Source organism: Dendrobates tinctorius, unplaced genomic scaffold (assembly GCF_039654945.1).
Source record: "Dendrobates tinctorius isolate UK_male_01 unplaced genomic scaffold, ASM3965494v1 ptg000032l, whole genome shotgun sequence".
Classification (NCBI taxonomy): domain Eukaryota; kingdom Metazoa; phylum Chordata; class Amphibia; order Anura; family Dendrobatidae; genus Dendrobates; species Dendrobates tinctorius.
In genome coordinates this window covers 28794289-28866377 of record NW_027361700.1, presented here as the reverse complement: position 1 = coordinate 28866377, position 72089 = coordinate 28794289, and the positions used below count along the sequence as shown (strand labels likewise).

The following is a 72089-nucleotide window of genomic DNA, read 5'->3' as shown; positions in this document are numbered from 1 at the left end:
GACATTTCCCTCTCCGTGGGTGGCACCATAATAACACCCCGACAGCAGGTGCGCTGTCTGGGTGTTATGTTTGACTCCGATCTCTCCTTCACCTCCCATATACAATCTCTTGCCCGCTCGTGCCGCTTACACCAAAATAACATCTCTAGAATCCGCCCTTTTCTCACCATGGAAACAACAAAAACCCTCACTGTCGCCCTGATCCACTCCCGCCTGGACTACTGTAACGCTCTATTAATTGGCCTCCCCCTCACTCGACTCTCCCCTCTCCAGTCCATCCTTAATGCAGCAGCCAGGGTTGCCCATCTGGCTAATCGTTACTCAGACGTGTCCGCTCTTCGCTAGTCGTTCCACTGGCTGCCCATTCATTACAGGATACAATTCAAAGTACTTGTTCTCACCCACAAAGCTCTCCACAGTGCGGCACCCCCTTACATCTCCTCCCTCATTTCTGTCTATCGGTCTAACCGACTCCGACTGCTGTGCTCTGCAAATTACTTTCGACTAACCTCTGCCCTAATCCGTACCTCCCACTCCCGACTCCAAAACTTCTCCCGTGTTGCGCCAATCCTCTGGAATGCTAGTTTTAGGCGCTCGCTCAAAACACATTTGTTCAGAGCGGCCTATCACATTCAGTAATCAAAGTCATTTTATGCTTGTGCGTGTGTAGCCCATTCACTATCTCCATCTAACCCCCACCCCCGAAGATGGCTGGACCATCATTGTAAATACATCATTGTAAATACAAACCTGTGCTTTGTATCTCCCCCACCTCATTGTAGATTGTAAGCTCCCATGAGCAGGGTCGTCTTATTTCGCTTTATTGTATTGTTAACGTTGTTACTTATGACTGTTGTGTTGAAACTGTTCAACTGTAAAGCGCTGCGGAATAAGTTGGCGCTATATAAATAAAGATTATTATTATTATTATTATGGTGCATTATATGGGGCCCGTTATACTGTATGGATCATTATATGGGGCCCATTATTCTGTATGGAGCATTACATGGGGTCATTATATTCCATATGGAGCAATATTTGGGGCCCATCATTCTATATGAAGCATTATGTGGTGTCCATTAAACTGTATAGAGCAATATATTTTACCATTATATACTATATGGAGCAATTTATGGAGCCCATTATACTATATGGCACATTATATGGAGTCCATTATACAGTATTTAGCATTATATGGGGCACTTTATTCTGTATGGGGCCTATTATACTGTATGGAGCATTATGTGGGGCCCATTATACTGCATAGAGCATTATATGGAGCCCATTATACCATTTGGAGCATTATATGGTGCCCATTATTCTGTATGGAAACATTACATTGGGACCAGTATACTGTATGGAATACAGTGTGGGAGACATAATACTGTTTGGAGCATTATATGGGGCCATTATATACTATACGGAGCAATATATGGGCCCATTATACTGTATGGCACATTATATGGAGCCCATTATGCTGTATTTAGCCTTATACGGGGCCTATTATTCTGTATGGAGCATTATATGGAGCCCATTATACCATATGGAGCATTGTATGGTGCCATTATTCAGTATGGAGCATTATATGGGGCCCATTATACTGTAGGGAACACTATGTGGGGCCCATAATACTGTTTAGAGCATTATATGGGGCCATTATATACTATATGGAGCAATACCATAGGTGGGCCCATTATACTGTATGGAGCATTATATGAGGCCCATTATTTTGCATGAACCATTATGTAGGGCCCATTGTACTGTATGGAGTAATATATGGGACCATTATATACGAGTACAGTAGGTATGAAAAGTATTCAGACCCCTTTAAATTTTTCACACTTTGTTTCATTGCAGCCATTTGGTAAATTCAAAAAAGTTCATTTTTTTCTCATTAATGTACACTCTGCACCCCATCTTGACTGAAAAAAAAACAGAAATTTAAAATTTTTTGCAAATATAGTAAAAAATAAAAACTGAAATATCACATGGTCATAAGTATTCAGACCTTTTGCTCAGATACTCATATTTAAGCAACATGCTGTCCATTTCCTTTTGATTCTCCTGGAGATAGTTCTACTCCTTCATTGGAGTGCAGCTGTGTTTAATTAAACTGATAGGACTTGATTTGTAAAGGCACACACCTGTCTATATAAGGCCTCACAGCTCATAGTGCTTGTCAAACTAAATGAGAATCATCAGGTCAAAGGAACTGGCCAAGGAGCTTAGAGACAGGGTTGTGGCAAGGCACACATCTAGACAAGGTTACAAAATAATTTCTGCTGTACTCATGGTTCCTAGCAGCACATTAATTCTTAAATGGAAGAAGTTTGGAACTACTAGAAGTCTTCCTAGACTTGGCCATCCAGCCAAACTGAGCAATCATGGGAGAAGAGCCTTGGTGAGAGAGGTAAAGAAGAACCCCAAGATCATTGTGGCTGAGCTCCACAGATGCAGTAGGGAAATGGGAGAAAATTCCACAAAGTCAACTATCATTGCAGCCCTCCACCAGTCAGGCCTTTATGGCACAGTGGCCTGATGGAAGCCTCTCCTCAGTGCAAAACATATGAAAGCCTGCATAGAGTGTGCTAAAAAACACATGAAGGACTCCCAGACTATGAGAAATAAGATTCTCTTGTCTGATGAGATGAAGATAGAACTTTTTGGTGATAATTCTAAGGGGTATGTGTGTAGAAAACCAGGCACTGCTGACCACCTGCCCAATACAGGTAATATAGGGTACACCAGTGATATTATACATAGGAGCTCTGTATATAGTGTTAGTGTACAGATAATACTGTGATCACCAGTGACATTATACAGAGGAGCTCTGTATGTAGTGTACAGTGTACAGAAAATAAAGTGTTCATCAGTGACATTATACAGAGGAGCTCTGTATATACATTATTGTATAGTGTACAGATAATACAGTGATCACCAGTGACATTATACACAGGAGCTCTGCATATAGGGTCAGTATACAGATAATACCGTGATCACCAGTGACACTATACAAAGCTCTGTGCACAGTGTACAATATATAATGTAAGTGTACAAGTAACACTCACCGGTGACATCTGAAGTTGAAGTCTTTCATCTTCATCCAGTGCAGACCGTCATCACTTGCTCCAACAATGACTCGTCTCTGAAGAAAATAACACAGTTATCTGTAGCTGATCTCTTCCAGAGTACATTCCCCACTATTCTCTCCAACTTCTACACTATGTAAGATGAAGAAAAAAAAGACATAGTGCTGTCATGCACAGTAGCAGGACCCCTTTTTGTTCTCCCCCATGGAAGAAAGTAACCTCAAAAGTAAATTAAATTACAGCAATAATAATGTCCCCTGATTGGCCCCTACAGTAATTATGTCCTCACTTGCCACCATAATTAATAATGTGTGTTCCTCATCCTGACATCCCCTACAGTAATTATGTCACCCCTTTATTTAATAAGATGCCAGATCCTGGGCCCCTTTATTTAATGTGCCCATTCTGGGCCCCAATATCCACAATTTTGAAAATTTCGCAATTTTCCAACTTTGAATTTTTATGCCCTTAAATCACAGAGATATGGCACATAAAAAACATATTAAGTAACATTTCCCACATGTTCACTTTACATCATCACAATTTTGGAGCCATTTTTTTTTGTTAGGAAGTTATAAGGGTTAAAAGTTGACCAGCGATTTTTCATTTTTACAACACTATTTATTTTTTTAGGGACCACATCACATTTGAAGTCACTTTGAGGGGTCTACATGATAAAAAATACCCAAAAGTGACACCATTCTAAAAACTGCACCCCTCAAGGTGCTCAAAACCACATTCAAGAAGTTTATTAACCCTTCAGGTGCTTCACAGGAATTTTTTGAATGTTAAAAAAATAAACATGTAACTTTTTTCACAACAAAAAATTACTTCAGGTTCAATTTTTTTTATTTTACCAAGGGTAACAGAAGAAATTGGACTGCATAAGTTATTTTGCAATTTGTCATGAGTACGCTGATAGCTGATATGTGGGGGGGAACCACTGTTTCAGCGCAGGGCGGAGCTTAGAAGGGAAGGAGCGCAGTTTGACTTTTTCAAAGCAAAATTGGCTGGAATTGAGATCGGATGCCATGTCACGTTTGGAGAGCCCCTAATGTGCCTAAACAGTGGAAACCTTTCCACAAGTGACCCCATTTTGGAAACTAGACCCCCCAAGGAACTTATCTAGATGTGTGGTGAGAACTTTGAACCCCCATGGGCTTCACAGAAGTTTATAACGTACAGCCGTAAAATTAAAAAAAATCATATTTTTTCCACAAAAATTATCTTTTCACCCCCAATTTTTATTTTCGCAAGGGAAGCAGGACCCCAAATGTTATTGTGAAATTTGTCCTGAATACGCTGATACCCCATATGTGGGGGTAAACCACTGTTTGGGCACATTACAGAGCTCAGAAGGGAAGGAGCGCCGTTTGATGCAAAATTGGCTGGAATTGAGATAGGACGCCACGTCGTGTTTGGGGAGCTCCTGATGTGCCTAAGCAGGGGAAACCTCCCACAAGTGACCCCATTTTGGAAACTATACCCCCCAAGGAACTTATCTAGATGTGTGGTGAGCACTTTGAACCCCCAAGTGCTTTAAAGAAGTTTATAACGCCCGGGCGTGAAAATAAAAAAATCATAGTTTTTCTACAAACATGATCGTTTAGTCCCCAATTTTTTTATTGTTCCAAGGGTAACATGAGAAATTGGACCCCAAATGTTGTTGTCCAATTTGTCCTGAGTACGCTGATACACCATATGTGGTAGAAAACTACTGTATGGGCACACGTTGGGGCTCGGAAGGGAAGTAGTGACGTTTTGTAATGCAGACTTTGATTTAATGATATGCAGGTGTCATGTTGCATTTGGAGAGCCCCTGATGTGCCTAAACAGTGGAAACCCCCCACAAGTGACCCCATTTTGGAAACTAGACCCCCCAAAGAACGTATCTAGATGTGTGGTGAGCACTATGAACCCCCAAGTGCTTCACAGAAGGTTATAACTCCCGGGCGTGAAAATAAAAAAATCATATTTTTTCTACAAACATGATCTTTCAGTCCCCAATTTTTTATTGTCCCAAGGGTAACATGAGAAATTGGACCCCAAATGTTGTTGTCCAATTTGTCCTGAGTACGCTGATACCCCATATGTGGGAGAAAACTACTGTATGGGCACAAGTTGGCGCTCGGAAAGGACGTAGTGACATTTTGGAATGCAGACTTTGATGGAATGATCTGCAGGTGTCATGTCGCATTTGGAGAGCCCCTGATGTGCCTAAACAGTTGAAATCCCCCACAAGTGATCCCATTTTTGAAACTAGACCCCCAAGGAACTTATCTAGATGTGTGGTGAGCACTTTGAACCCCCAAGTACTTTGCAGAAGTTTATAACGTAGAGCCATAAAAATAAAAAAATCCTATTTTTTTCCACAAAAATGATATTTTTGTCCCCAATTTTTTTATTTTCCCAAGGGTAAGAGGATAAATTCGACCCTGAAAGCTGTTGTGCAATTTGTCCTGAGTAGGCTGATGCCCCATATGTGGGGGTAAACCACTGTTTGGGCGCATGGCAGAGCTTGGAAGGGAAGGAACACCGTTTGACTTTTTCAATGCAGAATTGGCTGGAATTGAGATCAGACACCATGTTGCGTTTGGATAGTCCCTGATGTGCCTAAACAGTGGAAACCCCCCAATTCTAACTCCATCCCTAACCTCAACACACGCCTAACCCTAATCTCAGCCCTAACCCTAACCCTAGCCCTAACCCTAGCTCTAGCCCTAAAGCTCTAACCCTAACCCTATTGGTAAAATGGAAATAAATATATTTTTTTAATTTTATTGTTTTTCCCTAACTAAGGGGATGATAAAGGGGGGGTTAATTTACTATTTATGGTGGGTTTTTATGTTTGGCAGCTGTCGCACGCTAAAAGATGCTTTTTATTGTAAAAATAGTTTTTGCATCACCATATTTTGAGAGCTATAATTTTTCCATATTTTGACTCACAGAGTCAAGTGAGGTCTGAGGGTATGTGCACACGCTGTGGATTCTGCTGCGGTTCCGCTGCGGATTTGGCCGCTGTGGATACGCAGCAGTTTTAGCTGCGATGTACAGTACCATAATATCCTAGGATATTAAAAACCGCAGTGCAAACGGTGCAAATTTTCCGCGCGGTTTTCCTGCGGTTTCAAAACCGCAGAAAGAATTGACATGTCAATTCTTCCTGCGGATTCCGCTGCGGTTTGCCATCTCCTCCATTATGGAGATGAAAAACCGCAGGCCAATCCGCAGGTAAAACCGCAGGTCTTTTGACCTGCAGATTTACCTGTGGATTTTGCAAAATCCGCGCTGCCAAATCCGCAGAGCAATCCGCAGCGTGTGCACATACCCTTATTTTTTGCGGGACGAGTTGACGTTTTTATTGGTAGCATTTTCGGGCATGTTACTTTTTTGATCGCTTTTTATTCTGATTTTTGGGACGCAGAATGAACAAAAACCAGCATTTCATGAGTTTACACCATTCTGCGTGTGGTAAAATTGATAAAGGGGTTTTATTCTTCAGGTCAGTATGGTTACAGTGATACATACCTCATTTATATCAATTTTTTATGTTTTGGCGCTTTTATACAATAAAAACAATTTTATATAAAAAGTAATTAGCGAGCTATAACTTTTTTATTTTTTCATTGATGGCACTGCATGGCAGCTCGTTTTTTGCGAGACAAGATGACGTTTTCAGCCGTACCATGTTTATTTATATATGTCTTTTTGAGTGCGCGTTATTGTACTTTTTGATCAGTGGTATGATAAAGCATTTTTTTTTGCTTTGGTTTTGTTTTTTTAAGGGGTTCACTAAAGGGGTTAACTAGTGGGACAGTTTTATAAGGGGGTCATTACGGACGCAGCAATACTAAATATGTGTTTTTTATCGTTTTTTATTTACAAGAAAAAGAATTTATTGGGGAATTTTTCTTTGTTTTTTTTAATTTATTTAGGTATTTTTTATTAATTATTTTTACACTTGTTTTTTTTTACTTTATTATATTGTCCCAATGTGGGACATCACTATATAGTGTAAGATTGCTGATCTGACAGTTTGCACAGCACTCTGTTGTCAGATCAACGATCTGACAGGCGCTGCACAGACGTCCTCAGTGCCTGCTCTCAGCCACCTCCCTGCAGGACCCCGAAGGCCCCTGCGCCATATTGGATCCGGGGGCCTGCAGGGTGGAGACCCTCGGAGAGACACAGCACATTGCATCACTCCGGGGGTCTTAGGGAAGCACACAGGGACCTCCCTTCCTGCTTGTGCCAGGGGTTAATGTGCCGGGGGCGGTCCGTGACTGCCCCTGGAACATTGTGCCGGGTTTCAGCTTTGATAATCAGCTGACACCTGGCCACGATCAGCGGCGCTCCCACCGGGAGCGCCGCTGATCACACATGACGTACTATTCCATCCATGGGACTTAGGTCCCAGGTCACAAAGAAGGAATAGTACATCCAATGTAGGTAAGAGGTTAATAAAGTCTCTATCCTGAGCCACTTCCAGTAATAATGTCCCCATTCTGGGCCCCTTTATTTAATGTCCCCTCCCTGGGCCCCTATGGACACCACCTTGCCCAATGACAGATGGAGGCAGATTTTCCCCACCTTGTTGCGCTCCCCGGCGTCCTCTTGTGGCTTCATATTCGGAGTGGTCATTAAAATGGCTGCTGACTGCATCTGTGACAGGGCGCTTTTCTCTGAGACAGACCACATGCTGACATCACACAGGCCTCCGGCCTATCAAAGGCTGCAGGAGTCATTCAACGAAACCGCGATGTGTCGTCGACGCATGGCCTGTCACAGAGCAGAGCACCCTGTCACAACTGCAGCCGGCATTCTTCTTGATGTGCATTGTCGCCAGCGTCAACTCCAGGTTTTTGTGGACCTCAGGCGAAAGACTATCAGTGGGCCCCTTTAACACATGCCACGATTCCTGATGCACAGATAAAAAATACAGGTATAGTAAAGCTCCTCTGTACAGCCCATCATGGGCCCCATGTAATGTTCCTCCTTACAGCACATCACGGGCCCCATGCAATTCTCCTAAGCACAGCACATCACGGGCTCCATGTAATGCTCCTAGGTACAGCACATCACAGGCCCCATGTAATGCTCCTCCAAACAGCACATCACGGGCCCCATTTAATTTTCCTCCGTACAGCATATCTTGGGCCCCATGTAATGCTACTAGGTACAGCACATCACGGGCCCAATGTAATGCTTCTCCATACAGTATTATGGGCCCCATGCTCCTCCATACAGTATTATGGGCCCCATGCTCCTTCATACAGTATTATTGTCCCATGTAATGGTGCTCCATACAGTATTATGGGCCCCATGCTCCTCCATATAGTATTATGGGTCCCATGCTCCTACATACAGTATTGTGGGCCCCATGCTCCTCCATACAGTATTATGGGGCCATGTAGTGCTCCTCCATACAGTACTATGGGCCTTCTGTATGTAATGCTCCTCCATACAACACATTATGGGCCCATGTAATGCTGCAAGCATAAAAAAAAACTCAAATGCTCATCTCTCCCGTTCCCGCAGCAGGTCAAGTACACTCAGTGTCTCTCCCAGCTCTGCAATGCTCAAGACAGAGAGGCTGAGCATGCAGTGATGATGTCATCGTGCCCTCTGTCCTGAGACATTGCAGAGTCAAAGGGCGCTGAAGACACTGTAGCTGCCAATACGACAAGAGGTGAGTATTAGATGGGGCATGTGCGAGCACTGGCACCAGCCTCCCCCGACTCAAGGACTCCATGCCGTGTGTTCTACCCCCCGTTCTCCCAGGGCCCCCAGTGCTTACCTGGGTTTGCCTGGTGGTGCCGCCGGCCCTGGTCATGGAAGTGGGTCGGGACTGCGTGCACACGCCCGTGTGCACCTCTGGATCCTTCACTTGTTCACTTTTAAAGGGCCTGCATCCCGAATAAAAAATTTTTTTTCCTTCTTCTTCCTTCTCTCTGGGGCCCACCGGTGTCCCAGTGGGTTAGTTCGACCCTGTAAACATATGTTTATGGACCGTAACAATGCTAAGATGGGCGAATAAAAGTAGAAATTGGTGTACTGCCTTCATTTTCTGGATATATATATATATATGCCTGTTCAAAGCAGTTAAAACTGGTTTGAGTCTCTGACTGGTAACCAACTTACGATTTTACTTAAAAAAATGCTTTGTCCCAATTAATTTGCACAGCACTGTGTATATATATATATATATATATATATATATATATATACTGTGGACACTAGGTTCACTTACCTGCATCATGATTCAAAAACCAAAAACCCAATCTGGTAACAGAAACACAGCCTTCCTGGCTCAAATCAAAATAAAAAGTTCATATAAAGTCCTGCCCAGTTCCTCTGGGACAGCACCTATGACAGTTCAGTATGGAGGCTTCCTCTCCTCCACAAAACACAGGCAGAAAATGAAAATCCTGGCTGGATATTTAACTTCCCAGCCACACCCTTGAGGTGGAGATATGGTGAGTAGGCGTCCCACCCATCTCTTACCTAGTCACATGAAAGCCAGGCCCTACGAACGACTGACTTACTCTCAGCACCTACCATGCTGTAGGAAAACTCTGTCTATGTATATATCTGTAGCTATGTCGCCATAAAAGGAGGGAGGCCCAGACACATTTCTTGCACAGGGGCCCCAAGCTTTCAGTGTCTGCCCCTGCTTGCTGACCATAAGTGCTTACATTCTACAGAAGAGAAAGATTAACTTAGTGACTCTAAAGATGGAAAACAACTCTGCTGGGAACCGCTGATCTGTGATGGCCCAGGTACTGACCGCCACTGGACAAGGTATAATAATCAACTAGATGGAACAGCTACAAGACATCATGGGGAGGCCCACATGATAACACAAAATGATGTTAGCTGGCTCTCTGATCTTTCATTAATGTGGGAAATGGTGCTGGGAAATTTTTGTTTTTGCAAACTGCGAATCTAGTCTCAAAATGTTTGACTTTGACCCAAACTCATTCCTCCATGGATCAATCTCCCCATTTCCATTGTTAATATTTGAATAATTGCCCTTCTCGATATGTTCTGAACCTGTCAACAGGATTGTGCACAGTAACCTACAGACACTTGCAGGTCGGCGCCATTATACTGATTAAATGATACCTTGGTTGATTAAATCTGTCTTGTGGTTGTTGCTGAATCTTTAGATTCAGTATTCAGTTAATGATATACTCTGGCTCCGGGACGGCCTGTGGGGGGGGGCTGTTCATGTGGTGCTCTGATTAGATATTCATAATACAGACTGACGACAGGTCACTGATCCCTCACTGACCTGCCCCCTAGTTTACATAGTGAATAATATATATACTGCACATATAATATATAATATATATACAATATGTATATATAATATACACTCACTGGCCACTTTATTAGGTACACCATGCTAGTAACGGGTTGGACCCCCTTTTGCCTTCAGAACTGCCTCAATTCTTCGTGGCAGAGATTCAACAAGGTGCTGGAAGCATTCCTCAGAGATTTTGGACCATATTGACATGATGGCATCACATAGTTGGCGCAGATTTGTCGGCTGCACATCCCTGATGCGAATCTCCCGTTCCACCACATCCCAAAGATGCTCTATTGGATTGAGATCTGGTGACTGAGGAGGCCATTTGAGTACAGTGAACTCATTGTCATGTTCAAGAAACCAATCTGAGATGATTCGAGCTTTATGACATGGCGCATTATCCTGCTGAAAGTAGCCATCAGATGTTGGGTACATTGTGGTCATAAAGGGATGGACATGGTCAGCAACAATACTCAGGTAGGCTGTGGCGTTGCAACGATGCTCAATTGGTACCAAGGGGCCCAAAGAGTGCCAAGAAAAAATTCCCCACACCATGACACCACCACCACCAGCCTGAACCATTGATACAAGGCTGGATGGATCCATGCTTTCATGTTGTTTACGCCAAATTCTGACCCTACCATCCGAATGTCGCAGCAGAAATCAAGACTCATCAGACCAGGCAAGGTTTTTCCAATCTTCTACTGTCCAATTTCGATGAGCTTGTGCAAATTGTAGCCTCAGTTTCCTGTTCTTAGCTGAGAGGAGTGGTACCCAGTGTGGTCTTCTGCTGCTGTAGCCCATCTGCCTCAAAGTTCGACGCACTGTGCGTTCAGAGATGCTCTTCTGCCTACCTTGGTTGTAACGGGTGGCAATTTGAGTCACTGTTGCCTTTCTATCAGCTCGAACCAGTATGCCCATTCTCCTCTGACCTCTGGCATCAACAAGGCATTTCCGGCCACAGAACTGCCGCTCACTGGATTTTTTTTCTTTTTCGGATCATTCTCTGTAAACCCTAGAGATGGTTGTGCGTGAAAATCCCAGTAGATCAGCAGTTTCTGAAATACTCAGACCAGCCCTTCTGGCACCAACAATCATGCCACGTTCAAAGGCACTCAAATCACCTTTCTTCCCCATACTGATGCTCGGTTTGAACTGCAGGAGATTGTCTTGACCATGTCTACATGCCTAAATGCACTGAGTTGCCGCCATGTGATTGGCTGATTAGAAATTAAGTCTTAACACACAGTTGGACAGGTGTACCTAATAAAGTGGCCAGTGAGTGTATATACACATTGAAAAAAAAAAAAAACTTCTGCAGAAAGGCGCCAGCCGTGGCACATGCGCTGCAGCATAATCACATATGCAATGTGTGTATAAGTATTATGGTTGAGGTTATTCTGATATTTAAAAGAAAAAAAATCAATTTCTAAAATGGCACCCGCCACACCTGTGCAGTAGCAGCAACCGGTATATATAGAGGTGATCCAATAGCTGCCACTGCACAGGCGCCAGCGGCGCCATCTTGGAGGATGATTTTTATTCTTCTCTAGCAAGATGGCGCTGCCGGCGTATGCACGGTAGCAGCTATCATATCACCTCTATATACACTAATAACTACTACTGCGCAGGCACGGCGGGCGCCATTTTCAAATGGATTCTCTGCTTTTTTTAAATACCAGGATACCCTCAACCATAATAATTATAAGCACATTAAACATGTGATTGTGCTACAGCGCAGGTGCCACGGCGGGTGCCTGTCTGCAGAAGGGTTTTTTTTTTGGTAGTATGTACATATAATATTCATTATGTTAACTAGGGGGCAATCATCCACTCCATGCCGACTTTTATTCCCCATTGACTTGCATTGGGGTCGGGTTTCGGACGAAACTCTGACTTTTTTTGCCCAAGTCGGACCAGTTTCATCTGAAACAAATTTTGTTTCATGAAACCCGAACCGACTAAAGTCGCTCAACTCTAATTATAACAATTAGTTTTGTAGAACATTGTAGTTAGTGGGAAGAGTAAAAGTTCTGTAAAGGATGGGAGTCTACAGTAGAGTAGCATGACTACCTGATTTTGCCAAGCATAGGAATGATAAGCATTGGAAAGCTCACAGCAAGATATAGTCCCATCTATTATCTAATCTTCACTGAATGGCTAGCGTGCTTTGCTACTAATAGCAGGGCACACGAGCCTTTGCAGAGCGCAACAATGGAGATTATCTTGTCCACTGTGTGCTGCACGTGGCATAGACAGGAACAAAGATTATACATTTCTTACTATAGTGATTATACTGAAAACTTTGTCATATTATTCGCTGCCTAAACCAATGCTGTAGAGAAAGAAATGGACCGTACATCTGTAACAAAGTGCAGGTGTTGGGTATGTCACCACGGAATAGACGGACCAACAGTTAAAGGGTTTATTTACAGGGATGTAAACTGGCAATATAACGGGGCGAGTATTAGAAAAAGTGAAACAGGTTATCAGATAGGCAAATGGTATGAACAATCATAAAAGGTATCTCTTGGAAAGAACTTATCAATCTAAAGGGGACTTGCTTGCAGGGTCGAACTTATCCCACGTTGGCGCCGAACAACAACGGCACTTGTTGTCTCCAGTCTCTGTGAACTCTGTGGTCTTTAATAATCCCCAGCCGGGGTCTCAAGGGTTACCGCGGGAGCTAGAGGGGGTAAGAGGCAAACAGGTTTTCTGTTGTGAATTCTCTTGATCTGACTTCTGAGTTGAGGCTCCCTCTAGTGGTTACTGCGGGTAGTGGAGCTGGCCGGGTTGACAGAAGTCTGCCACCTGATGATGATGATTGGAAATCAGAAGTTACTGACTGGGAGGATATAAGTGAGCAGGCTTCCCTCAGTTGCTGCTTGTGATTAGTTTCTTCCTATGTATTTTGAGGTCTGCTGTCTCCTGCCTGATCCTGCATTTTTCAGTTGTTGTTCATTTGCTAATCCTTTGCATCTGATCTGGTTTTGCCTCTTTCTGCTTTGCTGTGAAGGTTCAGCGTGCTCCCTGCTGGGGCAGTGCTGGACCCAACTCCATATGTTACAGCTTGTGTCAGTTTGTTCAGTCCCCTGTTATATTAGTCTCTTTTGCTTTGCTGCCAGTTCACACCAGAATTCTGATATAGTGGGGGAGAGATCGTGAGACCTCAGTGTTTTTTGTACATCAGACGTGATGTATTTTTTAGGGTTTTTGCGTGATTGCAGTGTCTTTCCTTTCCTATCCTTTCTAGACAGTTTGGGCCCCATTATTTGCTCAGTGTTAGCACCGCACACGGCAACTGTTAGCGGAATTCCCAGGAGTGGACCCTCTGGACCGTGGCACCAAGGGGCCCCGGACGAGCAACCAGGTGTGGCCGACCCCTATACAGTGACCGTTTGGCGCAGGTCCAGGGGTTCGAATGCCACGGTAGCCGGAACCAAGAGGGGCGGCTCGGAATGGATCACAGAGCTGCAGACGGGAAGAAGAGCTGTGTAAGGATGGCTGGAACAGACACCGGTAGACTAGACTAGAATAAGACAGCAGGTTGAAGCCCGGGTAGGCAAGGCTTGAGACAGACTGCAGGAACGGACTCGGGTAGGCAGGGCTGGAGCAGGTACGGAGACAGGACTGGAACAGGCACGGACACAGGACTGGAGCAGGTATGGACACAGGACTGGAGCAGGTACGGACACCGGTAGGCAGGACTGGAACAGGTACGAAGACAGGTAGCAGGACTGGAGCAGGTACGGAGACAGGACTGGAGCAGGTACGGACACAGGACTGGAGCAGGCACGGACACAGGGAGCAGAGCTGGAAGGAAACGCAAAGATTAAGGCAGGGAGCCTGATGCCAGGCGAGAGCATGGAGCCTAAAGCACTGCAAGAACAACCACTAAGGGAGGGCGGCCTGATATAGCTGCCGCTGTGCCCCCATTGGTCCGGTGGCACAATCGGGGCAGGGCACCGCCAGAGACCAGAGTAGCTTAGATGTGGAGAGCCGGCCGCGGCCTACGGCGCATGCGCGATGCCTGTGGTGACGTCACCAGCCGCGGGCCGGACAGAGGGACGCCAACGCTGGGACTGGAGGGAGCGCGGCTGCCGGGCGAGGTGAGTATGGCCGCGCGCACTGGGACGCCTGGCGGGGAGCGTGACTGGGGGCCCGGGGGCCGTGACAGCAAGGCCAGGGGCCGTGACAGTACCCTCCCCCTTAAGCCGCCCCCTGCTGCGGTTGGCAAAAAATTTCCTGAGAATGTGGGGGGGCGTTGATGTTCTCCCGGGGTTCCCAGGATCTCTCCTCAGGACCAAAACCCTACCAGTCAACAAAGAAAAAAGGTCCTCCCTCTAACTCTCCTCATGGCGAGAATATCCCTTACCTCAAAATTGTCATCCGAACCCACCGGCTGAGGGGCTGGGGCTGGAGCAGGCGAAGGATGGAACTGATTCAGGACCACAGGTTTCAGGAGAGAGACGTGGAAGGTGTTCGGGATACGAAGCGAAGCACGCAACCTCAACTTGTAGGCGACTTCGTTGACTCGTTCCAGGATCTCAAAAGGGCCTATGTACCGGGGGCCCAGCTTGTAAGAGGGTAGTTTTAGTCGGATGTACTTGGATGAAAGCCAGACCTTATCCCCTATGTGAAACAGTGGAGGATCCAGCCTTCTCTTGTCTGCGTGGTTCTTCATTTGATCGCTGCCCCTTTTGAGGGCTGAGTTGGTCTCGGACCAGATTTCAGAGAATTCCTGGAACAGGGAGTTGGCTGCCGGTACTTTGGAGGTTGGGGTGACAGGAAGAGGTATGTTAGGATGTTTGCCAAATACCACAAAAAAGGGTGATTTAGTAGGGGATTCGCCGGCATGATTGTTATAGGCGAACTCCACCCAAGGAAGCAGATCAACCCAGTTATCCTGATGGGCGTTGGAGAAATGCCGAAGGTATGCAGTCAGCGTTTGGTTAGTTCGTTCCACTTGCCCATTGGTGTGCGGATAATAGGCAGATGAAAAATCCAAGGATATATCCAGAAGTTTGCAAAGTGCTCTCCAAAATTTAGCCGTAAACTGTAGTCCACGATCAGAGACAATTCGTTGAGGTAGGCCGTGTAGTCTGAAAATCTGATGGACGAAGATCTTGGCTAATCCGGGTGCGGAAGGAAGGCCGCTTAACGGAATGAAATGCGCCATTTTAGAAAAGCGGTCCACGACCACAAGAATCACCGTACAGCCAGACGAGCGGGGCAGATCCGTGATAAAGTCCATGGCGATACTCTCCCAAGGTGACTTCGGTATCGGCAAGGGAAGCAGCAGGCCAAATGGAGGACGACGAGGTGTCTTATTCCTAGCACAGGAGGAACAGGAGGCGACGAAGTCTGCCACATCCTGACGAAGAGTGGGCCACCAGTAATACCGTGTTATGAGAGCCAGGGTCTTCCCAATTCTGGCATGACCAGCCACTTTGGAGGAATGCCCCCACAGGAGAACTCTCCTCTTGATGTTCTCTGGCACGAGAGTCTTGCCCGGAGGTGGAGAAAGCAGAGACAACGGGGCCACTGTGATTATCCTCGTAGGCTCGATAACATGGGAAGGTTCCTCCCCAGACTCAGTTGGTTGAAAGACTCTGGATAGGGCATCGGCTTTAGAGTTCCTGTCTCCAGGGCGGAAGTGCAGCTCGAAATCAAAGCGAGCAAAAAACAGGGACCATCTAGCCTGTCGAGGATTGAGTCTCTGGGCGGACTGGAGGTAGGCTAGATTTTTGTGGTCCGAGAAAACAACAAATGGATGGACTGCTCCTTCCAGAAGGTGATGCCACTCCTCCAATGTCAATTTAATGGCCAAAAGCTCGCGGTCGCTAATCGAATAGTTACACTCAGCATGGGAGAAGGCGCTGGAGAAGAAACCACAGGGGCGTAGGTGGCCCGAACCGGTCCTCTGGGATAAGACAGCCCCGGCGCCAGTCAAGGAAGCGTCCACCTCCAGCACGAAAGGTTTGCTGCTCTCAGGGCGGATCAACACGGGAGCCGTGGAAAAAGCCTGTTTTAGCGACTGGAAGGCCTCTTCGGCTTCGGGTGTCCAAGAGTTAGCAGAGACTCCCTTACGGGCAAGGGCAGAGATCGGCTTGGAGAGTGAGGAAAAATGAGGAATGAATTGCCGATAGTAGTTGGCGAACCCCAGAAAACGTTGGATGGCTCTTAAGCCAACGGGGCAAGGCCACTTGAGAATGGCGGACAGTTTCTCGGGATCCATCTGCAGCCCGGCATTGGAGACGATGTAGCCCAGAAATGACAGTGAGGTCTGCTCGAACAGGCACTTCTCCATCGTGGCATATAAACGATTCTCCTGACGACGCCGAAGAACAAGGCGGACAGTTCTCCTGTGGGATGGAAGATCTGAGGAGAAGACCAGGATGTCATCCAGGTATACTACGACACAGGAGTACAGGAGATCCCGAAAGATTTCATTGACGAACTCCTGGAACACCGCCGGAGCATTGCACAGACCGAATGGCATCACTAAGTACTCATAATGACCGTCACGAGTGTTAAAGGCGGTCTTCCATTCATCGCCGGCACGGATGCGGATGAGGTTGTACGCCCCCCTGAGGTCCAATTTGGAGAAGATGTGTGCCACTCTGAGACGGTCAAACAACTCCGGGATAAGAGGGAGTGGGTACCGGTTTTTGATAGTGATGTTGTTCAATCCCCTATGTTATGATTGAGTCACTGCAGGAGGCAAAAACAAAAATGCTAGCTAAGTCAAGAAAACCAGAGAGGTTGGCAGCTATCGGATTGCAGACCCCTGATCCTATCACAACAACTAACAGTAGCCGTGGGGGGTTCCTACGATGCCCTAGACCCCTCGATCACAGCCGGAGAATTAAATAGGCCTAAAGAAAGAAAGGGGAAATCTAAACTGCCCCAGAGCAGACCCCAAAGCAATAGGCAGCCCCCCACATATAATGACGGTGAAGCAAGATGAAAACACTAACACAAACTGAAAGATAGACTGAGCAAAGACGGGGCCCAAAACTACCTAGATAGGAAAGGACAGGAAGGCTGCTGTCTGCAGTCCGTGAAAAACCCTATGAAAATAAGAGCCAACAGACAGACAGTGAAAAAGGCCCTGAAGACGCTAGGCTTCAAAAAAGCTATGTCAGTACTCAGGAATATTCTGAAGACAGAGCAACAGGCAAAAGGAGATTCAGCTCATCCCAGCAGGGAATGGCAGATTCCAGAAAAGCAAAGAAAATAAACACAAAACATAAATGCAAACAGGCAAAGCAGTAACTTAGCTTTAGGGAAGCAGGAATCAGACTGGTGTCCTAGAAGTCCACAGAGAAATCACCCGCAGGGCAGAAGGGCGTCGGCAGCCTTATATCCAGTCAGTGACTGAACTCAGCCAGTCATCCTCATTAGACTCAGGTGCCTGATAATCAGGCTCATTACCTTCCTTTACCAGAATAGGGAGTTCCCCAGACCTCAGTGACGAAGGGGAAAATGAACTCACAACAGTACCTCCCCCTTGAGGAGGGGTCACCGAACCCTCAACCACGCCACCAGGGCGATCAGGGTGAGCCCGATGAAAGGCACGCACCAATCTTTTGGCATGAATATCAGAGGCAGAGACCCAGGAATTATCCTCCTGACCATAACCCTTCCACTTAACCAAATACTGGAGTCTCCGTCTAGCCAGACGGGAATCCAGTATTTTCTCTACCTCATATTCCATGTTACCTTCAACCAATACACGGTCTGGAGGTGCCACCCCAGGAACAACTGGTTCAACAAACCTCTTCAACAAGGACTTATGGAACACATTATGGATTTTAAATGTGACAGGAAGAGCCAAACGAAAAGAGACTGGATTAATAATCTCCAAAATCTTGTAAGGTCCAATAAATCTAGGCTTAAACTTAGGAGAAGCCACCTTCATAGCAATATTTTTTGATGATAACCACACCATATCACCAATCTTAAACTGGGGACCAATGGTCCTATGTCGATTGGAAAACCGCTGGGCCTTTTCCTGGGAGAGAGATAACTTATCCACCACTTGGTCCCAGATCTGGTGCATTCTCTCCACCACAGTGTCAACACCTGGGCAGGCAGAAGGCTCCACCTGCCCTGAAGAAAATCGAGGATGAAACCCAAAGTTACAAAAAAAAGGTGACATCAAAGTGGCAGAACTAGCTCTATTATTTAAAGCAAATTCGGCCAAGGGCAAAAATGAAACCCAATCATCCTGATCAGCGGAAATAAAACATCTCAAATACGACTCCAAGGTCTGGTTTGTTCTCTCTGTCTGCCCATTGGTCTGAGGGTGAAAAGCAGAGGGGAAGGACAACTGAATTCCCAGCTTGGAACAGAAAGTCCTCCAAAATCTAGACACAAACTGAACTCCTCTGTCAGATACAATGTTCTCAGGAATCCCGTGCAAGCGAACCACCTGTTGCAAAACCAGGGGCACCAACTCAGAGGAAGATGGCAACTTAGGGAGTGGTACAAGATGAACCATCTTAGAGAACCTATCACAAATCACCCAAATAACAGTCATTCTTTGAGAGATGGGCATATCAGAGATGAAATCCATTGAAATATGGGTCCATGGCCTCCTGGGGACTGGCAAAAGAATCAACAACCCACTAGAGCGAGAACAAGATTTAGACTGGGAGCAAGTCCCACAGGACTGCACAAAATTCCTGACATCATGAGACAAGGTGGGCCACCAAAAAGAGCGACTCACCAGAACTCTAGTACAAAAAATACCTGGATGACCAGCCAAAGCAGAGCAATGAACTTCAGACATCACTCTCTTCTTCCACTGGTCAGGAACATACAACTTTCCACTGGGACAACGCTCAGGTTTGTCCTCCTGGAACTCTTGCAGAGCAAGTCTCAAATCGGGCGAGATGGCAGAAAGAACTACCCCTTCGCCTAAGATGGTAGCAGGCTTGGTCACCACAGGAGAATCAGCAAAGAAACTCCTAGAGAGGGCGTCTGCCTTGACATTCTTAATTCCAGGAAGAAAAGAAACCACAAAATCAAAACGTGTAAAAAACAAGGCCCACCTAGCCTGTCTAGGGTTCAAGCGTTTAGCCGACTCTAGGTAAATCAAATTCTTGTGGTCAGTGAGGACCACAACTTGATGTTTAGCTCCCTCCAACCAATGTCTCCACTCCTCAAATGCCCATTTCATGGCCAACAGTTCCCGATTCCCCACATCATAGTTACGTTCAGATGGAGAGAACTTTCGGGAAAAGAAAGCACAGGGATTCATTTTAGATGTTGCAGGATCCTTTTGGGACAAAACAGCTCCTGCACCAATCTCAGAAGCATCCACCTCTACCTGGAACGGGAGTGAGACATCCGGTTGCCGCAAAACCGGGGCGGAGGTAAATCTTCGCTTCAGCTCCTGAAAGGAAGCAACAGCCTCCGGAGACCAATTCAACACATCAGCACCCTTCTTAGTCAGATCAGTCAATGGCTTGGCAATACTAGAAAATTTTGCTATAAATTTCCGATAAAAATTAGCAAACCCCAAAAACTTCTGGAGGGCCTTCAAAGAAGTGGGCTGAACCCAATCATAAATGGCCTGTACCTTGGCCGGGTCCATTTCAATAGTTGACGGAGACAAAATAAATCCCAAAAATGAAATCCTCTGTACTCCAAAAAGGCATTTCGATCCTTTGACATACAGGGAATTCTCCCTCAAGATCCGGAACACAGTCCGAATATGTTCCACATGAGAATCCCAATCCTTGGAGAACATCAAAATATCATCCAGATAGATAATCAAAAATTTATCGACAAAGTCTCGGAAAATATCGTTCATGAAGCACTGGAAGACAGAAGGGGCATTAGTGAGCCCAAAAGGCATCACCAGGTACTCAAAATGTCCCTCCGGAGTATTAAATGCCGTCTTCCCTTCATCCCCCTGCTTAATGCGGATAAGATTATACGCCCCCCTGAGGTCAAGCTTGGTAAACCAGCAAGCACCTCTAACTCTAGAGAATAGACCCGAAATCAGGGGTAACGGATACTGATATTTAATAGTAATTTTATTGAGGGCACGATAATCAATACAAGGCCTTAAAGAACCATCCTTTTTGGCCACAAAAAAAAAAACGGCACCTAAGGGTGAAGAGGATGGTCTAATATGACCCTTCTCCAACGCCTCCTTAATATAGGACAGCATAGCCTCGTGCTCGGGTACAGACAAATTGAAAAGCCGACCCTTGGGAAATTTACACCCCGGGCTTAGTTCAATTGCATTGTCATAACTCCTGTGAGGAGGCAAGGACGCAGACTCATTCTCACTAAATACATCATAAAAGTCCGCCAAATAGTCAGGAACATCATGCGACTGAGGAGAGGAGGAAAAAAACGGAGCCTCACTAAAGGCACACCGACAACCCCAACTCACCACAGACTTCCAATCCAAAACTGGATTATGAATTTGCAACCAGGGAAACCCCAGAACAACGGCATCATGCAGACCATGCAACACCACAAAACTGCAATTTTCTTGATGGTCTGGGGCGACCCGCATGACCACCTGGGTCCAAAACTGAGGTTTATTTTTAGCCAAAGGAGTAGTGTTGTGAGTTCATTTTCCCCTTCATTACTGAGGCCCGAGGAACTCCCTCTTCTGGTAAAGAAAGGTAGTGAGCCTGATTATCAAACACCTGAGGCTGATGATGATGACTGGCTGAGTGGAGTTACTGACTGGATATAAGGCTGCCGACGCCCTTCTGCCCTGCGGGTGATTTCTCTGTGGGATCCTTGGAGACCAGTCTGAATTCCTGCTCCTCTAAAGCTAAGTTTGCTGCTCGGCCTTTTGCATTGGTGCTTTGACTTTGTTTTGCTTTGTTTTTCTGGATTTCTGCCATTCCCTGCTGGGGTGTGCTGAATTCCTTTAGCTCTGTCTTCTGAAAATACCTGAGTGCTGATTTAGTTTTTGAAGCCTAGCTGCTTCAGGGCCTTTTTCATATCAGCTTGTTGGCTTATGTCTTTAATAGGGTTTTGGCAGATTGCAGACAGCAGCCTTCCTGTCCTTTCCTCTCTAGGTAGTTTTGGGCCCCGTCTTTGCTCAGTCTATCTTTCTGTCTGTGTTAGTGTTTTCATCTTGCTTCACCGTCATTATATGTTGGGGGCTGCCTATTGCTTTGGGGTCTGCTCTGGGGCAGTTTAGATTTCCCCTTTCTTTCTTTAGGCCTATTTAATTCTCCGGCTGTGATCGAGGGGTCTAGGGCATCGTAGGAACCCCCCACGGCTGCTGCTAGTTGTGTTGATAGGTTCAGGGGTCTGCAATGTGATAGTTGCCAACTTCTCTGGTTTTCTGGACTTAGCTTGTATTCCTGTTTTTGCCCCCTACGGTGACTCATTCATAACAGAATCACCCGCCATACCGCATATCCTAGGGTACTCAATAGCAGGAAAGAATTGTAAAAAAAAAAAAAAGGTGTGTATATTTTTTCCTCTATATCTCTGAGGCCGTAGGGGGAATTTTTTTTTCTCTCAATGGAGATAAAGCAATTGTCTGATCGTGTGGAGCAGCTCGCTGCGGAAGTGCGGGGAATTTCCGCCTACCTTGCTCATTCACATGCTGCTGAACCAAAGATTCCTACACCTGATGTATTTTTTGGGGATCGGTCTAAATTTTTGAATTTCAAAAATAATTGTAAATTATTTTTTGCCTTGAAGCCTAACTCGTCAGGGAGCTCCGCGCAGCAGGTTAAAATTGTCATCTCTTTGCTGCGTGGCGATCCCCAGGATTGGGCGTTTTCTTTGAAACCAGATGATCCTATGCTGACTAATGTGAACGCATTTTTTCAGGCCATGGGGTTTTTGTATGACGAACCTAATGCCATTGATCAGGCTGAAAAGACCCTGCTGGCATTGAACCAGGGTCGTGATTCTGCAGAATTGTACTGTCAAAAATTCCGAAAGTGGGCAGTACTTACTACCTGGAATGATAATGCCTTGGCTGCTCTCTTTCGGAAGGGGTTGTCAGAAGCCGTAAAAGATACTATGGTGGGATTTCCTGTTCCCTCTGGTCTTGAAGATTCTATGTCATTAGCCATTCAGGTTGATCGGCGTTTGCGCGAACACAAAGCTGCACGAGAGGTGTTGCCAGCTGTTGAACAGATGTCTGAACCTGTGCAATGTGATAGAGTTTTTTCCAGAGAGCAGCGTCAGGAGTTCAGAAGGCGTAATAAGTTGTGTTTTTTCTGTGGAGATGCCTCGCATATTATTTCTGTCTGTCCTAAACGAGAGAAATGCTTTGCACACACATTTTCTGTTGGGGGTGTTCAACCTAAGTTTCTTCTGGCTATTACTCTGATCTGCTCCCTGTCCACATTTTCCGCCAAGGCTTTTGTGGATTCGGGAGCAGCCCTAAACCTAATGGACTTGGATTTTGCTAAACGTTGTGGATTTCTGATGACACCTCTGCAGACGCCTATCCCTTTGAGGGGGATTGATGCTACTCCTTTGGCTAAAAATAAACCTCAGTTTTGGACCCAGGTGGTAATGCGGGTCGCCCCAGACCATCAAGAAAATTGCAGATTTTTGGTGTTGCATAATCTGCATGATACTATTGTTCTGGGGTTTCCCTGGTTACAAATTCATAATCCAGTTTTGGATTGGAAATCTGTGTCTGTCGTGAGTTGGGGTTGTCGGTGTGCCTTTAGTGAGGCTCCGGTGTTTTTCACCTCTCCTCAGTCGCATGATGTTCCTGATTATTTGGCGGACTTTTATGATGTATTTAGTGAGAAGGAGTCTGCGTCTCTGCCTCCTCATAGGAGTTATGACTGTGCAATTGAACTGAGCCCGGGGTGTAAATTTCCCAAGGGTCGGCTCTTCAATTTATCTGTACCCGAGCACGAGGCTATGCGATCCTATATTAAGGAGGCGTTGGAGAAGGGTCATATTAGACCATCCTCGTCACCCTTAGGTGCCGTTTTTTTTTTGTAGCTAAAAAGGATGGATCATTAAGACCTTGTATTGATTATCGTGCCCTCAACAAAATTACTGTTAAATATCAGTATCCATTACCCCTGATTTCTGATCTATTCTCCAGAGTTAAAGGTGCTTGCTGGTTTACCAAGCTTGACCTCAGGGGGGCGTATAACCTTATTCGCATTAAGCATGGGGATGAATGGAAGACGGCGTTTAATACTCCGGAGGGACATTTTGAGTACCTGGTGATGCCTTTTGGGCTCACTAATACCCCTTCTGTCTTCCAGTGCTTCATGAACGATACTTTCCGAGATTTTGTCGATAAATTTTTGATTATCTATCTGGATGATATTTTGATCTTCTCCAAGGATTGGGATTCTCATGTGGAACATATTCGGACTGTGTTCCGGATCTTGAGGGAGAATTCCCTGTATGTCAAAGGATCTAAATGCCTTTTTGGAGTACAGAGGATTTCTTTTTTGGGATTTATTTTGTCCATGTCAACTATTGAAATGGACCCGGCCAAGGTACAGGCAATTTACGATTGGGTTCAGACCACTTCTTTGAAGGCCCTCCAGAAGTTTTTGGGTTTTGCTAATTTTTATCGGAAATTTATAGCAAAATTTTCTAGTATTGCCAAGCCATTGACTGATTTGACTAAGAGGGGTGCTGATGTGTTAAATTGGTCTCCGGAGGCTGTTTCTTCCTTTCAGGAGCTGAAGCGAAGATTCACCTCCGCCCCGGTTTTGCGGCAACCTGATGTCTCACTCCCATTCCAGGTAGAGGTGGATGCTGCTGAGATTGGTGCAGGAGCTGTTTTGTCCCAAAAGGACCCTGTAACATCTAAAATGAATCCCTGTGCTTTCTTTTCCCGAAAGTTCTCTCCATCTGAACGTAACTATGATGTGGGGAATAGGGAACTGTTGGCCATGAAATGGGCATTTGAGGAGTGGAGACATTGGTTGGAGGGAGATAAGCATCAAGTTGTGGTCCTCACTGACCACAAGAATTTGATTTACCTAGAGTCGGTTAAGCGCTTGAACCCTAGACAGGCTAGGTGGGCCTTGTTTTTTACACGTTTTGATTTTGTGGTTTCTTTTCTTCCTGGAACGAAGAATGTCAAGGCAGACGCCCTCTCTAGGAGCTTCTTTGCTGATTCTCCTGTGGTGACCAAGCCTGCTACCATCTTAGGCGAAGGGGTAGTTCATTCTGCCATCTCGCCCGATTTGAGACGTGCTCTGGAAGAGTTCCAGGAGGACAAACCTGAGCGTTGTCCCAGTGGAAAGTTGTATGTTCCTGACCAGTGGAAGAAGAGAGTGATGTCTGAAGTTCATTGCTCTTCTTTGGCTGGTCATCCAGGTATTTTTGGTACTAGAGATCTGGTGAGTCGGTTTTTTTGGTGGCCCTCCTTGTCTCGTGATGTCAGGAATTTTGTGCAGTCCTGTGGGACGTGCTCCCGGTCTAAATCGTGTTCTCGCTCTAGTGGGTTGTTGATGCCTTTGCCTGTCCCCAAGAGGCCATGGACCCATATTTCAATGGATTTCATCTCTGATATGCCTGTCTCTCAAAGGATGACTGTTATTTGGGTGATTTGTGATAGGTTCTCTAAGATGGTTCAACTTGTACCACTCCCTAACTTGCCGTCTTCCTCTGAGTTGGTGCCCCTGTTTTTACAACAGGTGGTTCGTTTGCACGGGATTCCTGAGAACATTGTATCTGACAGAGGAGTCCAGTTTGTGTCTAGATTTTGGAGAACTTTCTGTTCCAGGCTGGGAATTCAGTTGTCCTTCTCCTCTGCTTTTCACCCTCAGATGAATGGGCAGACAGAGAGAACAAACCAGAACTTGGAGTCATATTTGAGATGTTTTATTTCTGCTGATCAGGATGATTGGGTTTCATTTTTGCCCTTGGCCAAATTTGCTTAAAATAATAGAGCTAGTTCTGCCACTTTGATGTCACCTTTTTTTTGTAACTTTGGGTTTCATCCTCAATTTTCTTCAGGGCAGGTGGAGCCCTCTGCCTGCCCAGGTGTTGACACTGTGGTGGAGAGAATGCACCAGATCTGGGACCAAGTGGTGGATAAGTTATCTCTCTCCCAGGAAAAGGCCCAGCGGTTTTCCAACCGACATAGAACCATTGGTCCCCAGTTTAAGGTGGGTGATATGGTGTGGTTATCATCAAAAAATATTGCTATGAAGGTGGCTTCTCCTAAGTTTAAGCCTAGATTTATTGGACCTTACAAGATTTTGGAGATTATTAATCCGGTCTCTTTTCGTTTGGCTCTTCCTGTCACATTTAAAATCCATAATGTGTTCCATAAATCTTTGTTGAAGAGGTTTGTTGAACCTGTTGTTCCGGGGGTGGCACCTCCAGACCCTGTATTGGTTGAAGGTAACATGGAATATGAGGTAGAGAAAGTACTGGATTCCCGTCTGGCTAGACGGAGACTCCAGTATTAGGTTAAGTGGAAGGGTTATGGTCAGGAGGATAATTCCTGGGTCTCTGCCTCTGATATTCATGGCAAAAGATTGGTGCATGCCTTTCATCGGGCTCACCCTGATCGCCCTGGTGGCGTAGTTGAGGGTTCGGTGACCCCTCCTCAAGGGGGAGGTACTGTTGTGAGTTCATTTTCCCCTTCGTTACTGAGGCCCGAGGAACTCCCTCTTCTGGTAAAGAAAGGTAGTGAGCCTGATTATCAAACACCTGAGGCTGATGATGATGACTGGCTGAGTGGAGTTACTGACTGGATATAAGGCTGCCGACGCCCTTCTGCCCTGCGGGTGATTTCTCTGTGGGATCCTTGGAGACCAGTCTGAATTCCTGCTCCTGTAAAGCTAAGTTTGCTGCTCGGCCTTTTGCATTGGTGCTTTGACTTTGTTTTGCTTTGTTTTTCTGGATTTCTGCCATTCCCTGCTGGGGTGTGCTGAATTCCTTTAGCTCTGTCATCTGAAAATACCTGAGTGCTGATTTAGTTTTTGAAGCCTAGCTGCTTCAGGGCCTTTTTCATATCAGCTTGTTGGCTTATGTCTTTGATAGGGTTTTGGCAGATTGCAGACAGCAGCCTTCCTGTCCTTTCCTATCTAGGTAGTTTTGGGCCCCGTCTTTGCTCAGTCTATCTTTCTGTCTGTGTTAGTGTTTTCATCTTGCTTCACCATCATTATATGTTGGGGGCTGCCTATTGCTTTGGGGTCTGCTCTGGGGCAGTTTAGATTTCCCCTTTCTTTCTTTAGGCCTATTTAATTCTCCGGCTGTGATCGAGGGGTCTAGGGCATCGTAGGAACCCCCCACGGCTGCTGCTAGTTGTGTTGATAGGTTCAGGGGTCTGCAATGTGATAGTTGCCAACTTCTCTGGTTTTCTGGACTTAGCTTGTATTCCTGTTTTTGCCTCCTACGGTGACTCATTCATAACAGAGTAGCATCAATCCCCCTCAAAGGGATAGGCGTCTGCAGAGTTGTCATCGGAAATCCATAACGTTTAGCAAAATCCAAGTCCATTAGGTTTAGCGCTGCTCCCGAATCCACAAAAGCCTTGGTGGAAAATGTGGACAGGGAGCAGATCAGAGTAATTGCCAGAAGAAACTTAGGTTGAACACCACCAACAGAAAACGTGTGTGCAAAGCGTTTCTCTCATTTAGGACAAACAGAAATAATATGCGAGGCATCTCCACAGAAAAAACACAGCTTATTACGCCTTCTGAACTCCTCACGTTGCGCTTTAGACAAAACTCTGTTACATGGCATAGGTTCAGACGTCAGTTCAACCAGTGGCAACACCTCTCGTGCAATCCTGCGTTCACGTAAACGCCGATCAACCTGAATGGCTAATGACATAGAATCGTCCAGACCAGAGGGAACAGGAAATCCCACCATAGTATCTTTTACGGCTTCTGACAAACCCTTCCGAAAGAGAGCAGCCAAGGCACCATCATTCCAGTTAGTAAGGACCGCCCACTTTCGGAACTTTTGACAGTACAACTCTGCAGAATCTCGACCCTGGTTTAATGCCAAAAGGGTCTTTTCAGCCTGATCAATAGCATTAGGTTCGTCATACAACAACCCCAAAGCTTGAAAGAATGCGTTCACATTAGTCAGAATAGGATCATCTGGTTTCAAAGAAAACGCCCAATCCTGGGGATCGCCACGCAGCAAAGAGATGACAATTTTAACCTGCTGCGCGGAGCTCCCTGACGAGTTAGGCTTCAAGGCAAAAAATAATTTACAATTATTTTTGAAACTCAAAAATTTAGATCGATCCCCAAAAAATACATCAGGTGTAGCGATTTTTGGTTCAACAGCATGCGAACGAGCAAGGTAGGCGGAAATTCCCCGCACTTCCGCAGCGAGCTGCTCCACACGATCAGACAATTGCTTTATCTCCATTGAGAGAAAAAAAAATTCCCCCTACGGCCTCAGAGATATAGAGGCAAGAATATACACACCCTTTTTTTTTTTTTTTTAAACACAATTCTTTCCTGCTATTGAGTACCCTAGGATCTGCGGTATGGCGGGTGATTCTGTTATGATTGAGTCACCGTAGGAGGCAAAAACAAAATTGCTAGCTAAGTCCAGAAAACCAGAGAGGTTGGCAGCTATCAGATTGCAGACCCCTGATCCTATCACAACAACTATCAGTAGCTGTGGGGGGTTCCTACGATGCCCTAGACCCCTCGATCACAGTCGGAGAATTAAATAGGTCTAAAGAAAGAAAGGGGAAATCTAAACTGCCTAAGAGCAGACCCCAAAGCAATAGGCAGCCCCCAACATATAATGACGGTGAAGCAAGATGAAAACACTAACACAGACAGAAAGATAGACTGAGCAAAGACGGGGCCCAAAACTACCTAGATAGGAAAGGACAGGAAGGCTGCTGTCTGCAATCCGTGAAAAACCCCATGAAAATAAGAACCAACAGACTGACAGTGAAAAAGGCCCTGAAGATGCTAGGCTTCAAAAAAGCTATGTCAGTACTCAGGAATATTCTGAAGACAGAGCAACAGGCAAAAAGAGATTCAGCTCATCCCAGCAGGGAATGGCAGAATCCAGAAAAGCAAGGAAAACAAACACAAAACATAAATGCAAACAGGCAAAGCAGAAACTTAGCTTTAGGGAAGCAGGAATCAGACTGGTGTCCTAGAAGTCCACAGAGAAATCACCCGCAGGGCAGAAGGGCATCGGCAGCCTTATATCCAGTCAGTGACTGAACTCAGCCAGTCATCCTCATTAGACTCAGGTGCCTGATAATCAGGCTCATTACCTTCCTTTACCAGAATAGGGAGTTCCCCAGACCTCAGTGACGAAGGGGAAAATGAACTCACAACACCCCTATAATCGATACATGGGCGCAGTGAACCGTCCTTCTTTTTAACAAAGAAGAACCCGGCGCCAGCGGGAGACGAAGACTTCCGAATGAATCCCTTGGCGAGGTTCTCCGTGACGTATTCAGACATGGCTGCGGATTCTGCAGGGGACAGCGGGTAGATCCTGCCCCTGGGAGGAGTAGAACCTGGGATTAGCTCGATCGGGCAGTCGAAGGGCCGATGTGTTGGAAGAACCTCCGACTCCTTCTTGTCGAAAACGTCTGCACAAGCCCAATAGCCTAAGGGAAGCCCAGAGAGCTCCTGAGGTGGGCGGGCGGGAACAGCCAGATGAATGGGATTCAGACAGCGACCATGACACGGATCTCCACAGCGCAAGACCTCCCCGGTCGACCAGTTGAGTACCGGCTGGTGTGTCCGTAACCACGGGAGGCCAAGTAGAATGGCATGAGACAAGTTGGGCAACATGTAGAAGGCCACTCTTTCACGGTGGAGAGCGCCGACTTGCAAGACAACCTCCTCTGTGACCGCGGTGATGGATTCCTGTATCGGTCTGCCGTCAACAGAAGCGATAATCCGGGGGTTCTTCAGGGTGACCACGGGAATACGATACTTGTCCACAACTTCACACCGGATGAAGTTGCCTGCTGAGCCCGAACCCATATAGGCCACCTTGGTCCCACGCCTCTCCCCTGAAAGTAGAAGAACAGAAAGTGTGAGGGCCTGAGAGGAATCATAATCACCTAGGAAGGCCTCTCTTACCTGGCCTAGGTGGAAGAGTTTCCCGCTCTCTCAGGACAAGAGCGGATGAAGTGGGATGCTCCCCACACTAAAGACAAAGACCCTGCTCCCGTCTCTCCCTCTGACGTCTCTCAGCCATCCGGACCCGATCTACCTGCATGGGCTCGGGAGGCGGAGTATGTACAGGACCAGGCGATCGTGGATTAAAGGACTGACTAACGGTCGGGGCAGGCCTAATGGGCCTCCTATCCCTCGCCGATTCTCGGGCGCGCTCCTGGAACCGGAGGTCTATTCAAGTGGCCAGGGAGATGAGGTCCTCGAGGGTGGTGGGAGTATCCCGCCCCGCCAACTCATCCTTAATTCTTCTCGACAGCCCACGCCAAAAGGCCCCGACCAATGCCGCATTATTCCAACCCAATTCGGAGGACATGGTGCAGAACCGAATGGCGTATTGACCAACTGTCAGGGTGCCCTGATGGAGATTGAAAAGTGATTCAGTAAGCGAGGCTACCCGTCCGGGCTCATCAAACACCTTACAAAAGGTGTCCAGGAACACCGGGATGTTAGAGACCATGGGATCGTCCCTCTCCCAGAGCGGATTTAGCCAGGATAAGGCCTCCCCCTCCAGATGGGACATGATAAAGGCCACCTTGGCCCTATCGGAGGGATACCGGTGAGGCTGAAGCTCGAAATGCAAGCCACACTGGTTTAGGAACTCTCTACACTGTTTGGGGTCCCCACTGTATCGGGGTGGTTTGGCAAGGCGAGGAGAGGGAAACGGAGCGGGACTGGGGATGGCGGCCGAGACCGCGGTGGCGGACTGGAGATCTCCCAGACAGTTGTCAACCGAGGCCATATAAGACAAAATATGGGTCTGAGCGTCCCGCTGCTGGCTCAACTCCTGCTGGAGGCTGGCCAGCTGAGCGGCATTCCCTGGATCGGCTGCCTGAAGAGCGGACAGACGGGACTCCATGGCCTTCATGACCGACATGATGCGCCCCTGGTTCTCCCGTAAAAAGAGGAACTCCTTTTGACCAGGAGCTGAAACACCGGCGGGATCCATGGCCTGACCGTACTGTTAGCACCGCACACGGCAACTGTTAGCACCGCACACGGCAAGGCGGAATTCCCTGGAGTGGACCCTCTGGACCGTGGCACCGAGGGGCCCCGGACGAGCAACCAGGTGTGGCCGACCCCTATACAGGGACCGTTTGGCGCAGGTTCAGGGGTTCGAATGCCACGGTAGCCGGAACCAAGAGGGGCGGCTCGGAATGGATCACAGAGCTGCAGACGGGAAGAAGAGCTGTGTAAGGATGGCTGTAACAGACACCGGTAGACTAGACTAGAACAAGACAGCAGGTTGAAGCCCAGGTAGGCAAGGCTTGAGACAGACTGCAGGAATGGACTCGGGTAGGCAGGGCTGGAGCAGGTACGGAGACAGGTAGCAGGACTGGAGCCGGTACGGAGACAGGACTGGAGCAGGTACAGACACAGGACTGGAGCCGGTACGGACACCGGTAGGCAGGACTGGAACAGGTACGGAGACAGGTAGCAGGACTGGAGCAGGTACGGAGACAGAACTGGAGCAGGTACGGACACAGGACTGGAGCAGGTACGGACACAGGACTGGAGCAGGTACGGACACAGGACTGGAGCAGGTACGGACACAGGACTGGAGCAGGTACGGACACCGGTAGGCAGGACTGGAACAGGTACGGAGACAGGTAGCAGGACTGGAGCAGGTACGGAGACAGGACTGGAGCAGGTACGGAGACAGGACTGGAGCAGGTACGGACACAGGACTGGAGCAGGTACGGACACAGGACTGGAGCAGGTACGGACACCGGTAGGCAGGACTGGAACAGGTACGAAGACAGGTAGCAGGACTGGAGCAGGTACGGAAACAGGACTGGAGCAGGTACGGACACAGGATTGGAGCAGGCACGGACACAGGGAGCAGAGCTGGAAGGAAACACAAAGATTAAGGCAGGGAGCCTGATGCCAGGCGAGAGCACGGAGCCTAAAGCACTGCAAGAACAACAACGGTCAGGCGCCTCCACTAAGGGAGGGCGGCCTGATATAGCTGCCGCTGTGCCCCCATTGGTCCGGCGGCGCCATCGGGGCAGGGCACCGCCGGAGACCAGATTAGCTTAGATGTGGAGAGCCGGCCGCGGCCTACGGCGCATGCGCGAGGCCTGCGGTGACGTCACAAGCCGCGGGCCGGACAGAGAGGAACTAAAGAACCTAACCTATATATCCACTTGCATTCCAGTTTAGCTAGATTTTTGGCCAAATCCCCACCTCTAGGACCAAGTTGCAACACATCAATACCTCTAGCCAAAAACAGGCTAGAATCACTAATTTTTTAATGATTTTATTTATGTTTTATTTTATTTAGTTGGAAGTTTATTCTCATGAATTATTCTTCTCATTCAGGGATGTTTTGAAGACTAATTTTCCTTTCGCTTCAACACAATGATGAAGACTTCCATTAATAAGAAGAAAAACTGTGTTTTATTTTAAACGTTCTTGTGCAGAATTTTGGAATTATTGGGTATATTGATTGGTGTCATGATATATGTCTTTTTCAATGCTTAATGGTTGTAGATTAATGTGTTCTGGTTATATATAACACTATTGGATATTAAATATGTATTTTTGTAATGTATATTCACTATTTATTATGAAATATATAGCAATTTATTTGCATCGTATTTATATAAATTATTTGTGAAGTAAATCATATATTTGCACAATGTTTGTAATTTAATTGGTGTAGTATTATTGAATTTATAATAATGTAATATTAATTGTGTTTATCACATTTGTTTGTTATTTGTATGAAATTTCATTTTTGCACATGATTGAGCACAGTTCACTTTATATAGTTTTTTGCACGGGAACGTCTTTTGTCAGCATTGATTGATTTTCCAAGGAGCGCGCCGGTCTTTTTGTCTGCTGCACGACTCTGAATTCTCCGGCAAGATGGTGAGTGCTGGCATGCACGTGTCCATCACTATGGCCACCTATATGCTTGCGTTTCACAGACCGGGGTTGAAGAGTGCTTTGTACAGGCAGCGGCTTTATGACGTTGTGCGCCACAATATGGAGAATCACTCTTGATTGACTTGGGCTGTGTAGCTTAACACCTGTTGGTGCTGCACTGTTTAAAAGACCTGCTTTTCCCTGTCCTTGTTACACGCCCCCTGATGAAGAGGATGAAACGCACGTCGGGGAGTGGGACACGCGGCTACTTACATCCATGTAAGCAAGTTGTGCTTTATTTCGTTTGATCACGGGTTTAGCATTATCTGCAAACACAGACTTTTATATAGCAGTGCTATTAAGCTATACATTTAGTTGGGGCACTCATTATTAATTGTGTTGCAAGAATTGCTACCTAGCGATATCGGACATTTGAAGGGAGAGTGAGTTTGTGCTCTTTATGGCATGGTGTCCATGAGGAGCCTTTCTTTATTCAGTACTAACCATGATTGCGATTTGAGCTGATTGTTTATAATTGTTTATTTGGCTTACCTCTTGGTATTTTTTCCACATTATACACATCTATTGTTTAGCATTAAATGATCTCCTTATTGTCCATTATCACCGTTTTTTTGGATGCATATAGCAATTTTCGTGTCTTATAATAGAGGTTTTCCATGCTTGTTGTTTTTAAAATGTTTCAATAAATATATGTTTTTATTATGTATATGCATAGTGCTGTTTCTGTCTCGGGGTAATTTTTACTACCTATGGGACGGACGGGATTTTGTAGTGTCTGGGGCAAGACCAAGGGGGTGAGCCACCACGGCAGCTGGACCAGACGGCCGGCTCAAGGAGGCACTATTGAGTGCCTGGCAACAAGACGAACAGGATTTGAAACATAAGCAAGGTCACAGGGTTTCTTCAGCAAATGTGGTTACACACTTTAATCAGAAACAAGGCAAAAACAGAGAATCAGGTGCAGGGCACAAACGGTGAAACACAGCAAGGTGCGTGCAAGGGCACGCCAAATGTTCCAGACTTAACACATAAATCAAGAGCCGCGGAGACACCATCACATGTTTCTCAACGCAAGCAATGACTAGCCAGGTCTTTCACCGGGAAGGAACAACCACGGGAAGGGCAGTCTCCAATGAAGGAAACCACCTATGCCAAAACATGGTATCCATCCACAGACAGCTGTTTCGGGGTATTGCCCCTCATCAGTGTGGACTAGGAAACTGGCTAGTAGGAGCAATGCCTAGTAAAAGACTGTGAAAAATGAGGATGAATGAACTCATGGAGATCAACATCCAACACTGCGGAGACACCATCACATGTTTCTCAACGCAGTGATGCTAAAGCATTGCCCCCATCCCTTATGGGAAATATGCAAAAACATGTAAATCAAGAGCCACGGAAACACCATCACATGTTTCTCAACGCAAGCAATGACTAGCCAGGTCTTTCACCGGGAAGGAACAACCACGGGAAGGGCAGTCTCCAATGAAGGAAACCACCTTTGCCAAAACATGGTATCCATCCACATAATAATAATAATTAATAATAATAATTTTTATTTATATAGCGCCAACATATTCAGCAGCACTTTACAGCTGTTACTCCACACTGATGAGGGGCAATACCCCGAAACAGCTGTCTGTGGATGGATACCATGTTTTGGCATAGGTGGTTTCCTTCATTGGAGACTGCCCTTCCCGTGGTTGTTCCTTCCCGGTGAAAAACCTGGCTAGTCATTGCTTGCGTTGAGAAACATGTGATGGTGTCTCCTCGGCTCTTGATTTAAATGTTTTTGCATATTTCCCTTAAGGGATGGGGGCAATGCTCTAGCATCACTGCGTTGAGAAACATGTGATGGTGTCTCCGCAGTGTTGGATGTTGATCTCCATGAGTTTATTCATCCTCATTTTTCACAGTCTTTTACTAGGCATTGCTCCTACTAGCCAGTTTCCTACTCCACACTGATGAGGGGCAATACCCCGAAACAGCTGTCTGTGGATGGATACCATGTTTTGGCATAGGTGGTTTCCTTCATTGGAGACTGCCCTTCCCGTGGTTGTTCCTTCCCGGTGAAAGACCTGGCTAGTCATTGCTTGCGTTGAGAAACATGTGATGGTGTCTCCGCGGCTCTTGATTTACATGTCCAGACATAGCACATGCAGAAAACATACCGGAGTCCAGGGCAGAGTATGTGTTAGGGGTCACACCAGAGTTCCTTGGAAGGGTGCGTGCTAGGACACGTTAGAGTCCAAGACAAGGTGCGTGCTGGGAAACACACCAGAGTCCAAGGCAGAGTGCGTGCAAGAAGACACGCCAGGGTCCAAGGCAGGTGCGAAGGCATCGGACTCCAGATGACTGGCAAACACTGACAGGATCCAGGCATCAGGATGTAGTTATCTGGTTCCGGACCTCTGGCAGCGGTCGGCAGGCTTCGGGAATCCAGCAGACAAACCAGGATACGAGGCAGGATGCATGCTAGGGGACACGCCAGGGTCAGGTTCAAGGATGGAAGCCTGTGCGTGCTGTGGGCACGCCAGGGACAGGTACAAGGACGGAGGCCTGCACGTGCAGAGGGCACGCCAGGGACAGGTACAACATACAAACAAGGTGCATGTAAAGAGATTCGTCAGGGTCAGATTCATGGCAGAGTCCTGCGCGTGCAGAGAGACACGCCAGGGTCAGGGTTCGAGGCCAAGTCCTGTGCATGCAGAGAGGCATGCCAGGGTCAGGTTCAAGGCAGAGTCCTGCACGTGCAGAGAGCACGCCAGGGTCAGGGTGCGAGAACAAGGTAAGGGCCTGTGCGTGCAAGAGGGCATGACAGGGTACATGGCAAACTTGCGCATACTTTTACAGAAGCACGAGGAGGTATGCCAAGGAGCAGGCGAGGGCCTGCGCATGCTTTAGAGAGCACTTAGAGCACAGTGCAGAAACAGCGTGAGGTGCAAGGAAGCACAGAGAGCACGGCTGGGGCACTGGCTAGCTGAACGGGCTGCAGCACTGACAGACGGGCAAGACTTCAGCGAACCCTGCTGAGGCATAGCAGGCGACACAGCTGTCACTGTCCCACGAGCACGGCTGAGGCACAAGCAAGCGGGCATGGCTAGAGCGGGCACAGCTGAGGCACAAACAGGAGGCTAGGAAGGCCAGGCGCATGCAAAGGGCACACGAAACAACAAGACAAGGCAAAGCAAGAAACAAGGCAAGGTAGGGAGCGGAACACGGAGAGAAACACAGAGTCAGGTCAGAGAGAGAACAGCGCTAGCAGCGGAGCGTAGGCCGAAGCCCAGAGCCGGGCCAAGGCTGAGCCTTGTGTCTAGCCAGGAAACGAGACATAGAACTAGCAGCGGAGCGTAGGCCGAAGCCCAGAGCCGGGCCAAGGCAGAGCCTTGGGACTAGTCAGGAAGTGTGCTAGAGAGCACCAGAGTCTAGCAGCGGAGCGTAGGCCGAAACCCAGAGCCGGGCCAAGGCAGAGCCTTGGGACTAGACATAGAAATGTGCAAGAGAGCACAAAAGGTAAGAGAGGAGGAATGGTGCGTGTGCCAGGAGGCACTACAGAGCACCATAGGAAGAGAGCGAGGCAGAACAAGCAATGACCGAGAACATAGGAAGGAACACAAGGCAGAGTAAAGTGAAGGCAAGACATGGCAGAAACAGGCAAGGCAGAGAATAACAGAAGGACAACAAGTCCAAGCAGGACAAGGACGAAACATGGCACAACGGACAAACATAAGACAAGGCACGGGACAAGAGACGGAGTACAAGCACAGAGCGTGTGCAGAGACGCACGACAGGGCAGAGGGCAGGGGCACAGAATGGAGGGAGCGACCCAGCAGCCATGCAGGGAAGCAACACAATACTCAGGCCCTGACAATAGGGAATGGCGATCTGATATAGCACCATAGCACCAGTACTTCCGGGTCAGGACCAGGGAGGGACTTTGGGTTCAGATCCTCCAGGATCATAGAGAGCATTGCTAGAACAGCCTGGGTAGAGCCATAGAGCAGGTCACATGATCAGGAGGTCCAGGAATACCGCGGATTGCAGAGTCAGACAGAGACGGATGGTTACCCAGCAACAGCGTGCAGCCATGAGGTAAGGCGCGCGTGCACACTGCTCCAGGCAACTTGCGGCATAACAGACATGGCGGACATGACAGGGGCCTAGGATGGGGACATATATACCGGGATGGGCCCAGGATCGGGGACAAATATACCTGGATGGGGAACATTACTACACAATAATAAGAAAATATAAAGCTGCACTCTTAATTGTTTAGGATGGTGCATCTAGAAAATTGGAACTGCATTACTGCCATAGAAAATTGGTTAAGTGCTATATTGCGTACACATGAAATTTTGAAAAATTGGAAATGCAAAATTTGCTATAGGAAAAATTACAGAAACAAAGGTACTTTGCACATAGATTGGCCAATGTATATGAGCCCAACTGCAATGTCAATGTGTACCTTACAGTTGGGTCCCTGTCCTGATAAGACACCGGCATAGGCCCAGAATCGGGGACACATATACCTGGAATCGGCCCAGAATGAGGAACATTACTGCATAATGGGAGAGGGGGGCAGCATGTATATCCCTATAGTATTTAGAATGCTACAAGGACCCATACATCTGTGAGATCCCTAATTTTTTTTTTTTTTTTTTTCATTTATAGCTCTGTGAGGGTTTGGTTTTTGCATCTTGCACTGATGTTTTATTGGTACATTTTTGAGGGTACATACACCATTTTGATTGATTTTCATTGCATTTTTTATGTATTGCAAGTAAAGTGAGAAATAAAATGTCATGACATACCATAAAATGTCTTTGCTCATGGACTCCGTAGCACTTGCTTTGTCTTTTGTAGTAGATGCGTCCTTTTTTTTGCATTGTTTTGGAGACATTCATGAATGTGTCTAGTTATGTGATGACAAAACATATGGAAATGAAATCACTTCTAAAGTTATGACTGACTAAAAGCTGACATAAAAAATAGCAGATGTTTTTAAAGGGTACATGTCATCTGATCAGCATTAATCAGTCAACCGGAATCATTGCAGCCACGTAGGTTGTTAATCTGAAATGGCGGCTGTGAAAAACCAGTTGGGGTCTATGTATCTCATCTGACAAGTAACAGGCAGGTCAATTTTAGCTTCTCCCTGCACTGATCCCTTCCACTGAAAGTCTCTTTGTATGCGCACACATAGTGAGAGACCTGTCAATATAAGGGAGCAGGGCAGGAATAAGAGAGATATAGTCCCTGGCTGGATTTGCAAATGAGTTTTACCTGAAACATTGCAGGATTTCTCAGTAAAATATACAACTGAAACTAGAAGTTTGCATACACTATATAAAAAGACACATAAGCATGTTTTTCCTCATTATCTGATATGAAATCAGTTTAAGGGTTTAAGGGCAATGGTGTTCCGGGGCTGGCGGAACTCACCAAATAATAAAGATGAAATAATATATAAGGTGCGTTCGCAGCCCAGGGCCTACCGTGCAGAGGTGACCAACTGCTGCTAAACAATGAGGGAAAGGTGTGTAGGACTGCTAACAGACACGTGCGCCATTACTTCACATAACACGTGCCTGCCGGTGAACAACCGCAACCTGTTAACGTCACAGGTCACGGGGTGTGAACCACTGCTGCAATGTGTGCAGTATCCACCCTTACAGACGCCACTAACCAGCCTAATAACCGGGCTGGAAAGCGCTACTAAAGCGCACGGGGTAACTAGCGGACGCTGCGACAGCAGTGGCCAAGGAGGCCTATACTGGCCGACGCCCTAGGCGCTAGCGGTGGAAGTGGAGCAACACTGCAGCGCTATGCAGTGTAGAGCTAACGTACTGACTCTAATCCCTCACCCTAACACATACGTAATATCCAAGGAGGGGGGAATTATAATGCGCCAGTCACCAGGCTCATTCATCCATCATCACACATACACTAAATGCATTAGCCTCAGAGTCTATCATATCGCATGACGGGGCGGCTATACGTGCCTTTTATAGCCGTGCCCTTCTGGGACCTTCCTGATCCTTCAGATGGACCAATCGGAACTGGAGAAGGACCTGAGCTTGTGACTCCCGATCCTCAATGGGAGATTGTCTCCTGAGCATGCTCAGTGGAGCGAAGGGAGAACTTAGACTCTGGAGTCTTTTGCTACTGGACAGGCTGCATTGCCATAACTGGACCAGAGGTGGCAGCAGCAACTGAACCCACGATGCTGATGTGGGCAGAACGCCGGGATCATGGAGTCTGCTGAGCTGGCTCCACTGCGGCCGGAGGGGAATGAGAGTCCGCAGATGGCAAGGATCAGGATTCCCGCTGTGCAGTGCCTGGAACCTGACGCCTAACAAATGGTACCAAATACTAATGAAATGTGTGTAAACTTTTGACTTTGCAGAAAGTAATAAAAATACCTTAAAACATTCTCTCTCATTATTTTGGCATTTGGCAAATTTTAATAATTATGGTAATCCTAATTGACCTTAAACGGAAAAGGTTTATTCTGATTTCATGTCAGATATTGAGAAAAACATGCAGATGTGTCTTTTTATATAGTGGATGTAAACTTCTGGATTCAACTGTATATGGCTGCAATGATGCAGCCAGTGTCTCATTCATATTGTTTGTGGTCCCCAGTAATTTAACCCAGCACCTATCCTTTGACTGACAAGTCCATCTCTATGCACACATAGTAAGAAATCTGTCAGCTTGTAGGAGCGGGTCAAGGAGAAGCTATATGGTTCAGGCAGTATCAATCAGTTGCCAGATTCCCTATCATGGCTTTTTTTTACAAATTTTCTTGGAAACAATTGTTAGCTAAGCAAATAGCAGGACCAATTATAATAATATTCCTGAAAATATCTCCAATGAAAGATTCTGTGATGCTGACACAACCCTAAAAGCTGTAAACTATTGTGTGCAATAAATATATTACAACCTTCTACACCTCCCAATAAGTTTATGTTTCAGACTACATGACAAGTCATTTGTACTTAAACATCATTCTTTCATCAATGAACCATGGCAGATAAAGGAATTACAGTAGATGCTTGTAAAAAGCCTATAAACATTGCTCAGTAATACGCAACACCCTTGTATTTATTATAAAAGGGTTCTTCATACAAAGACCAATTGTTCTTTAATCTAGCAGCCCTCACACATCAACCGGCTTCTTCCTTGACCAAAGCCATGAAATATAATATCAAGAAAAGTTACGCTCCTGCTTCCCCCCATAAGTTTAATTATGGAAGCTTCTATTTCCCTGAATCTGATGCCTCCAACATTGTCCACATCGGAAACTCTACTCACAAATCCAGCATTGGAAGTGGTGGAGTTTCCTTTCTAAAAAGCTACAAGTGCAACTATAAAAAGAGATCTCACCATGAGAGAGTTCACAGTCCTACTAGAGGTCTCTCCAAATCATCCAGCACTCAAGAAAGTTCAGGCTGTAAAGAAAGAACTCATTCTTCATTGGGTAACGGCCATAGATATACTCATGATACTCAAAGCCATGGAAGTCACTCCGAGGATTATAAAAACTGGAAGACCATGGGCCTCCTTAGCACCAATGAGAAGGAAACCATGCAGTATTTGAATGAACGTCTAGCATCTTATCTTGATAAGGTTCGCTCTCTGGAGCAGGAGAATACTCAGTTGGAAAAGAAGATTTGTCAGTGGTATGAAAACAATGTTCCAACCACACTCCCTGACTCCACTGAGAATTTAAAATCAATTGAAGAGCTGCAAAATCAGGTAAGGAAATTATTTTTCATATATAAATTTGATAGAAGTCCTGTTGCTTGATCTAGACAGTCATATCATTTTGCAGTTTTAGTGTAAGCCAGCACCCTATGGTTTTCTAGATGTAAAAAGAAAGCAGAGTTCATTGTAGGCTAGTATTTCAACTTCAATAAATATAATTTTCAAAATTCTTCACAGGGGGAGAAGCGAAGTGTTGATTAACTGCGGCATGAATATATCTCTTCCTGATTTATTGGGTTCCTTGTTCATGTAGGCCTCCCAACACTCCCATCATCTTGAAGTTGTTGAACTGTGCATACCATTATAAGGGCTCGCTCACATGACCGTCGATTCTGTCATGCGAGAGAACTGGGACAATTATGCAAATGACACTCTGCTCAAACTCTGTCAGAGGTTTTATTTATTTATTTTACTCATTTATATAGCGCCATTAATTCCACCGTGCAGCCCCATAGGTTCAGCCAAGTATCAGTGCACTGTGCTCCGATTCTCTCGCATGAGAGAATCGCAGCAAAGGTGTGGAGGAGAGAGACAAAGTAATTTCTCCATCTTCTCCATTGCTGGCATCCGCGGTAATTGGACTGCATTCGATGACATCCAGATGTAGTCCGATGTTTCACACGCACCCATAGATTTGCATGTTTGAGTGCAATCTGATTACCGGATGCACTTGCATAAAACATCGGATAGCACTCTGCCATGCAGAGTGAGCGAGCCCAAAAAAGACATAATTCAAATCAGTCAACGAGTAAAATGTGAGAAGAGTGTCAATATGGTTTCTGCACTTGTTGAGAGTTCTGTGTCAACAATGCACCAAAAAATAGAAGAAGAGATATATTAATGCAGCTGTGAGGAATCTAAGCTACATTCATCCTCCTGATCTGTGAAGGGTGGTTGGTGAATGACATAACTTGGAAAGCTATATAGACTAAAATGGAAGCAATAGTCTACAAGAAAAACAGTTTTGTGACTTTGTTTTCAAAACTTCTTTGGCTCCTTTGGAATGATGAATTGCTTCTAAACAGGCAACCTTTTTTTCTAATTATTTTCATATAGATCTCAACATCAACTGTGGAAAATTCTAAAATTGCTCTTCAAGTAGATAATGCGAAATGGGCTACTGATGACTTCAGTAACAAGTGAGTATGTGAAAACAGAGGAAGTGTCATGACTGAGCCCACAGGGATGAACAGACCAGGGGAGATTTTAAACTTGCACACAAGTTAATATACAGATTAGGCAAATCCCTAACCAGACCCTGATTGGTCTCTGCCCGACCATGGAATGAATTGGAAATACCATGTCAAATTTAAACTACTGGATGTTAAGATGGTGTCAGGTCCATGGAGAATAAAAAAGAATTAAACCCATTCTTACCCATTCTTACCATTCATGGGTCTAGAAGTTTAGTCTTATAAGTTCTTTTTCATCTACCTATATGTATTGTCTTTTGCTAAAACCAGGTACAATATTGAACTTAGTCTGAGGAGCAATGTAGAGGCAGATGTGAAAGGACTTCGTAGAATGCTGGAAGGACTCAACAAGGAAAAATTTGACCTTGATATGCAGGTTCAAGAACTAGGGGAAGAAATTAAAGACATGAAGAAAAACCACGAGGAGGTAGTGTAGCTGTGACATGAACTATATGCAATATATTTTGTTTGTGCTTTAGAAGGTTAAACGCCACATGTACCATATGACTGCAAAACTTTTGGTGACTATATGATGCTTAGATTTCAGTAAATGTAATACATTTCATAGCACAAGGTATTCACAAAAACCGTCAGAAATGGTTCCATATCCGGCCTTTCCTTATTTGACCTGCAGTTGTGATCAAAATCAATAAGCCATATCAAATTGTTCGGCAAAATGCCGTACTTGCTATTAGATCAATGATCTGGATATAAGATGGATAAAAATATTGGGACACATCTCTAAATCATGGAATTCAGGTTTTTCATTCATTCCCATTGCCCATGGTGAATAAAATAAAGCCCCTCGCTTTGCTGTCCGGCTTTAATAACATTTGTGAAAGAATGGCTCCTTCTTAACAGTTCACTGATACCAGCGCGGTCCTGTAATAGGATCATTCCATTGCATTGAGTCAGTTTATTATTATTTTTATCTTCTATATAGTCCATGACCATAGTCCTTGTGTCCATGAGTCTTATTATTTATAAGTGGAAGGGTTTTAGGAACTGCAGCAACTCAGGCACAAAGTGGAGACCACAAAAAAATAGACAAGGATAGCAGTATACTGAGGTGCATAATTCATAAAAGTCACCAATGCTCCGCTGACTCAATCAGTCCAAACCACATATGGGATAAAACTATGCCAGGTACTTGAGTTTTGCTTACCAAACAACTGCATGCAAACCTTACATCACCAAGCACAATACCACGTGTTGGATTTAGTGGTGTAAAGTAAACCTCCACTGGACTCTGGAGCAGTCGAAACATGTTCTGTGTAGTGATGAATCATACTTCTCTCTCTGATATCTGATGAATGAGTCTAGGTTTGGCAAATTGAATGAGAACACTACCTGCTTGAATGCATTGTAGCAATTGTAAAGTTACGTATAGCCAGGACAATGTTATAATTCCTATTTCAAGGGTTAATGCACTTAAGGTCTTATTTGCATATCAACAAAAATGATAATTACTTGGGAATGCAGCAACAGATGGATAATGTCAAGGTGTCACTGGATTTACATTTCAAAGACCTGTATAAGAATGAATGCAATTTGGGGATGAGGGGAGAATGGATGATTTTACTGACAGATTTCCTTTAACATTCCCTTTAGAAGATAGCAACCACAATATTATGAGGAAAATAAAAGGAAATTGATGTACACATAACTTACACATACAGTACATACATGCTGTACACATCACTCTCACCCCAAACACACTGCACACTGTCCCTGGCTTCTTCACACTGACATCCCAACTGTGATAATCACCAGGACCAAGGTGTAGTTAGGTTGCACCCACAGGTCATCTCAAGCCACACCCATCCCCTCAGTAGGCCACACCCTTCAATGTGTCACAACACTCATTACTTTAAGCAGCTATTGCTTTCTGCTATCTTTGGGAACACACTATCTGGTTCAGCACCTACAATGCAGTTGTGCCCGTTCATTGCACAGCTCACATGAGACCCTACTCTTGAGTCCCTACTAGCCTCTAAAACATTAGGTAGTACTATACTATCCAGCCCTCCACACTCTCAACTGTTGTCTGGAACACTAGATCTCTCATTTCCCCTCTGCCTCCCCTCTCCCTTTTCATACAATTGCCTCTACTCTCTCCACTGCACTCTCTAACTTTTCTTACCAAATTCCATCTTGATCTGCTCCTTTTCTTTGCCCCGCCATGATCTTCTCCCTTCCTACTGCTATATTAGAACTCATGATCATCTATCTCTGCTGTCTCCAGTCTGGAGGAAGCATCAGCAGCAGGGTTCAGCCCCATGACTGATGCTGCAAAATCACCTCCATGGCAGAAGTGGTCCTGTCTGTTACAGAATAGCTGAGCTCCACTGTCCAAATTATGGTCCATAGTGGCATTAATGGGTGTCCCAATTCTCTGGTCCATATAGTGCATGTTGCATATTCCTCTAATTTAATATATAAATATTTTGTCATAATGCATATTCATAAGTTTTTCACCTGTGTGTTTGCAGGAGATCAACTCCCTAAGAAGTCAACTTGGTGCCCGAGTAAACGTGGAATTAGATGCTGCTCCAGCTGTAGACTTAAACAAAGTTTTGTCCGAGATTCGAGAAGAATATGAAAACCTTATGGCAAAGAACTTAAGAGATGTTGAAGCCATGTTCCTTGCAAGGGTAATTGTATTTTATAACATGATTTCCTGACATATATTATGTACAAACTATAGTATGCGCTTACTGGAATCACGGATCTTGCAAATTATAGATTCCATGATATGAAATCTAACATTGACCAGATAATTTTTCATAATTCCTACTCAAGTATGAAGTACAATTTGTTAGGATCTGTTGTTTTTTAGTATATTAAAATCATTAGATATGTATTTTTTTTTTACTTGGAGGATGACCAGATGAAAAAATGGTAAGGGAACAAAAGCGCACAAGATCATCTGGTGATACCATTTTGGGTACAGGGAAAGTAAAAGGACGGTGTTCACCTGAGCAAGTTGTGTGCAGGCATAACTTCTATGAACACCTGAAAATATCAGCAGCTTCTACCTTGTGGCTGAGGACCATCTCCTATTTGGAGGACAACACAATATCAGGCTGTGCTTCTGTAATGAAGAATCCTTAGCATCAAGATAAGTTGAACGATTTTTATTTCCTCAACGCCTTTCAATGTTGGACTAGCATCTTTTTCAAGTGAAAAAAACAATTGCAGCTTGAAAATGAGGCTAGTCCAGTATTGACACGTGTTGTGGAAATTAAAACCGTTCAACTCATCTGATATTGTGCTATCATCCAAACTGGTCAGTTTAAAAAATATACAATTCAGTTGTGGCAACGCCCAATAAAAGATAAATGAATCCTGAGTTTGGCATGCCTTTGGCAGGATAATATCTATTCCATTGGTATAAGTACAATGGATATGCATCTTTTACAATCGTGCCTTCATCAGGAACATAGTGTACGAAGTGCCTGACAAAGGCTCAATTGTAAGAGCTGGAACACTTTGTACTTATGTACTTATTATTCCAATAAAATTGATATTTTCCAGCCAAAGTCTTTCAGAACTCAGGATTCATTTTTCTTTTCATGGAGCATTGCCACAAGTGAATTGTTCATCTTTATTAAGTGTTGTTTTGTTAAAATTGGTGATCAAGTTGGATGATTCCGTCTGTCGAACAATGGTGGATTGTTGCTCTTTGAAAATGTAGGTAAAACACCTACAATGGAGTTGTTTCTGCTCACTGCACAACACAATAAGGTAAGAGGATTTACCTCACTGTTAAATTAATTCATGATGGTTATATAGCTCCATAGTTTGACAAAAGACTTAAGGCCCCGGCTCACATAACGAGATCGTTAGCAAGATCGCTGTTGCGTCACCGATTTTGTGACGCAACAGCGATCTTGCCAGCGATCTCACTACGTGTGTGTCACGGGGCAGTAGGGGGAAAACAGGAGATGTGCAACCAGGGCCCCTGAACTGCCCCTCAGGCTAAGGGGGTGCCCTGACTTTCCTTAACTTGGGAGTACACTTGATGGTAGTGAGGCCCAAGTCCCCGACCTGTCCCTATCTCCTGTTTAGCCCTGAGCTAAACCCCAACCCCCTCTCCAGGAGGTGAGACAGGGAATAAAGTGAACTGCACCAAAAACCAAAGAAAAGATAATACAGACAACTCGGGGTTAAGTAAACTAAAAAACAAAACTTAGCTTTCTCTGCTGCAATGCACCAGGCAGCAGAGTAAGGCTCCAGATCAGCATTCAGCTGCAGCTCCACTGCACACAGCCAGCTCCTGATAAGCTGAATCACCACTGCACTAGGTAGGTCCAGTCTGCACCACGGTTGGTAGCAAAAGGAAGAGTATCTCCATCAGTAAACTGCAGCATCAGGTGGCCTTATAAAGGGAGGTGGGAGTGGCACCCACCTGCATAGATAATTAATCACAATGCAGTAACACCAGCGGCCAGCGGGGGGAAAAACCCACCAGCAGACTCACTAAAGTTGTAGTAACACCAGCGGCCACCGGGGGGGAAAAACTGACATTAACCCCCGATGGCCAGAAAGGAAAAAAGTTTAAATGTGCGCAGCGCAAACTGACAGATCCAAAAATGTATCGTGACAGTGTGACACATAGCGGCATCTGGCCCCCCCCGCTGGATATCGCTGATCGCTCTCGAACGTCCTAGGTCATTTTTTGATTGCTGGTGTCTCACTGGCCAGCATGCATCGCTGTGTTTGATGCCAACTAGCGACCTCATTGGCAACTCAGAACTCAGGGGCGCAGGCGGGAGTTGTCAGAACAGCTACTGTGTGACAAGGTCCCAACGACCGCCGAGGTCGTTATACGGATCGCCGGATTGTTGCTGTGTCATTGAAGAGATCTGCCTGTTTGACAGCTTACTAGCAACCATTTAGCGACTCACCAGCGATCCTAACCATGTCGTATCGCTGTCGGGATCACTGGTGCTTCTCTTAGTGTAATGGTAGGTCCATCAAGTTCAACCTTTCTCCACCAATTAGACATTTTTTTGTCACTAAATTAATCTTATCATGTCCTGTTTTTTACTACATTTATATCTCCTACAGAACTGTGCTTTCCTACACACACCCAACCTACAGTAATAACATCAAAAATATAATATGAAATGTGCGATCTTGAAATATTCCAGAAATTAACAAAGGTGATGCATAAGATCGGAAACATGGCTGCTTTCTTCCAAAACCTGTGTCACATCAGCAGATTAGTTTTATCACGTAATGCGGTTCTGTCCAATTCATCTCAATGCATATGAATTGAAATACAAGATACAATCGCTGGACAGGTGTAGCACCATTTTTGGAAGAAAGTATCTTTAATTTCTAATCCTGAACAACTTTTTAACCCCTTTCTGACATCAGACGTACTATCCCGTCCATGGGACCCGAGCCCCTATGCCCATGGACGGGATAGCATGTCTAGCGCGATCATCGGCACTCACGTGGTGAGCGCCGCTAATCGCAGCCGGGTGTCAGCTGATTATCACGGCTGACACCCGGCACAATGTGTCAGGGGCAGTCACGGACCGCCACCGACACGATAACCCCTTGCACACCGCGATCAAACACGATCGCGTTGTACCGGGGTTAAAGGGAAGCATCGGCAGGGAGGGGGCTCCCTCCGTGCTTCCCTGAGCCCCCCACAGCAGCGCAATGTGCAGCGCTGTTGCAGGGGTCTTCATCCTTGCAGGTCCCCGAATCCAAGATGGCGACGGGGACCTTCGGGGGCCTGCAGGGAGCTGGCTTCCTCAGTGCCTGCAAAGCGCTGGCACGAGGAAGCCTTGTGCAGTGCCTGTGACAGATCGCTGATCTGTCACAGTGATCTGTGATGTGACAGATCAGCGATCTGTCACAGGACAGTGATGTCCCACCTGGGACAATGTAATAGGATAAAAAAAAAATGTGTAAAAATAATTTTTAAAAAAATCGCTAAATAAATTATTAAAAAAAAAAATTCCCTAATAAATTCATTTTTTGGAAATAAAAAAAAAACAATAAAGGTACACATATTTGGTATCACCACATCCGTAACAACCTGCCCAATAAAACTGTCCCATTAGTTAACCCCTTTAGCGAACCCCTTAAAAAATAAAAATAAAAAACGAAGCAAAAAAATAATGATTTATTATCATACCGCCGAACAAAAGGTGCAATAACGGGCGATCAAAAAGACAAATATAAATAACCATGGTAACGCTGAAAATGTCATCTTGTCTCACAAAAAACAAGCCACCACACAGCATCATCAAAGAAAAAATAAAAAAGTTATAGCTCGCAGAATAAAGCGATGCAAAAATAATTATTTTTTATATAAAATTGTTTTCATTGCATAAAAGCGACAAAACATAAAAAAAGACATAAATGAGGTATTGCTGTAACTCTACTGACCCGAAGAATAGAACCGCTTTATCAATTTTACCGCAGGCGGAACGGTGTAAACGCACCTCCCAAAAGAATTTCATGAAGCGCTGGTTTTTGTTCATTCTGCGTCCCAAAAATCGGAATAAAAAGCAATCAAAAGATTTCACATGCCCGAAAATGGTACCAATAAAAACATCAACTCATCCCACAAAAAATAAGACCTCACATAACTCGGTGGGTCCAAATATGGAAAAATTATAGCTCTCAATATGTGGTGATGCAAAACTATTTTTACAATAAAAAGCGTCTTTTAGCGTGACAGCTGCCAAATATAAAAACCCGCCATAAATAGTAAATCAAACCCCCCGTTATCACCCCCTTAGTTAGGGAAAATAATAAATTTAAAAGAAAATGTATTTATTTCCATTTTCTCATTAGGGTTAGAGTTAGGGCTAGGGCTAGGGTTAGGGCTAGGGCTAGGCTTAGGGCTAGGGTTAGGGCTAGGGTTAGGGCTAGGGTTAGGGCTTGAGTTAGGGCTGAGATTAGGGTTAGGGGTGTGTTGGGGTTAGGTTGGAGTTAGAATTGGGGGGTTTCCATTGTTTAGGCACATGAGGTGCTCTCCAAATGCAACATGGCGTCTGATCTCCATTCCAGCCAATTCTGCGTTGAAAAAGCAAATGGTGCTCCTCCCCTTCCAAGCTCTGCCATGCGCCCAAACAGTGTTTTACCCCCACATATAGGGTATCAGCATACTCAGGACAAATTGCAAAACAACTTTTGGGGTCCAATTTCTCCTGTTACCCTTAGGAAAATAAAAAATTGGGGGCAAAAATATCATTTTTGTGGAAAAAAATGATTTTTTTATTTTCATGCCCGGGCGTTATAAACTTCTGTAAAGCACTGGGGGGTTCAAAGTGCTCACCACACATCTAGATAAGTTCCTTAGGGGGTCTAGTTTCCAAAATAGTGTCATTTGTGGGGGGTTTCCACTGTTTAGGTACATTAGGGGCTCTCCAAAGGCAACATGACACCCGCAGACCATTCCATCAAAATCTGCATTCCAAAACGTCACTACTTCCCTTCCGAGCCCCGACGTGTGCCCATACAGTGGTTTTCTCCCACATATGGGGTATCAGCGTACTCAGGACAAATTGGACAACAACTTTTGGGGTCCAATTTTTCCTTGTACCCTTGGGAAAATAAAAAAATGGGGACTAAAAGATAATGTTTGTTGAAAAAATACGTTTTTTTTATTTTCACGCCCGGTCGTTATAAACTTCTGTGAAGCACTGGGGGGTTCAAAGTGCTCACCACACATCTAGATAAGTTCCTTAGGGGGTCTAGTTTCCAAAATGGGGTCATATGTGGGGGGTTTCCACTGTTTTGGTACATCAGGGGCTTTCCAAACGCGACATGGTGTCCGATCTCAATTCCAGCCAAAAACGTCAAGTGGTGCTGCTTCCCTTCTGAGCTCTGCCATGCACCCAAATAGTCGTTTACACCCACATATGGGGTATCAGCGTACTCAGGACAAATTGCACAATAACTTTTAGGGTCCTGTTACCCTTGGGAAAATAAAAATTGGGGGTGAAAAAAAAACTTTTTTGGGAAAAAATATGATTTTTTAATTGTACCGCTTTACATTGTAAACTTCTGTGAAGCCCTTGTGGGTTCAAAGTTCTCACCACATAACTAGATAAGTTCCTTGTGGGGTCTAGTTTCCAAAATGGGGTCACTTGTGGGTGGTTTCCACTGTTTAGGTACATCAGGGACTCTCCAAACGTGACATGGCGTCCGATCTGAATTCCAGCCAATTTTGCATTGAAAAAGTCAAACGGCGCTCCTTCCCTTCTGAGCTCTGCCATGCGTCGAAACAGTGATTCCCCCCCACATATCAGGTATCAACATACTCAGGACAAATTGCACAATATCTTTTGCAGTCCAATTTCTCCTGTTACCCTTGGTAAAATAAAGAAAATTGAACCTGGAGTATTTTTTTTGTGAAAAAAAGTTAAATGTTTATTTTTTTTTAAATATTCAAAAAATTCCTGTGATGCACCTGAAGGGTTAATAAACTTTTTGAATGTGGTTTTGAGCACCTTAAGGGGTGCAGTTTTTAGAATGGTGTCACTTTTGGGTATTTTCTATCATATAGACCCCTCAAAGTGGCTTCAAATGTGATGTGGTCCGTAAAAATAAAATGGTGTTGCAAAAATGAGAAATCGCTGGTCAACTTTTAACCCTTATAACTTCCTAACAAAAAAAAATTTTGGTTCCAAAATTGTGCTTACGTAAAGAAAACATGTGGGAAATGTTACTTATTAAGTTTTTTGTGTGCCACATCTCTGTGATTTAACGGCATAAAAATTCAAAGTTGGAAAATTGCGAAATTTTCAAAATTTTCGCCAAATTTCCATTTTTTTCACAAATAAACGCAAGTTATTTGAATGAAATTTTACCACTAACATGAAGTAATAATAATAATCTTTATTTTTATATAGCGCTAACATATTCCGCAGCGCTTTACAGTTTGCACACATCATCATCACTGTCCCCGATGGGGCTCACAATCTAAATTCCCTATTAGTATGTCTTTAGAATGTGGGAGGAAACCGGAGTGCCCGGAGGAAACCCACGCAAACATGGGGAGAACATACAAACCCTTTGCAGATGTTGTCCTTGGTGGGATTTGAACCCAGCGCTAACCACTGAGCCACCGTGCCGCCCAGTCACAATGAAGTACAATATGTCACGAGAAAACATTGTCAGAATCACCGGGATCCATGGAGTTATTACCTCATAAAGGGACAGTGGTCAGAATTGTAAAAATTGGCCCGGTCATGAACATGCAAAGCACCCTTGGGGGTGAAGGGATTAAAGCATGGTCTCCAAGATGACATCTATTCGTGCACTTTAGATATAATTAAAACAGAAATCCCTAAATATGATAAGCTCTGATCCTGTCTAAATCATTGCGGTGTCACTTGAGTCATCAATGTCTTTCTTCTTACAGTCCGAAGAGCTAAGTAGTCAAGTCCAGTCAAGCTCTGTAAACCTTCAATCAGTGGAAATTGAAATTATTGATCTGATGCGTACCGTACAAAACCTGGAAATCGACCTGGAGAGTCAATTGAATATGGTACGATTGCCAGTGAGATGCATGATTTTACTCAATGGTTTGATCATGTTTGGAATGAATAGAAAGCAAATTTTTGATTGACATTTGGTGTTAAATGATAATTGTTCTCACCATGCCATTTGTTTTAACTGCAGAAATCTGCTCTACAAAATAACTTAATCGAAACAGAGGCCAACTACAGCTCCGAACTTGCTCAGCTTCAGAACATGATCGACGTTGTTCAGGCAGAACTTGTACAAATCAGATTTGACTTGGAACGCCAAAATGCAGAATATAGAAGTCTTATGGATCAGAAGAACCTGCTCGAAATGGAAATTGCCACCTACAAAAGATTGCTTGAAGAACAGGACAATGTGTAAGTAGTAACCTAAACTACATAAATGTTATATCACTAAGTGGATGGTCTATGGTATTAGTTTTAGGCTACCTTTCACACCTCAGTTTTTTTACGTCAGCCGCAATACGGCAAAGATTAAAAAAACGGATCTGTTTCCGTTTTAAGACAGACGGATGCACCGGATCCTTTGTTTTGACGGATTTGTTTCAGTCAGCAATGTTCGAAACTTAAAGTTATAGGACTTTGGAAAGGAGAGAGAGAGAGTTTGCTCAGCTTACAGGGTTAACGTTCATGCCAGAGAAAATCTAGCGATAGAAGATAGGACCGTTGGCACAACCCTATAGTGTTTTGTGGTGCACAAGCAGGATCCCAATCCGTGACTTGTAATATACAGAAACTTGGCACACACTTGTGAATTCTGATGCAGAAAGGTGATTTTTAATAAAGTACAGTACATACATACAGACGTTTCGGTCTATGACCTTCATCAATGTACAAAGGCTGTACTGTGTGCTCAGGAAAACTGGGCATGAATAGAAAAAATCCGGTGGGTGAGGAGGCACAGGAAGCTGTCTCTCGTGATATAGTTGTGGCAGCAAGACGCGGTATCCGCCACGAATCAATAGCGCCTGGTATCCGCCGCGAATCAATGGTGCCTGGTATCCGCCGCGAATCAATGGCGCCTGGTATCCGCCGCGAATCAATGGCGCCTTTATCCGCCGCGAATCAATGGCGCCAGTACAGCCTTTGTACATGGATGAAGGTCATAGACCGAAACATCTGTATGTATGTACTGTACTTTATTAAAAATCACCTTTCTGCATCAGAGAAAATCTAGCGGGCATACGATGTTTAAACAGCAGTCTGGCACAGACAAAAAGCTTTACATGTAACGTTTTTTTCCGGACACCGCACTGTCACTTTTTTCCGTATTCGTGATAAGCCGGACGCGCCGCGTGTCTATGTCGCCGGATCCTGTTTTGCACATTTTCGCCGCAGGGCGCCGAATTCAGAAAGCCTGAAATGTGAAAGTAGCCTTAATGGTACAAGTACAAATAGGTTCTTTTCCTAGATTTGTTTGATGAGATTCCAGAAATTAGACTTTGGGATTAGCTTTACAGCATCAATAATATGTATAGTATTCATCTATAATAAGGGCGAAATTGTGAAGAACTAATAGATATCTGAAACAATTGGGTCAGAGTCATAATTATTATTTTTTTAAATTTGCAGGGTTAAAGAATCTTCTCCATCTACATTATGCCCTCCAAATGGTAAATCAAATTTCACTAAAACTTTATTAATGTCTCCTGCTCAAAAAAAAACAATTACCAAACCCAAAACAATGGATAGCCATGAAAAGCCCAGACAAGGAATATTCAATTAAAGATACATTGGCAAACAGTAGTACTACATACAAAGCATGTGCGCGTACCAGGACAAAATATGAAATATTACAAAAACTTTATAGTTGTGTATATAAACCTGGTATAGGAGATGGCAGACCAGAAAAAAGATTCAAGACAATTATAAAAAAAATCCCCACTTTTAAAAAAAAAAATCCATAAGGTATCCCTAGGAGAATTTATAAGGTGATTGAATAATTTGAAAATACTATAATTTATTAAAATATGAAAAACAATATCCAAAAAAATATATAAATACAGAAGTGTATACACTCAAAATTAACATGTGGGAGCACCCTCTAGTGAGAATGATTAAAGTGCATAAGTGTAAACACAAATCATAAGTATACAATGCAATACAAAAAGTGTCAAGGTGCAGAGGAACTGTAGTGCAAAGACAAACAGTAAAAATCAATTCAAAGTGTTCAAGTGCTATGGGGATAGTACAGGAGGAGAAAGGAAGGGGTATACCTTATAAGGTCTGCCTGGTGCTGATAACGTGCACACCCCGACGTGCGTTTCGGAAAGGACTTCCTTTGTACTATCACTTGAGCGCTTTGAATTGATTTTTACTGTTTGTCTTTGACACTACAGTTCCTCTGCACCTCAACACTTTTTGTATTGCATTATATACTGATGGTTTGTGTTTACACTTATGCACTTTAATCATTCCCATTAGGGGGTGTTCCCCCATATTGACTTTGAGTGCATGCACTTCTTTATTTATATTTTTTTGGATATTGTTTTTTATATTTTACTATTTTCTATTATTTTCAAATTTTTCAATCACACAGTACCTTTTAAATTCTCCTAGGGATACCTTACAGATTTTGTTTTCTTTTAAAAAAGGGGGGATTTTTTATAATTGTCCTGAATTGTTTTTCTGGTCTTCTATCTACTATACCGGGTTTATATAGACAACTATAATCTTTTTATAATATTTTATATTTTGTCCTGGTACATGCACATGCTTTGTATGTAGCACTATTGTTTGCTATGTTTTATTAAATAAATGTATTCTTAATTGAGTATTCCTTGTCTGGGCTTTTTCATGGCTATCCATTGTTTTGGGTTTGGTGATTGGTTTTCTTACTTTTGAGTGGCTTCCTTTCTCTTCTCAGGACACCAAGGCTATTCACTATATATATACTGTATATATATATTAGATGGTGGCCCAATTCTATCGCATCGGGTATTCTAGAATATATATGCAGTTTATTTTTGAAGATTTAATAATAATGCAATAATGCACCCCTCAATCCTGATATGTATGGTTCTCTCACCCCCAATCCTGATATGTATGCTTCTCTCACCCCCAATCCTGATATGCATGCTACCCCTCAACGCCCTATCCTGGTATGCATGGTCCCCGGACCCCCCAATCCTGGTATGCATGGTCCTCTCACCCCCCAATCCTGTTATGCATGGTCCCCTCACCACACCATCCTGGTATGCATGGTCCCCTCACCCCCCTTTCTTGGTATGCATGGTCCCCTCACCTTTGCTGGTATGCATGGTCCTGGTATGTATGCTCACCATCACCCCCCTTTCTTGGTATGTATGGTCTCCTCACCCCCCAATCCTGGTATGCAAGGTATCCTCACCCCCCTTTCCTGGTATGCATGGTCCCCTCACCCCCCTATCCTGGTATGCATGGTCCCCTCACCCACCTTTCCTGATATGCATGGTCCCCTCACCCCCCAATCCTGGTATGCATGGTCCTCTTACCCTCCTTTTGGGGTTTGCATGGTCCCCTCACCCCCTAGTCCAGGTATGCATGGTCCTCTCATCCCCCAATCCTGGGATGCATGGTCCCCTCACCCCCTATCCTGGTATGCATGGTCCCCTCACCCCCCTTTCTTGGTATGCATGCTCCTCTCAAACCCCAATCCTGGTATGTATGCTCACCGTCACCCCCCTTTCCTGGTATGTATGGTCCCCTCACCCCCCAATCCTGGTATGCATGGTATCCTCACCCCCCTTTCCTGATATGCATGGTCCCCTCACCCCCCTTTCCAGATATGCATGGTCCCCTCACCCCCCAATTCTGGTATGCATGGTCCTCTTACCCCCCTTTTGGGGTATGCATGGTCCCCTCACCCCCCAGTCCTGGTATGCATGGTCCAATCACCCCCCAATCCTGGTATGCATGGTCCCCTCACCCCCAATACTGATATGCATGGTCCCTTCACCCCCCTTTCCTGGTATGTTTGGTCCCCTCACCCCTCTTTCGTGGTATGCATGGTCCCCTCACCCCCCTATCCTGTTATGCATGGTCCCCTCACCCCCCTTTCTTGGTATGCATGGTCCCCTCAACCCCCAATCCTGGTATGCATGGTCCTCTCAACCCCCTATCCTGGTATGCATGGTCCTCTCACCTCCCAATCCTGGTATGCATGGTCCCCTCACCCCCCAATCCTGGTATGCATGGTCCCCTCACCCCCTATCCTGGTATGCATGGTCCCCTCACCCCCCAATCCTGGTATGCATGGTCCCCTCACCCCCCTTTCCGTGTAGCTATGACCAATCAGCATCGCGGCCCTCTGTCCGCGACCAATCAGCAACGTGGCCCTGTAGCCGCGACCAATCACTGCCGCGGCCCTGTACAAAAATAATATTAAAAAATAAAAAAAGTTATTCTCACCTTCCGATGGCCTCCTGTCTTCTTTTCACGCGCCTGGCCTCGCATTCCCAGTAATGCTTTGCGGCTTAGACGGCTGATGACGTCGGTCTTCTTTCTCGCTCTTGCGAGAGTGACGTCGGTCTTCTTTCTCGCTCTCGCGAGAGTGACATCATCAGCGGTCTAAGCTGCAAAGCATTACTGGGAACGCAAGGCCGGGTGCGTGGAAAGAAGACAGGAGGTCGTCGGAAGGTGAGAATAACTTTTTTTTATTTTAATTCTCTTTTTTACAGAAAAAGGCGCCGCGACCAATCAACGGCAGGCGCAGTTTACCATTGTCATGATACCAGTACTGGGTGACCGGCACTTCTGGGGTTAATGTTCTGATCGCAGTGCAGACTCTCACCGGCACACCTGGGACCTATTAGGGTGGCCTCTCATTGGTTCTGGGGAGGCTTCTTATAGCCTCAGGAAGCTCCCATCCCCCGTCAGTTATACTTTCACCCTTGGCATTGTGTGGTGACCCCTGTGGTGACCCCTGCCCTGAGTGTGTTAGTGCTGTGTTCTGGTTGCTTGATTCCCTGTGTATGACTCGGTCTGTTCTCTGGATATCACTTTGGATTCTGCTTGGTACCTTCTATGTCCGTTTGGTTTTTGATTTGTGCTTGGCCCTGACTGTCCGTTCTGTCTCATCCCTGGTACTGTATTGATATCTTGTGTATGACCTTTGGCTTTGTCTGACCTCCCGTCTGTTCATCCCTCCTGTACCTCGCCTGCCTGTATTGTGCCTGACCTCTGCTTTGCCCGACTCTGAGTTTTCTTCCTCCTTTGAAAGCAGGACGCTAAGCCCCGCCCCTTGCAGTCACATGACCGTTCACATGACCGTAGGTCCTGTTCCGGTTTTCTAATCTTCTACATTCAGGTCCCGTGCATCTTTATTGTCTGGCTGTTCTTGTCCCCAGGGGTCCCTACGGTGCGGGTGAGTCCCTGCTTAGCGGAGGCTGTACTCCGGCGCTGTCAGGACCCTGACAACCGTTACAAACAGCTGCGCCTGTCGCTGATTGTTGCGGCCTGGCGGGGGCCTGGCGGCCGCGACCATTCAGCAGCGATTTCGGTTACAGACAGACACGATAAGGCGTTTATATATATAGATATATATATCTATATATATACATAAAAAATAATAATAATAATCTTTATTTATAAAGCGCCAACATATTCCGCAGCGCTTTATAGTTTAACAGTTTCAAAACACAAGTCATAAATAACAACGTTAACAATACAATAATTAAAGTAAAATAAGATGACCCTGCTCGTGAGAGCTTACAATCTACAATGAGGTGGGGGAGATACAAAGTACAGGTGTGTATTTATAATGATGTATTTACAATGATGGTCCAGCCATCTTGAGAAGGTGGGGGATGGAGATAGTGAATGGGCTACACACGCACACTTACACATAAAATGACTTTGATTAGTGAATGTGATAGGCTGCTCTGAACAGATGTGTTTTGAGGGAGCGCCTAAAACTATGCAAATTGTGGATAGTCCTAATTTCTTGGGGTAGAGCATTCCAGAGGATTGGCGCAGCATGGGAGAAGAATATAAACATTCTTTGAATTGATTTATTATATGTATTTGAGACCTTCTGGTGTTACTGTCTGTTGATTTAATGTCTCCTGCTAGTAGTAGGAACATATTTAGAATTGAGTCCTCAGTGGTTGATACCTTTTAATGGCTAACTGAAGAGATGGTAGCAAATTGCAAGCTTTCAAAACTACTCAGGTCTCTTCATCAGGCTAGACTAATACAAAATCTGAAGAATCACATATTTATACACAACATGGCACAGGAATAATGCAATAGATAAGACAAGTGACGTGAAGCAAAACTATCATTATGGGAGAGGGATAAACAGTTGTGGCCATAAATATTGGAACAGTTCATAGATAAGGAGTGTGAGTGTGTATCATCCTGCTAATAGTATTCATTTTCTTTAATGTGTAATTAATTGTTCCTCCTGAACTTCCTGCAGAAGCACCCTTGTCTATGATGCAGGAAAAATATATATATATTTGTACCATGTTAGCAAGTAGATAGAAAAATATTAAGATTTAAGAGTCCTCATTGGTTGATACCTTTTAATGGCTAACTGAAAAGATGGTAACACATTGCAAGCTTTCAAGACTGCTCAGGTCCCTTCATTAGGTATAGAATAACACAAAATCTGAAGTGTCACATATTTATACACTATGCAGCACAGAAATAATACAGAGTTCATAGATGAGGAGTGTGAAAGTCTTATTGTCCTGTGATTGAGGTCTGGTCCACGGTTGCAATGCCCCATGAGGTCTGAGGAGCACATTTCTTAATTGATATAGAAGACATAAATCCATGCAGCACATTCATTCCTGCACTGAATGTATCAAAGTTAGTTATATGCTTGTATTCCTACAATCTGCTGTATCTCTGAGATTTGAAGTTACCTTTTAATACCATCAATTTCATGTCCATGGTGCTGTGATCAGGCATACAAAATTGTTTTGTCACAGGTAGATCCATTCTTTTTTCTTTTATTGTGTGACGATGAGAATTCATCCTTGTTCTCAGTTTTTGCCCTGTCTTCCTCACATACAGACCCCCAGTTGGACATTTAGTACAAATAATTGAGTACACCACATTAGATGTGATGCAGCTGAAAGTACCTGAGATCTTGAGGTCCTGATGAGAGTCGGGGATTTGTATCTTATCTGTGTGGTCATTATAAGTGGACAAGCTTTATATCTTTTCTGCTTGCAGGGAAAGGTACCTGTTGTTGTTAGAGAGGACAGGGAGCTTCTGACAATAACGTCTCTTGCATATTGGGTATTCGGGGCTACCTAAAACACAGAAGTGGGTGGTCTGGAAATATAGATATTAATACGGTATCTTTTTGTAATAAAGGTTGTAGTTTCCATTCAGCTCCCCTTAAGCACAGAAACTACAACCTTTATTACAAAAAGATGCTTGCTATTGAAAGCTTGCAATTTGTTATCATCTTTTCAGTTAACCATTAAAAGGTATCAACCACTGAGGACTCTCAAACTGTAATATTTTGCTTGTCTATGAAACATTTCTTTATGTACAGCTGTAAATGTGACACAAGCCTATAATATTCCAGATTCTCATTCATCTGCGCCTCATCCTGCTGTTGAAGAACCTGCTTGTGATTCCAGCTGTTAAGCAAGAACGCCTAAGACTTCTATTAATTTCTAAAAAAAGTTACAAAAAAGCCAAACGTAGATTAAACAGTAAATACTTATAGCCAAATTTGTATTAATCAGCTAATGAATAGGCAAAAATGATCGATCTCTAAAGCTTCTCCTAAAGCCAGTCTTACCCATGACATAACTGGTGGGTGGCATTTGTTCATACGACAGTTATTTCTTTCAACTTCACCATAAACATGAATGGTAGAAGGTGTATTTCGTTAATGTGTATTTCACTGAGGAACAAAGGATTTGGCATGTTGAAATCCAACCTGCCTGATCCATTTTTTCCCCAACTTCTACTGTCAGGGACAGTCAAGAGAGCCATCTTACATCTGAGATTATGTGAATCTTGACAGTAGCAGTGCACATGGATACATTTTTTGCTAAGCTCATGGCAGGCATAAAGGGAACCTGTCACATCTGAAAATGCTGTATACATGCAAATATAGGGTCAATCTGCAAGTTATTAGCGTTACAATGCTCTGTGATCCCCTTACTGAAAGAGAGGCTACTGGGAGAAAATAAGCTTATTTCCTCCTACTAGCTGCCAGCTTTACGTCATAAGGGCATTACACAGAGCAGCTAAAGTCACTGCTAAGAGCACCACTCACTATACTTTGAGTAGCAGCTATAAGCACGCCTTGACACTTTGATTGACAGCTCACTCTACACAGATGCACTGCACAACCAGCTGTCAGTGAAAGTTCTGCGGCGTGCTTATAGCTGCTGCTCACAGTATAGTGAGCGATGCTCTCACGGTGACTGTAGACGCTTCCGGCTCGCCTTTATAACAGAAAGCTAGTGACTCTAGGAAAGAAATAAGTTCATTTTCTCCTTGTAGCCGCACTTTCAGTAATGCAGCCAGGCCTGTAATTTTATTTAACTGCAGAATGACTCTATGTCTGCAGGTAAATTGAATTTTTGAGGTGACAGGTGGATGCCAAAAAGTGTTAAACAGCTCCCATACTTATTTTGTCATTTATTAAGATAATTAATCTGCAAGAGTCATACAAAATTACTTCTCAGCAATCACTAAAAGTGGCTCTTATAAACTGTTATTACCTTTTAATTACATTACCTGTGAATAACCTTTTTAGCTTATCTCTCTTACATTAGCCATAATTACATTCACCTAGATTCGAAGGTACAGGAGCTTCTCATAAAATTAGAATATCATCAAAATGCTTATTGTTTCAGTTCTTCAATACAAAAAGTGAATCTCATATATAATATAGAGTCATTAGAAACAGAGTGTTCTATTTCACCTGTTTATTTCTGTTAATGTTGATGATTATGGCTTACAACCAATGAAAACTCAAAAGTCATTATCTCAGTAAATTAGAATAATTAACAAAAAACACCTGCAAAGGCTTCCTAAGTGTTTAAAAAGGTCCCTTAGTCTGTTTCAGTAGGTTCTAAAATCATGGGGAAGACTGCTGACTTGACAGATGTCCAGAAGGCAGTCATTGACACACGCCACAAGGAGGGTAAGCCACAAAAGGTGGTTGCTCAAGAAGCTGGCTGTTCACAGAGTGCTGTATCCAAGCATATTAATGGAAAGTAGAGTGGAAGGAAAAAGTGTGGTAGAAAAAGGTGCACAAGTAATCAGGATAACCACAGTCTTGAAAGGATTCTTAAGAAAAGGCCATTCAAAAATTTGAGGGAGATTCACAAGAAGTGGCCTGCTGCTGGAGTCTTTGCTTCAAGAGCCATCACACACAGACGTATCCAGGACATGGGCTACAATTGTCGAAATTCCTTGTGTTAAGCCACTCATGGCCAATAGACAACACCAGAAGCGCTTTACCTGGGCCAAGGTAACTGGACTGTTGCTCAGTGGTCCAAGGTGTTGATTTCAGATGAAAGTACATTTTGCATTTCATTTGGAAATCAATGTCCCTGAGTCTGGAGTAAGAGTGAAGAGGCACACAATCCAAGCTGCTTAAGGTCTAGAGTGAAGTTTCCACAATCAGTGATGGTTTGGGGAGCCATGTCATCTGCTGGTGTAGATCCACTGTGTTTTATCAAGACCAAAGTCAGTGCAGCCATCTACCAAAAAATTTTAGAGCACGTCATGCTTACCTCTGCCGACAAGTTTTTTGGAGATGGAAATTTCATTCTCCAGCAGGACTTGGCACCTGTCCACACTGCCTGCCAAAAGTACCAATACCTGGTTTAAAAACAACAGTATCGCTGTGTTTGATTGGCAAGAAAACTCGCCTGACCTTAAGCCAACAGAGAATCTATGGGATATTGCCAAGAGGAAGATGAGAGACACCAGACCCAACAATGCAGACGATCTGAAGGCTGCTATCAAAGCAACCTGGGCTTCCATAACAACTCAGCAGTGCCACAGGCTGATCACCTCCATGCCACGCCGCATTGATGCAGTAATAGATGCAAAAGGAGCTACGACCAAGTATTGAGTGCATTTACTGAACATACATTTCAGTAGGCCAACATTTTGGATTCTAAAATCCTTTTTCAAGCTGGTTTTATAAAGTATTCTAATTTACTGAGATAATGACTTTTGGGTTTTCATTGGCTGTAAGCCATAATCATCAACATTAACAGAAATAAACACTTGAAATAGATCAATCTGTTTGTAATGACTCTTTATAATATACGAGTCTTTGTATTGAAGAACTGAAATAAATTAACTTTTCGGTGATATTCTAATTTAGTGAGAAGCACCTATATACTGTATGTGATAGCTCCATTGGCTTGTGGGAACTTTATTCAGTTCACGCTCAACTTTTGGAAAAAAAAAATCTGGGTCTTAAATATCATGTGGTTTGAAAAATCTCTTTGTGATATCATTTTGGTATCTAACCAGTGCAGCAGCATAAAAATTCATGAGGATCATGTGATATTAATAATAATATTGCAGATATTACGTTCAAGTATTTAGCAAATATTACAATAATAACCACTCTAATGGCCATGGTCTCAAGAAACAGCTGTTGAATTCAAATCATTACAAAGGATATATAATGTCGTCAAGAATTGTGGAGAACTGGGAGTGGAGATTTCCTTCTAGATTTGAAATCCAAAGCACAAGCTGAGCAGAAAGAAGTGTTACTGAGTGACCCATTAAATAAAGCTATTGTGAGATTGAAATGTTTCTAAATAATTCTAGACATGGATGGTATTGGACTGAATTGTCAAGATTTTTTAACTGTGATATGTGCTAATCTTCAATAAACCCATTATCTGGTCTCTTGCTGTATTTTACATGTAGCTATAAAGTTGTGCCTATATAAAATAAAGTTAGAAACTGATGATGAAATTAAAAAATGTCTCCTGTGCCAATTATGTAATTTTCACATTGTGTAAGGTATAACAATGCTGCGGTAATTGATTAAGGCACCTCATATGATAAGAATATCTATGGCCTATTCGGGCTCGGACTGGCCCATAGTGTAACAGGGGAATCCGCCGGTGGGCCCCTGTGCAGATCTGGGCCCCAACCCTCCAGTACTTGGCATAATTTACTTGATTCACTCTGCACAGAAAAAAGCAGCATCTCTTCATTTATTAACCAAACTGCCCAGTTTATTATTATATAGAGATATAGGCAAATTTGTGAATGAGGGTAGAGTAATATTGGTATGCAGGTGAAAAGTGGGCCCCCCCAAAGTCAGTTACTGGTGGGCCCTTGGCACCCCAGTCCGACACTGGGCCTATTGTTAGGATAGAAAATATAAATAATTTCAGCTCATCACTGTGACAGCCATTTCAGACGCTTCAGCACGGAAGTAGTTCAGTCCAGACTAAGCACAGCTGTATACAAACAATATAAGGAGACATCCAGCGAGCGTAGAATGAACAGTAGTAGACGATTTTGCAAAGAACTTCTCAATATTTAATGAATCCAATTATGTTGCATGTTTTAGGGGGGTGAGGGGTTAATTGTTTGTCTATACATGTAACATTATTGGATTCATTAAATATTGAGAAGTTCTTTGCAAAAACGTCTACTACTGCTCCTTCTACGCTCGCTGGATATCTCCTTTTTTTTGCTATTATTAGCATAGGTCATCCATGTTAGATTTGTGGGTGGCTTCAAGGTATCTCACTGATCAGCTGGTCCTTTCATGCTCCTATGCGCACTCCATTGTGACATGCCCACTGCTACTAAGGAGATCCCAGGCATGTAGACGGAGCAAAGTAAACATTTAAGGAGATGGCACAAACAGCTGATTGTGGGGGTACAGAGACGGAATCCCTGCCGGATCACCTGCTGAGGAGGAGCATAAAAGGACACAGATAAGTTCCTTAACTGGACTGCTATTGTTTTCCTTTCATTATTCTTATTATCCATTTTTTAACCATTTACCTCCCTGCGCGAAGTGAATACCCTGTTCTATTAAATCAAAATTTTCGGTGACACTCATTACTGGTTGGTGACACTTCTAGACCCACACTACAAGGAGAACTTTCAATCTCTTCTTCCAGAGGCAGAGAGGTGAACAAACATGTTGCAGTACCAGAGGGCCCTTGTGGCGGAATTACTGAAAAAATTCCCATGTGAGAATGCTGGCAGCAGACATCAGAGTTTGTTTTACAGCCAAGGAGTCCAAGCGAGAGAGACAGAAGTACAATCCAGCTCAGGCAGGGGAACAATGGCAAAGTTCTGGGACAGTTTTCTCAGACCTTCCCATCGTGTCGGCAGAGAGGCAAGGGGTGCTGGCATAAGAAGTGCAATGTTTGGGAAGATGCTGAGGGAGTACTTTGCAGATCGTACAAACGTCCTCCGGGATTCCTCTGTGCCTTTTATTTATTGGGTATCCAAGCTGGACACGTGGCATGAACTAGCTCTCTACGTCTTGGAGCTCCTGAATTATGGAGGAGAGCACAATAATAATCTCAATTAAAATAAATAAAAGATAAAAAATAATGTAATCAATGTGCCCTTTTCTCAAAAAATGGATGGCAGACCACCTGGTAATAGATGAAAAAAACAGCTGAGAATGGTGAGTAATAAACCTGGTGGGAATAATATGTACCAATAAAAAATGAAAATAAAATTACTGTATTATAATCACCTTTATTATACAAGTTGGCACGACAACATAAAAAAAATATACATATATTAATGCAATATTAGTGCTAAAGGCATTTAAACTGCTTTTAATGGGATCTTGCAAATGTAAGTACAGTGGGGAAAAAAAGTATTTAGTCAGTCTGCAATAGTGCAAGTTCCACCACTTAAAAAGATGAGAGGCGTCTGTAATTTACATCATAGGTAGACCTCAACTATGGGTGACAAACTGAGAAAAAAAAATCCAGAAAATCACATTGTCTGTTTTTTTTTTCATTTTATTTGCATATTATGGTGGAAAATAAGTATTTGGTCAGAAACAAAATTTCATCTCAATACTTTGTGATATATCCTTTGTTGGCAATGACAGAGGTCAAACGTTTTCTGTAAGTCTTCACAAGGTTGCCACACACTGTTGTTGGTATGTTGACCCATTCCTCCATGCAGATCTCCTCTAGAGCAGTGATGTTTTTGGTTTTTCGCTTGGCAACACGGACTTTCAACTCCCTCCAAAGGTTTTCTATAGGGTTGAGATCTGGAGACTGGTTAGGCCACTCCACGACCTTGAAATGCTTCTTACGAAGCCACTCCTTCGTTGCCCTGGCGGTGTGCTTTGGATCATTGTCATGTTGAAAGACCCAGCCACGTTTCATCTTCAATACCCTTGCAGATGGAAGGAGGTTTGCACTCAAAATCTCACGATACATGGCCCCCTTCATTCTTTCATGTACCCGGATCAGTCGTCCTGGCCCCTTTGCAGAGAAACAGCCCCAAAGCATGATGTTTCCACCACCATGCTTTACAGTAGGTATGGTGTTTGATGGATGCAACTCAGTATTCTTTTTCCTCCAAACACGACAAGTTGTGTTTCTACCAAACAGTTCCAGTTTGGTTTCATCAGACCATAGGACATTCTCCCAAAACTCCTCTGGATCATCCAAATGCTCTCTAGCAAACATTAGACGGGCCCGGACATGTACAGGCTTAAGCAGTGGGACACGTCTGGCACTGCAGGATCTGAGTCCATGGTGGCGTAGTGTGTTACTTATGGTAGGCCTTGTTACATTGGTCCCAGCTCTCTGCAGTTCATTCACTAGGTCCCCCCGCGTGGTTCTGGGATTTTTGCACACCATTCTTGTGATCATTCTGACCCCACGGGGTGGGATTTTGCGTGGAGCACCAGATCGAGGGAGATTATCAGTGGTCTTGTATGTCTTCCATTTTCTAATTATTGCTCCCACAGTTGATTTCTTCACTCCAAGCTGGTTGGCTATTGCAGATTCAGTCTTCCCAGCCTGGTGCAGGGCTACAATTTTGTTTCTGGTGTCCTTTGACAGCTCTTTGGTCTTCACCATAGTGGAGTTTGGAGTCAGACTGTTTGAGGGTGTGCACAGGTGTCTTTTTATACTGATAACAAGTTTAAACAGGTGCCATTACTACAGGTAATGAGTGGAGGAAAGAGGAGACTCTTAAAGAAGAAGTTACAGGTCTGTGAGAGCCAGAAATCTTGATTGCTTGTTTCTGACCAAATACTTATTTTCCACCATAATATGCAAATAAAATGAAAAAAAAACAGACAATGTGATTTTCTGGATTTTTTTTTCTCAGTTTGTCTCCCATAGTTGAGGTCTACCTATGATGTAAATTACAGACGCCTCTCATCTTTTTAAGTGGTGGAACTTGCACTATTGCTGACTGACTAAATACTTTTTTTCCCCACTGTAATAGATCCACAACTATAACAAGGTAATACCTATACCTCACGAGTCTGGTGCAGGGGGAGATTAAAAGGCAAAAGGTTTGACAGCAATAAAGTGCAGAGACTGCAAATAAGTGCAAATGCGTATGTGGGTATTTATTATTTCAAAAAATGATGCAAAAAGTGTAAATTGCATAAGCCTGTAAAAATAATAATGAAGAGTGTGCATAAACACAAAATAATATGATAAATATCTAAAAGGTGTGCAAAAAATGCAAAACGTGCAAAATAAGCAAATACAGATTGCAAATAAACCATAAAGGTATATATGGTAGTATAAAATTTGCAAAAAATGCAAACATGCAATATGCAAAATGGGCAAACATGTGCCAATTAAACAATAAAAAGGGAGAGAGAGAGAGATTCTTCCCTGATTAAAGCTTCCGGGCATGCGCACTTCAAAATAGCGGACCGTCAAACAAAACAAACGTTGCAGGGTCTGTCTTATCCGCCCGGGAGACGCTAAAATCTTGGCGGATCCGTCAAAAAACGGGTGGGATGGATGACCGTCAGTCAAGATCCACCACTAATGTAAGTCTATGGGGGAAAAAACGGATCCGCCCCTTTTTTGGCGGATCCGTTTTTTTAAAAAATTGGCGAATTTTGACTGACGTGAAAAAACAGAAGTGTGAAACATGTTTGCAAATTTTGCATATTGCATACACTTTGCATTTTTTGCAAATGTTATACTACCATATATACCTTTATGGTTTATTTGCAATCTGCATTTGCTTATTTTGCACGTTTTGCATTTTTTGCACACCTTTTAGATATTTATCATATTATTTTGTGTTTATGCACACTCTTTATTATTATTTTTAGAGGCTTATGCAATTTGCACTTTTTGCATCATTTTTTGAAATAATAAATACCCACATACACATTTGCACTTATTTGCAGTCTCTGCACTTTATTGCTGTCAAACCTTTTGCCTTTTAATCTCCCCCTGCACCAGACTCGTGAGGTATAGGTATTACATTTGCAAGATCCCATTAAAAGCGGTTTAATTGCTTTTAGCACTAATATTGCATTAATATATGTATATTTTTTAAGTTGTTGTGCCAACTTGTATAATAAAGGTGATTTTAATACAGTAATTTTATTTTCATCTTTTATTGGTACATATTATTCCCAGCAGGTATATTACTCGCCATTCTCAGCTGTTTTTTCACCTTGGAGCTCCTGTCCTGCCCTGCTGCTAGCGTTCTGTCTGCGGGTTTTTACTGCCGCTGGTGGAATTATAACAGATAAGAGCATCCGCCTGTCAACTGTCAATGCTGACAGGCTGACTCTTATAAAAATGAAAAAGGGCTGGATTGAGCAAGACTTATGTACACCACCAAATGAAAACAGGGAAACATAACCTCAAATACATTGTCTTTTTTGTGGGGGTATATTCTCATGCACCTCTTCACAACCACACATGGGTATCCGCTTCCTGATTTGGTCTGTTTGGTGTTATCCTCCTCCCCATCCTCATCCTCATCATCCACAACCAGTAGAACACCTGGGTGAACATATTCCATGATGCAAAAGTCACTTAATTTTTTTACAAGGGCGTCTATGATGCCCATAGTATATTTTTAAAAAACGTACCCCCCATGGGGAAATATTTGCCAGCCCGGGCACTGCGTGTATATAACGAGAGTGACAAACTGCCCAAAAAAGGGAATTTTGGCCTAAATGCCTCAATTTTTGGCACGTGGATGTATGAGGTGTATAAGAGATAGACCCCACTGTAAAATGTGGCCTGTTTTTTTGTAAAAAATGCAACATAGTGCTGTGTATAACTTGACTACCAGTGTCAAATACAGTATAACGTGGCACTACCACAAGGTGCACAAGTAGGTTAACCAGACCAAAGTGAATAATAAAGTAGCTTGGCACTCAACTGAATGATCCTTTATAGATGAATTTTATTTTTTATATATTTTTGCAGTCCTAGAAAAAGACGCTTCGGCCCACAATCGGCCTTCGTCAGTCTGCTATAAAAGGTACAAGATATATACAGAAACGAAAATCATGACAAGTCCTCATAAATCGAGACAAATATTCATTTTTATACAAACACATTGATTGAGAGCTGTTAGGTGAATTCCAAACGATTACATCTCATAATAATAATCATGAAGTATATAATGACATTGTGCCCGGAAAAAAACCAGGTAAGAAAGAAAAAATGAAGAAATGGACTAAGAAACATGCCCGACTGCTATCATGGTACAATAACCTGGTAACAAACCAAGAATTCATGTGGGTACCTATGGCACATCAAGTGGGGTGATTTAAGTGATTAAGCGTCTAATGGTGGTGGTGTCCATAAGAGAGGATAATACTATGGTCTTACCTGCTTTAAAATATAACGTAGATTTATATTGTGCCTCCCGTTGATGAACTTTCTGAATTAAAAACTCGCATAAAAACAGTGACTGATCAGCATAGAAGGGATACTGAAAGCAGGAAGAGGGTTAAGTTCCAGCGTGATACGGACGATTACGAACAGGGTCATGTTTAGGCACTTCCACACTTCCGTTTTTGACAATCAGTCAAGATCCGCCAATTTTGAAAAAAAACGGATCCGCCATTTTTCTTTGCGGATCTGTTTTTTTCCCCATTGACTTTCATTATTGGCGGATCCTGACTGATTGCCGTCCGTTGCATCCGTTTTTTTGAGGATCCGCCACAATGTTAGTGTCCGTCAACATCCTCAAAGATTTCCAAACGGAGCTTGTAACGTTTTTTTGGCCGGCGGATCCTCCAGACACTGAATTAACCCCAAAATCTGTCTGGCTGCCGGACAAAAAAAAAAATTCTCTCTCTCTCTCTCTCTCTCTCCAGCGTTTCCTTTAAATTTCCTCATTTTAAGGATCCGTCTAAAAACGGATCCTGTGCCATCCGTTCACATCAGTTGAGAACGGATCCGCTTGTCTGCCTTTTTGGCGGATTTTAACTGATGCAAATAACTGAAGTGTGAAAGAGACCTTATCGGTGGCAATTCAGCTCTAATCCTCGTCCCTTTCGTAACAGGTTTGAATTTAGGTCTTCTACGGATCAATCCTCATCTGGCTCAGAGATCGAACAACGTGAACGTTTCAGCAACCAGAATCGTTTTTTAGGACAAAGACGAAGAAGACCACGGGGAAGAGGATCCGTGGGGGCAGAGGAAAGAAGAGACCCCGATTCGAACAGAATAACGCGATCCCAGGTACTAACCAGCTGGTGATAAACATCTCCTCTAGAGTCTTGAGCATAGCAGAACATTGTCTATTGCAAAAGTGCCTATCATTTTGTCCGTCATACAAATTTGGTACATTTAAAATGGATATGGAATTGCAAAGATTTTTTCGTTCGATTAGAATAAAGGTCCACTTTTCTAAGAATGATACACCTAGACCCCCACACTCATTGTCTAGCACGGAGTCATGTCTTGTGTCCGCTGCCAGTTTAGGCTTACGGTCAAGGAGCTCTTATATTCCACCACATGGGTCACATGCCCTGGAGACATTTATTGATTTTGTTAATAAATCATTTAATAAACTGCAGCAGGATATTAATAACAACACACTCCACCATCCCTCTAATCTAGACTCTACCGACTTTCAAGCCCTACTGTCATGGTCACTGTGTGTCTGGGCGCAGGTGTTACCGCAAGGCGAACCCATAACACACGTGACCCTGGATACAGCGCCTCCAGTGGGGCGAATTTAAATAATAAAACGTGCAGATGGATACACCGCCTCCACCTGGCGAATTTAGGTATTACACGTTAATAAACATTCTGGAAACCCCGCCTCCAGTACGGCGAATTTAAATAATAAGGGGAACCTGGGAAACATTAACAGTGGTGGGCCCTGCGATAGGGAAAAGGGAATTGGAGACCTCCTGAGCTCCCCTGAGCCAGTGTCCCTGCACTCCTAACGTTCCCTATGCCGGTTCCGCACCGGGCGCCGCACGCGTACCTCAACGCCCTAGCTCGCCCTGACCCTAAACCCTCACTAGGGAATTGGTCGGTGCGGAAACTAATCCCACCACTGCACTAACAACACACATGAGGGAAAGAGACAATACAGGGGGACACCACTTAGCTTTATGCTCTGTGCTTATGCTCCTGCAACAGAGCCCTCCACCTGCGTGCGTCTTCTCCTCCACCCGGATCCATCACCATAACAGGATCCTGCACCAAAGTGCTGCCTAGGAGCAGAGTCCACCACCAGTTGCTGCTGCTTAGTAACAGAGTCCCAAGGATGAGTTCAGCTTCTGCCACGAAGTCAAGCATGCTTGAGTCCAGCTCAGCAGCCAAGTCCCACATGGTGAGTGCCACTCTCCATAGTAGCCACTCCACCAGACCATGCAGACACTTCCCGTTGACACCATCACTGCGACCCCACCACGCCATGCCAGCCCTTCGTCCAGACACCATCACTGACACACGTCCCCCCTGGCTAAGCTGCGCAGGACTCCTCCTCAGCTCCATCCTTCCACCAGGCTCTCACAAACTCAGAATCAAACAATCAGTCAATATCACCAGCAGTGATTGCACACCCTGAGACTCCTTTATAGAGCCCCTCACCTGATTCCTAATTTCGTGCACATTAAACTGAAACCTAAGGTGCGATACCACTAACCACCACCGGGGACAGTCAAGTGACCTTGGCAACTTGCGAAAAGGAAAAAAAAAGCTCAAACAGTGCTTTTAAAACTGTCAGATCACTTCAGATCATGACACCTACAGAGTTTACAATCGGACAGGAATATAATAATCAAACCAGTCGACAAGGGCGGGGCCACTGTCATTATGAATAAGTGCGATTATATGAGGGAGGTTTACCGCCAGCTCAATGACTCCACAGTGTATATGAAATTAGAGAAAGACCCCTTACAGGACACAAGGGAACTGATTAGAGAAGTGTTAACTGAGTTTTGCCAACGTAAAATTATAGACACGAAGACAGTTGAATTTCTCACTAATTCCCATGCCATTACCCCCGTCTTCTATGTCCTGCCTAAGGTGCAGAAGTGTCTGGAAAAAAAACCTGGACGCCCTATAGTGGCATCCACTGAATCCATTCTATCTCCTTTATCAGTTTTCATTGAGAAAGTTCTCACACCCTTAATTAAAGACACACCTTCTTTTCTTTTAGACACGGGTGATTTTCTAAAGAAAATCAATGAATTGGGTCCAATACCAACTGGAGCGATATTGGTCTCTTTCGACGTTAAGGGCCTTTACACCTCTATCCCACATGATAAAAGCATGCACTGTGTCCATAGTCTACTCACTCGAGCCAACGTGCACAAAGATATAATTGACTTAATATTGCGTCTTCTGAAGATAGTACTGACATGAAATTACTTCATGTTTGAGGAAAGCGTCTACCTTCAAACAAGGGGTACTGCCATGGGATCCAACATGGCGCCCCCGTACGCCAATAGCTACATGGCCACATTTGAGGAGGAAGTAGTTTATACCAACTTACTCTTTCAATCACATTGCTCTGTGTGGAAACGCTATTTTGACGACGTGTTTTGTGTCTGGACTGGTTCTCCCGAGTCCTTAGACACGTTTTTCAGTACTCTAAATACATTCTGGACAGGCCTCTCGTTCACCGTTACCAGCAGTGAGTCACAGGTCAGCTTCTTAGATACAATGATTATTAAAGATGATCAGGGCAATTTGAGCTCTGATCTTTACACTAAGGCCACAGACTGGAATAGCCTTCTTTTTTATTCGAGTCTACACCCGCCAGCGGTTAAAAAGGCGATTCCGAAATCACAATTTACAAGGGTTCGGAGGATCCTTTCAGATCCTGAGAAACGATAGGTGCAACTACAGCAGATGAATTCAAAATTCAGGGAACGTGGCTACCCACAAGAATTATTAGCAGAAGCTTTAGACCCACAAGAAACCACTCACACAGAATTAACTTCCTGGGCACCATTTGTCCACACTTATCATCCCTATGTTAACATTTTACTCAAAACCATAAGAAAACATTGGAGCCTATTAACTACTGCACATCCTGAGGTCCCAGAATCCCGTCATCCGTTTCTTCCATGTTATAAGAGGCCCAATAATATACGTAACTCTCTCATTAGAGCAGACATTGGCCCTAGACTAAGAGCATCTACACAGAGATTTATACAGAATCCCCGTATGGGTACGTATCCTTGCTTACATTGCCATCAATGTAATAATGTACAGAAACGAGATGCATTCTTTCACCCACATTCAGGTAAAAAATACCCTATTAAGGATTTTTCTACTTGTGACACTAACTATGTCGTTTATCTTATAAAATGCCCCTGCGGGCTCCTCTACATAGGGGAAACAACTCAAGCCATAAGAGACAGGATAAGTAAGCATAAATCGACTATTAGGTGTAAGAATCTACTTCTCCCTTTGCCCCACCATTTCCACACAAATGGACATAATGTTACACAATTAAAATTCCAAGTCATCGAACACGTCCCAATCCCCAGACGTGGGGGTGACCGGATTAGGATGTTGAAACGAAGGGAATCCTTTTAGATTCATGAGCTGCCAATACTTGCCCCCAGGGGACTTAATAGAGACTACGATTTATTGTCCATCATGTGATACCACGACACGTGTGTCTAATTTTGACTACATTGTCTATTATTATAACTTGATTACAATATGATGTAAATCTTTAATTATTGACCACAATGTCCATACTTGTAACTTTGCTTCTATCCATTGTGGGCCACAAGGGGATAAAATGTCATGATGCAGGAATGGATGATTACTAGA

At 44.3% G+C, this 72089-nt stretch overlaps 1 protein-coding gene across 1 annotated transcript; it reads left to right on the top strand.

Annotated features, from left to right (window-relative positions):
- Positions 1-39611: 39611 nt before the first annotated feature.
- LOC141086341 (keratin, type I cytoskeletal 19-like) lies at positions 39612-52624 on the top strand. The gene is made up of 7 exons (XM_073572280.1): positions 39612-40175; positions 41241-41323; positions 41648-41804; positions 43870-44031; positions 50775-50900; positions 51035-51255; positions 52471-52624. Exons 1-7 carry the CDS (start codon positions 39612-39614, stop codon positions 52622-52624), a joined length of 1467 nt encoding a protein of 488 aa, XP_073428381.1.
- The last annotated feature ends 19465 nt before the right edge of the window (positions 52625-72089 follow it).

What these genes read in the sequence shown, in the direction of transcription:
- LOC141086341 (XM_073572280.1), top strand. Translation starts at nt 39,612, where the DNA reads ATGAAATATAATATCAAGAAAAGTTACGCTCCTGCTTCCCCCCATAAG. An exon ending in TTGAAGAGCTGCAAAATCAG is followed by an intron (nt 40,176 to 41,240) that starts GTAAGGAAATTA and finishes ATTTTCATATAG; the next exon opens with ATCTCAACATCAACTGTGGA. An exon ending in CTTGAAGAACAGGACAATGT is followed by an intron (nt 51,256 to 52,470) that starts GTAAGTAGTAAC and finishes TTAAATTTGCAG; the next exon opens with GGTTAAAGAATCTTCTCCAT.